Below are 72089 nucleotides of genomic sequence, written 5' to 3' on the forward strand. Positions count from 1 at the left end.
TTCCTTGGGGTGCAGATCTCGGACAATCTCACCTAGCCCAGGAACACCACTGGGATTGTGAAATGGGCCCAGCAGAGATTGCACTTTCTGAGGAAGCTTAAACAAGCATCACTCCCCACTAACATCTTAACTACATTCTACAGGTTGAGAGTGTGCTGACCTCTTGCATCACAACTTCGTGCTCCAGCTGCAGTGCTGCCGACAAAAAAGCCTTGCAGAGGGTGGTTAGGGGAGCAGAGAAGGTTATTGGGGTCTCCCTACCTTCTGTCCAAGACCTCTTTCAGAGTCGATGCCTCCAGAAGACACAGTACATCATTAAAGACCCCTCACACCCTCTCCATGAACTGTTTGTTCTTCTGCCATCAGGTAAACGTTACAGGAGCATCAAAACTAAAACCACAAGGCTACTAAACAGCTTCCTCCCACAGGCAGTCAGACTGCTAAATAGCTGCTCGACCTGACTCTGCATTGGACACTTTTAACTTGCACTGGACACTTATAACTTGTTTTTAACTGACATGTGGCTGTTGTGTTTTACTATTTATTGTTATGTTTATTATTTAGTGTTGCATTTGTTATGTTATGATTGCACTGCTCCTGGGAAACGCTGCCTCATTCTGCCCTGCAGAGCTGATGTTCGGTTAGAATGACAATAAAGTTTTTGAATCTTGAATCTTGAAGTGGAAGACAGTACTAAGAGGTAGTTCAGCTACAGACCTTGGAATCCTTGGTGTTTATCTGAATGTGTAGGAGCATTTCAGATTGTACATTGAAAGGATGGAAATATTTTCAGTTGAATCACACCATTAAAATAGAATATGAAGGCAAAGGTGCTTAGAATGAAACAATACACGACAGCTTGAAGGTGATCTTCCTAGTAGAAACAATGCCGGATATCTGTGTCTTGTTGGAAAACTTACCTACAATCAATATTCCATTTAGCAGAGTAGCTACAAAATAATTTCAACTCAGCACCAACTGAAGTTGTGAAAATTTACGAGTTTGGAATACATACTCAGAGATCAGGAGATACAATTAGCAAATGTATATAGTAGATGCTCTTAAAGATGTGATGTGATATATCACAAATGATACAATGAGTTGTGAGTGGACTAATGGATGAACTATTGTTAGTCCAAACTGTTTAACAATCAAGGTTTAACCTAAGATAGTTACATTTACGGAAATGTGGAAGTATTTTACCTTATGCTTAACATTAGGGCAGACTCTGAAAGAAAATCGTAAGTGATGCTGGAATGACTGAAATGAGTGCAGTTGCTTCTGGTCAAGTAACGCCGAGCTGCAGTTTCCATTGAGGCTCTGGCTCAAATTTAGCTGTTTTTCAATTTTGTACAGTTGGTTTTGGCATCAGAAAGGAGGGGTTAGGGGTCAGGTTGGGGTTTAGGGACAGGGATATGGGGAGTTAGGGGTCAGGCTGGTGTCTAGGCCTCTGGTCCACAATCAAAGGCCAGCAACATGGATGTGGGATGAAGGACCTCCAGGATCAAGGCCTCCCGCTCCATGCTCAAAGGCCAACTACATGGATGAGAATGAAAGGCATCCAGATTCTAGGCCTCTGCTTCGTACTCGAAGTCTAGCAATGTGGGCATGTGACAAAGGACAGTCACGGACATCGGGCTTTTCCATGTTGGTGGGTCCATGGATCGGATGTCCATGCGAGCAGGAAGCATGAAAGCAGTGAATCGTTGTGCCCGGTGTTCGACCTAGGAGTTCGGGGCCCCATTATCAGCTAGTCTGGGGGTCAATATCACAGATGGAAGCCTGAAAGTTGATCTGAAGTCCGGATGTCGAAGTCCAATGGCCGAAGTCTGGAGACTGGGGTCCGGAGGCTTGTCCCGTGTTTACAGGACTTTCTACGCAAGCGGTTAGGTGCAAAGGAGGAAAGGGACTGGTTTTGATTTTCTGTGTTGCTTTTTGTATTCTATGTTGTTCTGCCAAGCTTTGTGGACATGCTATTATAGTGCTGGAAGGTGTGGCAACATCATTAAGGTGTGCTGGCTGTTAACACAAACCACGCATATCAGTGGATGTTTTGATCTACATGTGATAAATGAATGAATGTGAATCTGAATCCACCAGGAGAGCATATCTGATGAGAGGTTCTGATTTTATTGCCTTGACAACGATTTGGCACAAGTATATTAGTTCAGAATACAAATAATTCCTTGCCCAGAGCCCCTGTTTTCTAAGTCAGTGGAACAATCTTAACCAGTGATGGTCAAGCAGTATATCAATGGCAGAAAACACTTACAGCAGACCTTCACAGAAAGGGTTTTTACAAAGCATTGAGGTGAATGAAAAAAAGGAAGGAGCACATTTTACACAGCAGATATGCCTCTGGTGGCAATAAGAAAATCAACTTTTCTAAAACTCAAGATTGTTTAATGTCATTTCCAGTACACGTGTAAAGAAAGATGAAATAATTGGAAGAAAAAATTAATAATCAAGGAAAAAGGATCTAGTGCTAACTACGTACGGTTCTTTGTGGGAATGGGACCTGCTCTCGGGGTTTCACAAACGGCCGTTATTCAGCACGCCAAGGGCTCGGCCTAAAAGCTGCGCTCGCATTCAGAGGACCAATTGGCTCTGGAGACGGAGGGATGGGAGGTCGGTGTCTGGGCAGAAGACCGGTGTGTCGTGAGAGATGGAAGATCTAGGCTGTGTGCCCACAGACCTGAGATTTTTGGGCACAGAGCTCAGAATAAGCGACGCAACAGACTTTTTAACATCGTAAACCAACAAGTTGTTTGTTATGTCTCCCCTTTCGCTGTGAAACGGTGACTTCTCTTTCTCTCTTATCAAGGAGAGAGAGAGAGCCTGTGGTATGTCATATACCAGGTGAACGAGCAGTCTTTGAGTTACTGCAAGTCTGTGTCTTTGCTGTTGCCTTGCTCACGCTTGAATGCTCAGTGGCGGGTGCTGATGCATCTTTTTGCCAGTGGGGGGAGGGGGGATTGTTGTTTGCTGCCGCTTACACGTAGGAGGGAGGGAGAACTGTGGGGGGGTCTTTGGGGTTCAAACATTTAACCGTTATTCATTCTTTGGGTCACTCCTCTGTTTTTCGTGGATAGTTGCGAAGAAAAAGCATTTCAGGATGTATATTGTATACATTTCTCTGACATTAAATTGTACCTTTGAAACCTTTGATATATGATGAATATACTCTTCTCGGGCTTCCAGCCAAGTTTATTCGTAACAATCAAGGCATTAACATGAATATTGACACTTGCAGACTGTTCTGTCATGGAATGAGATGCATATAAACAAAGATTTAATGAGGTGTCATTGGCTAGAAGCACATTAAAATTGGAAGCATCTTCTAGTGACACCCTGAGAATATTAGGATAAATGAAATGTGTCATTGTCAATAATGAACAGAAGGCAAGCTATGGATTACAATGGCTGATTATGTTAATAGACTAACTCTCTGGAAAGTGAGTGGTTGAAAGTGTCGTGAATGGATTGGATGTATGACATCTCAATTGCAGGAAGCTTCAGGGACAAAATGAAGAAATATTTTAAGGATTTGTATGCGTGAATCAAGGGGTACAAAGTGCTAAGCTTATCTACTGCAAACTGAAGCCAATAACAGTAGAATTTAACAGGCTTGAACAACCTGGAGCATGGATGAAAATGGCGCAGAATTATTGGAGAGCACTCTGAGGTAATACTGTGTTGCCTTTATGGCATTTGTTTAGTTTATAATATTTTCGCTTTAGTAATTCGTTTGTTAGCATTTTTTAGTTAAAGTTAGGATTGTTTAAAGTAAATTCGTTGTCTGTGATATATCGCGGCACGCGATGACGTCACATCCGGTTTCGCCGCGTCTTGTGGGGAAATACCGGTTTGGAGAAATGGGAAGGAGGGGGCTCACATGTGCGAGATCAGCACAAGAAAAGTTGTCTTTCTACGCATTAGAAACATAGTGAAGCAACGCCGTAAGTTCATGAGATAATCGATGTGTTGAATTAAAATGTTAACGCTGATTCTGTTAAAAGTAAGGACGGTTGATAAGGTTTATGTTTTCGTTAGTTAAAGAGTTGCGGATAGTTTGTGTTGAAGTGTATTTAAAGCAGTCAATGGCGTAGGTAAATTCTGACTGTATGCTGCATTTTAATGTAATGTAGTTGTTGTAGTTTACTTTTGCAAGTATTTACGATGTAAATGTGGTATCAAGAAGGAAACAAATACTGTACAAATTTTGTATTATTTTATCAACAGTTTTCACCATACGTTAATGTGGAAGAGTGAACAGTAAACAGTTAATCTTACTGCGATCCTGTTTTCATTGACTACGGTTTATCTCGGTGTTTAGTTCAGCGTTCTCTTACACCTGAGCGAGAACACTACAAATACTAAGGCCAATAATACCATCTATCTCTGTTAAAGTCATAGTGACTTCTGAGCTTAGTCAGAGTAGTAGATGCCTCTGCTCACATCTCAAGACAGAAGTGCTAGTTAATGGGAACAAAAGCTTTCATTAACCCTGTTTGTTTTACACTCAATATCAACAAAGAAGTCATTGCTATTTGAAAATTAGCTTCCACTAAATGATGTGATTATATACTCACTGTCACAGTGTGTGCTAGCAATGATGGAACCCAAATGTGGAGGAAAGACAGACTCCCATGTAGAGGTGGCAAAGAGAGTTTATACATTGGATTTCCAACAGATCATTGGAGACTCGACCGTGAGATGAAATATTCTCCAAAACAAGGATAAAACTCTCTTTAATAGTACAGGTGACCCAGAAAGCTGAAGTGTACCAAAATAAACTTAACACGGTTAAACCTGAAGTTAAACTACAATTAACCAGTTAAATACTCTTAGAAATGTAGAAACAAGACACTCTCTGGTTCCCCGCACAGGCACAGAGAGGTCATTACACTTACATTGAAGAAAATTATTACCAAAAGTATTCCAACCAAGAATGGAAACAAAGCCATACCAGATCCAGCACTGTGTGTACAATTAATATGACATTATAATTGTATCGAAAGAAGAAGGAAGACTTTAGAAGGCTATATCAATATAACAAGAAGCTTAAGAAAAACACATATGATTTCTGTAAAAGAAAATAAGTTATTTAGATCTGAGGGTTGATGAAAACAGACCACAAACAATTAAAGATAAACTGAGGTCACCATCTATTTCACCATCTATTGATGAAAAGGTTGCAGATTAAAGATTCTGATTCTCATTCTGATCCAAATGATAATGTTCTGTGGAAGAAAAGCCTCAGCAGTGACTCATACATCATAAAACCAATGCGAAAATCTGTTTCCTTCCAACTGTGGAGTCAAGGCTGTGATTGGACATGTCTTATACAATGGTAATTGCAAGTCTATTGCTTCAAATCTGATCGATAGTGAAAAAAAGTACTCTCTTCAGGTACAGGAGAAAATACAGGTGATTTTATTTGGAGTTCCAAAATATGAAAATGCTGTCCTGATACGGGATCTCAACCAGACAGACAGATGTTGCTTGATCCAAAGATTATTTTTGCTAGCCGTTTGTTTTATATCCCTCATTCCAACATCTGCACTCTCTTGTGTTTCCATTTGCAATAATGGTTGTGAATAATGATTGCAAATTTATGGCTGTCATCCAAATAAGGACTGCAGAGATTGCAGAGTGATGAACTGCTCTCTGCAACCAGGTAGAAGATTCCAGAGATGCAATGAGAAGAGCCCTTGATTAAATTCCGCTTGGACTCCTCATGCCTTTTTGTAAGAGTTTACATTCTACAATGGGATTTAAGAGGTTAAGAATCAACTGAGCTCGCACACTTTACAGAAATCATTACAACATGGTTTGTGGATAGAGAGAGGGGGCTTCGGATTGGTTTACTCAATCGTCCTGAGAATGATTTGCCAACCATCAGCTTGCTGATAAGATTATTGAAAATACTATTAGGATAAATCACTGGGGGAATCATTTCTTATAAAAGATTGATTGATCATCCAGATAGTAAGACAGCTTCTCCTTCCAACTAATACCATTTGGAAGAAGCCAAGGGATAATTGAAGGTATAATTTCAAACTTCATCTCCTCTTCTTAACTTACAACTGCAGATGTCAATCATAGTTGTGTATGCAAGCATAAGACTTTGGACATAACCTGCAGTAATATGATTTTGTGTATATGACAGAAAAAAAAAGAGATCCTAAAGAGCATTATTTAATTACATTATAAGAGTAAAATTTGAATGGATTATTAATATAATCTTCTTTAATGCAAATAAAAAGTTAGCTTTTATTTTGAGAGAACTAGAATATAAAAGGAAAGATGTACTGCCAAGGCTTTATAAGGCATTGATTAGACTGCATTTGGAATATTGCGATCAATTTTGGACCCTATATCTAATGAAAGATGTGCTGGCCCGAAGAGGATCCAGAAGAGGTCCAACAAGGATGATCCTGGGAATGAAAAGGGTTAATATATGAAGAGTGTTTGATAATTCTGGGCATATACTCAATGGAATTCAGAAGGATGAGGAGAGATCTCATTAAAACCTACCAAATACTGAAAGGCCTGCATAGAGTGGACCTAGGGAGGATGTTTCCATTGGTCGAAGATTCTAGGATCTGAGAGCACAGCCTCCGAATAAAAGGATGGCCCTTTAGAACTGAGGAGGAGGAACTTCTTCAGTCAGAGGGTGGTGAATCTGTTGCCACAAATGACTGTGGACAGATTAGGTGCATTTAAGACAGAGATTGAAAACTTCTTGATTTGTAAGGGGGTTAAAGATGATTATGGGTAGAAAGTGGGAGAATGGGTTTGAATGAAGATAACCATCAGACATGATTGAATGGCAGAACAGACTCAATAGACTGGAGGGCCTAATTTGATCCTATATCATATGGTGTCAGTAACTCCAGTTGAACTCTGTCTTTTTGTGTGTGTTCCCCCAGCTGTATTACCATGTGCTCCTGTCCCCGCTCCTGCTTTATTCCGGCCCCTGTATTACTGAGTAGATAGATAGATAGATAGATAGATAGATAGATACTTTATTCATCTCCATGGGGAAATTCAACTTTTTTCCAATGTCCCATACACTTGTTGTAGCAAAACTAATTACATACAATACTTAACTCAGTAAAAAAAATATGATATGCATCTAAATCACCATCTCAAAAAGCATTAATAATAGCTTTAAAAAGTTCTTAAGTCCTGGCGGTAGAATTGTAAAGCCTAATGGCATTGGGGAGTATTGACCTCTTCATCCTGTCTGAGGAGCATTGCATCGATAGTAACCTGTCGCTGAAACTGTTTCTCTGTCTCTGGATGGTGCTATGTAGAGGATGTTCAGAGTTATCCATAATTGACCGTAGCCTACTCAGCGCCCTTCGCTCAGCTACCGATGTTAAACTCTCCAGTACTTTGCCCACGACAGAGCCCACCTTCCTTACCAGCTTATTAAGACGTGAGGCGTCCCTCTTCTTAATGCTTCCTCCCCAACACGCCACCACAAAGAAGAGGGCGCTCTCCACAACTGACCTATAGAACATCTTCAGCATCTCACTACAGACATTGAATGACGCCAACCTTCTTAGGAAGTACATTCGACTCTGTGCCTTCCTGCACAAGGCATCTGTGTTGGCAGTCCAGTCTAGCTTCTCGTCTCTCATCTCCATCTCTCATCTGTTTCTCAATATTACCTGTAATGCTGCCACCTGTGTCTCATTGTGCTCCACCTATCATCTGCCTCTTTGTTTATTGCTCTGTGTATTTCAGTCCTGTGTTTTCATCTGTTTGTTGCTAGATTGTGCCAGTGAATTTTCTTGAGCTGTTCCAGCATTTGTATCTGTACTATGTATGCCTGAATATTGACTCTGCCTGTTTCTGGTTTTTGGATTTCTCTGGATGTTTTGATCTCCGCCTGAACTTTGACGCTGACTTTGTTTGCACCTTGGGATTTGTTACCCAATTAATATCACTCTGTGCACAGTACTGGGTCTGCGATTAGATCCCTGCTCCAGTGTCCTGACATATGATCATAATACTTCCATGGTTTAAAAGATGTTCTATTATTCAGTTTGAATTAAATATTTAATTTGAAAACAGAAATCTGGATGTTGCTGTGTTGTTGTTGCAAGAAAAATGATAAAACAGAGCAGTGATTCTGAAATGTCGTAAACCACAGACAATTCCTATCCCTATGAATAAAGAATGCTTTCTTTACATATTTTCATTTTCTAGGATCATGGCATTGCTTGCATAGCCAGCATCTATCGCCCATCTATAACTGCTCTTGAGAAAGTGGCAGTGTGTTGCCTTCTTGCCCTGTTGCAATTTTTCTGGAGAACATACTTTCATCCTAGTGATGGAGATGGAATTCAAGGATTTAGCTTCTGTAACAATGAAGGTTTTGCAATATAGAGTGGATTCCGGATAATAGGGACACATCAGGATGAGAATATCTGGACCAATTAAGTGGCAGTCCAATTAACTGAAGTTTCATGGAAATAGTTAAAAAGGGTATAAAAAACACAAACTACCATTTAAGTGAGAAATAAATTAAGTGTTTAAATAATATACAAAATAAATTGGAATACTAACAATACTACCATTATTAGTAGTGTATCAGTTCCTAATAGTTACCAACAGAGGATCTCATCCAGTGTACGCAATGAAAAAAACAGTGTAATACCTAGTACAGATAATGGACTTCCTGCATGCAATGCCATCAATGATTACATCCTCCAAATATTCATTTTTATTGTAACATTCATGATGATTGTCAATATCTTCAAATTCTTCATAGTTGCTAATTTGCTGAAGTAATGAAATTGTTTCACTTTCACTCCCATCCACTTCTGGCATCTCCAAGCCTGAATGCTTGAAATTGCCGTGAGCAAAACAGTTCTGAATCGTCTTACTGCTTATTTCTCACCAAATATCACAGAGAAATCGTTGCTTTCTGAACACAAGCACATGCAAATAATGCCATTTTAAAACTGTTCACTCTAAGCATGGTGTAGTGTCTATCAGCTGTACAAATGTGAATGACTGAAGCTAGTTAGAAATAGTTTGGCAACAGTGTCCTCTTCAATTAAGTGTCATAGTGTCCCAAATAAACAAAGGGAATCCCAAAAATTTTCTTGATTAGTTTTTGTTCTTTAAGAGTTGACCAAAGGAGCAGCTGTCCCAATTAACCGATGGCCCAATTAACTAGAATCCATTACATTTCCAGTCTGGATGATATGAGTTTTGGAGAGAAACCTACAGGTTGAAATCTTTACCCCTCTTAGCAACTGAAGTTGTGGTTTGAGAGAAGCTGTCAGCGTAGCCTAGGTAAGTAACAGCTGTGTATTTTATAGATATTAAACACTGCAACCAGCAGAGTTTCTGGTCAATGTTGCAAGACCTGGAAAAACTTCTTCACACAGAGAGTGGTGAATCTGTGGAATTCTCTGCCACAGGAAACAGTTGAGGCCGGTTCATTGGCTATATTTAAGAGGAAGTTAGATATGGCCCTTGTGGCTAAAGGAATGAGGGGGTATGGAGAGAAAGCAGGTACAGGGATCTGAGTTGGATGATCAGCCATGATCATACTGAATGGGGGTGCAGGCTCGAAGGGCCGAATGGCCTACACCTGCACCTATTTTCTATGTTTCTATGTTTTAATGTTGAACCCAGCATATTCCGTATATGTACTTTGATAGTAAATTTACCTTTGAATTTTGAACTTTGACAGGAGAGACCATTTTGTGACTTGCACTCTTCAAGTAGTACTTAGCAATGGCAAGGTTGCGGTAATCTTCCTTCAGAAAAGGTCTTCGGCCTTCTTGTGCTTTTGTATTTTCATAATAATAACAGTGATCTTGTTCACTATCTCCAGTGATAGTTAGTCAGTGCAGTGGCTACTTTTGTAGAAGGAACCGTTCAGTGTCAAAGTGCACAATCATTCTTCTCCTCACTTTCTATAGCAGTGGTTCCAGTACCATTTAGTTAAACCAACAGAAGGCCATGGTGTGCGGTGTATATTTCTAGGATCCCCACTTTAGAAAAGATATCCTGGGAGAATATCATTGTTTTACTGGAATAATACTTCAGCTCCAAGGATTAAAATGAAAGAAGAGATCACATAGACAAAGAATGCATTTCATGAATCTTGTATGCCCATGGATTAATTTGATTGAAAGTTTCAAGATACTGTGGGAATTGAGAAGGTAGATGGATGGAAACTACTTTTATTGATTTGGGAGTTTGTGACTGGAGGGCAGGGGGTGCATGGAATATAAATCAAAAACTAATCCTTTCAGAAGCGAAGCAACACTACATGCAGAAGGTGATAAAGATTTGGAACTTCTACAAATGGCAGTTAATGCTCAATCAATTGCTGTTTTAAAATATTGATTATTGCTACCAAAGGCTTTAGGGGATATAGCATCACTGCAGTAAATGCAATAAAATATGACCATTCAGTGATTTATCTGAAGGAGACAGAATAAATGGTTAAACTTTCCTAGTATGAATAATGGCATGGATCCTCACCTGAACCAAGATGAGATTAGTGTCCTTTGTGTGGTGTTACAAAGACTTGTTTCTATGTAGCACTTATCACAACCTCAACATGTCCCAAATTGCCTTATAGGCATTGAAATACTTCTGAATTGCACTCCCTGTTGTAATGTAGGAAATACATATGTCAGCTAACTCCTGCATAAGGTCCCACAAGTAACAATTCATAAACACGAGATTCTGCAGATGGTGGAAATACAGAGCTGTGCACATGACATGCTGAAGCAGCTCAGCAGATCAGGTAGCATCAATAGAGGGGAATAAACAGTCGATGTTTCCGGCTGTGACCCTTCATCAGGACTTTCTCAGACCTGATGAAGGGTCTTGGCCTGAAACATCACTGTTTATTTCCCCTGCATTGATAATAGCTGACCTCTGAGTTCCTCCAGCATTTTTAGTGTGTTACAAGTAGCAGTTTGACACTCTGAATGGTGACAGGACATGGATTTGCTCAGTGACTTTCTCTCTTTCATGACTTTACATCATGAAAGCAGAATAGTTCAAAATGAGTTTGCTTGATGGTAAGACTCACTGAAAACCGCAATTGGTATTTTAATTTGCCAATTGGTTTCGAACCTTTTTTTCCCCAGTGATTTTGATTTGGGACAGTGGATTATACATAAGGCCAGTCAGTGCATGGTAACAAAAACACAATCATATTCTTCCAGAAGCTTCTTCACCAAACTTTTCTTTTTCTCATTAGACTTCAGAATCCTTAAATAATTTATGGTTTTCTGAGAATTTGTCCAGTATGCAATTGTCTGTGCAGAATACTGCCTAGATTAATCAATTCTCACAACAGTTACTACTTCAAACATATGAGAACTAAAATAATTTTAGTCCAAATATTTTGTGCTGCCAGTTATGGAAAACAAAATGATAGATACTTCTCTCTGGTGTGTTTGGTTACCAAACACTAATCCTCAGACCATGCAAAATATTGAATCTCTATAAAAGTCAGATCCTCTCCGCAATTTATTAGATGCACGTTTGACAATGCCTGAAACATTTAAGAGAAGCTGTTGGCTATTCATTGAATTGCTCTTCCCTTGTATGATACTGTGTGTGTGTGCTGAATGGATGAAGGAAATTATAGAACAAGCTCTAAATGAGCAGTTTCCTCCATTTCAAATGTCTATTTACCAGCTGCTTGTCCTACAGATGTAAGCATCTTACAAAAAAATTCCTTTCCTGCAGTTCCATAAATGAGTGAATTATACCAAACTACTGACAGAGATCTGTACTCAAGTGTTTTGCTCAATGATGCCTATAACAGGGGTCTGCTAGTCATTTGCATCATTTCATGCTGGCACCTAACATACTTAATATCACTACTCAGTAATATTCTTCAGAGCAGATGGACCCTTTAGACCATTAGATTTGTAGCCATCTCACACTGAGCATTTGCTGAAGATAATTCTCCACTTCTCTATAACTGTAGTAACTCCAGATTTTGCACTCCCTTTATCTGGCTGTTCTTTTTGGACCCCTATCTGTCAGACCAGCTGCAGAAGTTTTTGATCCCAATTAAGTCCTGGTAGGTGTACCAGCTTACTGCATACAATGTGCATGTCTCATGCCAGTTACCAAAGCTCTGGTTTTACAAGCTCTCAAAGTTCAAAATTCAAAGTAAATTCATTATCAAAGTATATATCTGTCACTATAAACTACCCGGAGATACATTTTCTTGTGGGTATTCAGAGTAAATACAACAAAACACAATAGAGACAATGAAAACTGTACACAACAAAGACAGACAAACTACCAATGTGCAAAAGACAACAAACTGCAAACTCAAAAAAGATTTAAAAAATAAAATGATAATAATAAGTAAATAAGCAATAAATATTGAGATCATGAATTGTGCAGTCCTTGAAAGTGGAATCAGTTCAGCGTTGGTGTGAGTGAAGTTCAGTGAGGTAATCCTCTCTGGTTCAAAAGCCGATACAAATTTGTGTAATGTTGCAGCTAATGTAACAGCATATTCTCATAGAATTATGCTGAGGCCATTTTGCCCAAGGTGCCAGTGACAGCTCTTTGAAAAGCATGTCCAATTTGAATCCCACAGCTCAATTTTTGTACCCTTAAAGTTCTGCAAATCAGTTCTCATCAAGAGCCTTGTTGCTATTGCTCATGCAGCATTTAATTGCCATTGCCATTGAAAGCACGGTTTAGAATCTGAATATGTGGAACACAAAACCACCAGAAATAATAGCAACACACACAAAATGCTGGAGGAACTTAGCAGGCCAGGCAGCGTCTATGGACAAGAGTCAACATTTCAAGCTGAGACCCTTCAATAATAGACTCATTGGCATAATCTTCAGGACCAATTTGTTTATTTATTGCCTTACTTTGAGCAACTCATCTAATATTCCTTGGAGGAAAAATTCATCCTAAGACAATAACACTAAACTCCATTATAACAATGGAGTCGTAATTCACATTCAATATTTAATCCTATGGAAATCAGCAGGTACCACAATATTTAATGATTATTGCTACTATCCATGGTTACGTTCCTAGACAAATACCTTTTACATTTAATAATTATAATTGCAAGTCCTATGAATTGGAAATAATTGCTTCCTGCAGCCTCTCTCGTGCATTCAAAGTTATCCTAAAGATGAAGCGTAGCTTTCAGTAGACATGGAGCTTGAGGTAACAAAGTTTCATGTTGCATCCTGGAAAAGACTGACTATGCAACCCGTTGAGCTAATGTGCTGAGATACGCACTGACACAGTTGCAGCCACCACAAGGGCTCAGTAGGAGAGTATGTGGCTCTTCCTGCTACTGGACAGTGAGGAGCCGGGCTGGGTCAGGAAGCACCTCAGTTATTGTAGTATCATCGCAGGGGAGCCACACGAGTGACACTGGTTTCAAGGAATGCAATAAAACATTGCATAATGCATTGACAATGAAAGTAAGAGTGAAAAGCATTACATGGTTTTAATAACACTTTTATTATGAATAAACATTATCCATTGGGCTAACTGCCCTAATGAAATGATATTTTGCCATTGCTTGAATTATGCAGACATTAATAAAATAAGCAGTCCTCCTGCCCTGAAGAAAGCAATGCATGAACGTTGCCCAGAATCCAGTTGAATGAACCCAAAGGTGATATGAAGGAGGAATAACTTCATCCCAAGCTACCCCAATGTGGAATTAGTTTTAGATTCACAAATGTTTTTCATGATAGGGGAACCTGTTTCCAGGTGATGGAAAATGACCCAGAAATGGTCATTATTATCTTTCGCTCAGAAAAAAAATAATGTTCAAATGTCAGGTGAGGTGAGAGCCCCTGTTGATCAGAGTTGACCATGGATATTGCGTCCTTGCTGTCTAGATATGCAATCCTGGGCAGTATGATATGGAGAGCAAGCTGCTGCTGTGTAGCAAGCTCTCCCTTTCCAAGAATCTGATGAACCCAAAAGGACGACAGAGATCGATACAGTTTGGTACCAGCAGTAATGCAGGTGTTGCCAGTCAGCGTTGAACTCAATGTAGGACCGCCTTGGGGAATCCAGCTCCATATTTTTCCCTTGGGGTTTACTCCCAAAGCCTTCCCCGTGAGTGGGTATAGCTGTAAGGCAGCAGAAGTTTGAGATCAGAGTCTTCCTTCTCCTAGATGAGCTGCCAACCACGGCTGACAAGCCCCATCTGCCCAAAGTGAATGGTTTTAAGCCACCAGTAACCCACCTTTGCCCTTTCTTCTTTCAGTAGAAATGATTCCACCAGACTTAGTAGCTAAGCCACACCTGAAGGCCAGGAGCTGGACTTGGTTGTCAAAGACTATTTGAGGCACACGCCATTGCGAGCATTTAATAGGTAGAGGAAGCTTGTTCCCATTACCACTCTTGGCTATAACAACCTTAAGGAATCAGTATGTATCATGCAGAAAAAAACAACAACATGCCAGTGAATTCCTAAGCACTTCTCTCTTACGCTGCTTTTAATCTAACATCTACAGTCTTTCCACCAACTCATGTTGAAAAAATGATTTGGATATAGAGCTGGAGGCAATGGTATCAGAATTGACAAGAAAAATATAAAAGAGGAGGCATAATCTTGAGGACCAAGCAGTGCTGGAAGAAGATAATTGATAAGATAATGGGACAAACACTGCAGTAGGGCAGAAGCAGTGCATTTTGCTAAAAGAAAGGGTAATATTTATTATTTGTGTGGGTGTAGTTACTACAAACACAATCGCCAATATCTAACACTGTGCATTTCCTCTGCAAAAAGACACGACAGCAATCATTTACTGGGGCAGGAGCCACGCTTCCATTGCACAGATCATACCTTTAACCTCTAACCAGATCAGTACAATAAATCTCACTTAATGTAGAAAAAAACGGCTGTTCACCTTGATGGCAGTTATTACCATTTTCAGCAGCACAGCAATAGAGCTGAACAAAAGAAAACATTTTTAATGTTTGAACATTCAATTATGGTGTGACCTTTAGCGTTAGAAGAACACAAACAAAACAAAGGGATGTATTTCAGCTTGGGCACAATCAGTGATCTGGATGCAAATTGCATTAGATTTACAAGGTGAACATTTTTCTCAGGTTGCTTTCCATTATGTAAAAATACTCCAGAAACAAGCTCAATTGATCGACATTTTAGTGAGTAATATTCAAAACCAATTTAAATATTGAAATACACATTCAGATGCATTCTGTGGCCCCTTTATTAAGTGCCTCCTGTATCTAATAAAGTGGCCAGTGAGTGTATTCTGCTCCTGAAGTCCATCCACTTCAAGGTTTGACGTGTTGTGCTTTCAGGGATACCCTTCTGCAGACCATTGCTGTAAGGCATGGCTATTTGAGTTTCTGTCACTTTCCTGTCAGTTTGAACCATTCTCCTCTGACCTCTCTCATTAACAAGGCATTATTGCCCACAGAACTGCCATGTTTTGTTTTGATTTTCGCACCATTCTCAAAGCCACTTAGATCATATTTCTTCCCCATTCTGATGGCTGGTGAACCTTTGGACCACGTCTGCATGGTTTTATGCATTGAGCTGTTCCCATATGGATAGCAGATCAGATATTTCTGTTAACGCACATGTGTACAGGTGTACCTAATAAAGTGGCCACTGAGTGTATATTTAAGAGTGCTAGCCCAGATGAATTTCTGCATCAACCCACAAATTTCCTGTTGCATGGCCAAGATGGACCTCCATGGAGCAATTCTGCTGTACTTGTGCTGACCAATTTCCCATATATATGAAGGGCAATTCCCCACTACAAGAGCTGGGCACTTCCCTAATATGTGTAACAATAAACAAGATGCTGGGAGAACACCTGTCACATGGTATCTGTGCATCAAGATGTCCGTAGGGAAATGCCACTGACTGGCGCATTCCAGGCTGCAGGACGCACTGAAGTTTGGTACAGCCATCACAAGGGCTTGGTGGGAAAGAACCAGAGTATAGGGTTTTTCCACTACTGGAGAGGGTGTTGAGTGAGGAAGCCCCTCAATTATTGTATACACAAGAAATTCTGCAGATGGTAGAAATTCAGAGCAACAAAATACTGGAAGAACTCAGCACGTCAGAGAGCATCTATAGAAAGGAATAAAGAGTCAAGATTTCAAGCTGAGACCCTTCAGCAAGCCCTCAATTATTGTAGTAGTCTATCACCCCAGTGGTCACCTGAGTGGCAACAGTGCTATTGGTTTTAAGGACTATAATAGAACACTACTTAAAGCATTGACAATGAACATAAGATTGCAAAGGGATTGCACAGTTTATTATTGTAAATATTTCTTTTTATGAATAAACCTTACTTTAATGTAAAATTTCTGAGCAGGGAAATGGACAGACAATGGTTTCACATAGACTAATCTAGATGAAGGACTCAACCCAAAATGTTGACTGTCCATTTTCCTCCACGGATGCTGAGTTCCTCCAGTTTTCTCTTGCGTTGCTATAGGTTCCAGTCTCTCGTGCCTCCCCATTATATGTAAAGGACACCTCCCCAGTACATGTGAAGGGCAATTCACTGGTACTTATGGTGGGTAAATTCCCAGAGCATGTGCTGGGCAATTGATAAGGTGTTTGATAATGTCCCTCGTTATTCAGAAAATGAAGATGAATGGAATCCAGGTGAATCTGGAAGTTTGGATTTGGAATCGGCTTATCTACAAAAGACAGAGGATAGGTGTGGAAGAATATTATTCTGGCTGGAGGTCCATGACCAAAGGGGTTCCGCAAGGATCGGTGCTGGGACCTCTGATGTTTGTGATATGCTGTATATGGGTGATATGGATGAAAAGCGGGTTTGTGTATGACACTAAAACTGATGGACTGTAAAGGACTATCAAAGAATATAGCGGGACATAGATCAATTACAGTACATATATAGGGAGAGAAGTGATAGATGGAGATTAAACCAGTGAAGTGTGTGGTGTTGCATTTCGGGAGATCAAATGAAAGAAGAAAGTACACAATCAATAGTCGACCAACTAAAAGCAGAGGACATCCTGGAGTCCCCCTCCATAGCTCACTGAAAATGACCTCGCAAGTGGATAAGGTGTATGTCATGCTTATCCTCACTGGTTGTGTTGCTGAGTATAACAGTAGTGAAGTTAAACTTGGGATATTCTCCCAGACTTAGAGGATTAAGCGGAGACCTGATAGATGTTTTTAAAATCATGAGAGCTATAGATGGGGTAGACAGTTGAAATTTTTTCTACAGGGTAGAAATGTCAAACACCAAAGGATATGTTTTTAAGCTTAGAGGAGGAAAACTTAAAGGGAATAGCAGATGCCAAGAATGGGTTACCAAGTGTAGCAGTGGAAACAGGCAGTTTGGTGGAGTTTAAGAGACAGACACATGAATATGAAATGAATGGAGGAATATGGAAGATGCACAGTCTGTTGTAATTGTGTAATTCATCGCAACATTTTACAGCCAATGACTTTTCTCAAGCATGACTCTGCTATCAAAAAAGAACTAAAGATCATCCATTAAATGGCAGAATATTTCTCCAGTTATGAAGAGTTTTCTTGGTTCTTCACACCGAAGTTTGCTGGCTGTCAAAAGAATGCTGCTTAAAAAGTTTCTTTGATCCTTTTGACACTGTGGCGTAATTTTTGCTCAAGAGCTTGGGAAACAAGTTTGAATTTCTATGTGGAGATGTGGCATGCCTAGTCAATCTGTATGACTAAATGACCATTCTAAATATGAAACTGCCGGGTCATAATTTCAATTTAATTCGGGCAAAAAGTCCAGTTTTTTTAAAGCAGAAAATTGGAAATATATAAGCAGAACGTTGGAAGAATGTTCTCACAATATCCCTGCATGGAAAGTATGACACGCTCTTTCACAGATGGTGATTTGCAAGAGTACTGCTTACACCTGCAGTCACTGAAGAAGAATTTTCAGAATTGATTCAAGGATTTAAATGATCTGGAAGTTCTGGACGAGGTAGCTAACCAACTTCTTTGTAAGGTGGAAGAACAGGAAGAGAGCTTGCAAGAAGAAGTTATCAAAATTTAGAACGATGAAGAAGCAAAAACGCTTTTCAAAAATGGCGGTTTTTGTGGAATGTGGCTATATTGTCATATGAAGTTTTCTGGTCTTTGGAGAAGAGCCAAACTAGTCATCATTGCATTTCCATACTCCTACCTTGTTGAAAGAGGCTTCAGTGCAGTGAACCACATACTCACAAAAAACAGAAACCACTTAGTCACTGTTACGCATGGTGACTTAAGGCTGTCACAATTTGAACCAGATATTTCAAATCTTGCTAAAAGCCATCGAACTAAAGGATCACAGTGATATCAAAGCTGCTGTACAGTGCACAGGTACTGTGTAAGCTAGGTTTCAAGAAAAATAAAAATTTATAGCACTATCATTTTTCTCATGTTAGTAGTATCTGGTAGAAATGCTTTTACATGATGGGGGTGCCGGAAAGTGTATTGTTCCTAAGAAGTGCATTGGCAAGTATGAAGATGCTTTAATGAGGCGTTGGGTCAGAAAAAGGTTGGGACACACTGTTCTAGACCTTTTATCAGAGGCAGTTGGATAAATGACACAGGATATGTGTCATGGCTGTTTTTAATATTTTGTTAGTTTTGTGGGTTCTGGACCCTCATGACTATATTTATGTTCATGGAAAACATACCTACTGAGTTTGATGGATAAAACACCCACACAAGAGCTTGCAAACTACGTATAACTAGGATCTTCATGCTGTACATAATGCCATACAACAGGTGATTGATATTAACAATTACAATGTTTGTACCAATCTAGAACAGCCCTGAAAAATCAGTAGTAAAGCATGTCTAGATGTAGGGTGGTTGGCAAACACTCAACAGAATGCAGGGAGACCATGTGTACAGCAAAGAGCTAAGGATTAGAAGAAAGAACAGGAAGGAGAGGTAGGAGTCAGCTTGGGTGAATAAATGATGATGCCCCTTCATGCACAGGAAAGCACAACAGTTCAGACACTAGCAGTGCAATGGCCAATGACAGAGGAAAGGATAGGACTTGGAAATCTGGTTGCAAGTCCTTGTATCAAAATGGAACTAGTTACTTCAGGATAGTTTGTGCACTGACAGTGTCTGAACTGTTGTGTGTTAAGCTGCATGATGGTGCATCTTCATTCTTACTGTACCTTGTTTCTCCCTTAATGCTAGATTAGATCTCAGTTCTTGGGTTATCTAAAGAGGGAATGAATGTTGTTGTGGCAGGGTGAAGGATTTCTGCACACTAACTAGTAGGGAGCATTATATAGGGTAAATGAGGGTGCTAAGGGTCTACCAAAGGTATATCAGCTGCTGTTTTAATTATTGGATGGATGAAAATGGCCCGAATGCAGATTTACTTTGGTTTTATATTGAAGAAGATACTGAGAAGCAAAAACTGAAGGCTATGACAGAAACTTTTATGCAATAGGTTTTTTTTTACTCTATTTATATTCATTTATAGTATACGGGCAAATTTGCATTTAAGGCTTATCCCTAATTGCCAGGCCCTGCTCTCTACCATCAGGTAGAAGGCCTAAAGTTCAAAGTCAATTTATTGGCAAATTACTTATATGTCAGCATTTATAATTCTGAGATTCATCTCCTTGTGGCGATCGTAGTAAATACAAAAACCACAATAGAATCAATGAAAGACCACACACAACAGGGTGGACAACAACCAATGTCCAAAAAAAAACAACAAACTGTGCAAATGCAAAAAAAAGAGAAAATAACAATAATAATCATAATAATCAAACAAATAAATACATGAATATTGAGAACATGAGATGAAGAGTCTTTGAGGATGAAGCCATAGGTTGTGGGGACAGCTTAGTGATGGGCAAGTGATGTTGAAAGAAGTTTTTCCCTCTGGTTCAAGAGCCTGATGGTTCAGAGGTAGTAACTTTTCTGTAACCTGGTGGTATGGGTCCTGAGGTTCTTGTACCTTCTTCCTGATGGCAGCAGCAAGAAGAGAGCACAACCTAAATGATGGTAGTCCTTGATGATGGGTGCTGCTTTCATGCACTACGTTTTGTAAGCTTTTCAGTACAAGGGCATTGGTGTTTCCCCCTGACCTGTTGAATATTTCCAGCTGTTTCTGTTTTTTATTTCTGTTAGACATTATGGACTGTTTGAAATGCAGTCTTGTTATGGGGTATTACAATGCAAGTCATGTATGTTTACAACATACTGCTTTAGCGGTATCGTTCTATAGCATTATATAGTTTATTTACAATGGTGTATTGGATTATTTCCCAAGATGCAATGAAAATGTGTGTAATTTGCATATTCGAAGAATTCCTATTAACCACACAGAAATGTGCTGCTTAGAACCAATTAACATTAAAACTGCAAAGTAAATCGGATGCTTTGATAATCATCTGCATATTGTATAAACCAAAATGGACTTGAGCTTTTATTACCTTAGAGTCAATCATGTTCAGTGCTGGCATGATCCTTCATTCTCATGCACGGTGATGGGTCTCTGGCTCAATGAATTTTATTGTTCCTTTGAGTGATAAGACAGACTAAACCGCTTCCTATAAAATGTTGCACCTCATGCAGAAAACACATTGAATCTCATCTCACAATAAAATTTATCTAAATCAGTGAATAAAGGAAAATTTGTCAACTGCAGGTGTTATAAAGAAAATATATTGGAAGCAATTTTCTTCCAATATAACTGAACAAAACAAGCTTGTGGGAAGGGATGTATAGTCACTAGAGAATTTTAAGGAAAGGAAAGAGAATATGGGTTTGATAAGAACTCATTCTGTGATAATGCATGGCCAATAATTCAAAAGCGGTCTCATCAGAACGACATGGTCACATTATTTCAAATGTCCCTGCTTTCATTCATGCTATTAAAATTCCATTGTGAGTGATCATTTTGATCAGAATTGTAAAGAAGTGAGATTTCTATACTACAATTTTCATCTCATTTAATTTCAATTACACAATTTTAGAAGAGATTGAAATGTATGTGGTGGCATTAATTCACTTTTCACCCACCATTTACCGGCAACAATTCATCGTCACTTATGGCGGGCTCTTCATTCACAGCTGTGAGCCAAATGCAGGCAGGGCCCAGATTCAGCAATACGAGGAAGAATGCCTGGAATTCCAGTGCACCCAGTATAAACCTGCTATGCAGTTTTTTGATAGCATTTCCCATCCCCTCCCTCTTCAAATGAGCAGGATTTGCACAAACTGGAGACTGAATAATCACAACACACACAAAATGCTGGTGGAATGCAGCAGGCCAGGCAGCATCTATAGGGAGAAGTGCTGTCGACGTTTCCGGCCGAGACCCTTCATCAGGACTAACCGAAAGGAAAGATAGTAAGAGATTTGAAAGTAGTGGGGGGAGGGGGAAATGCGAAATGATAGGAGAAGACCGGAGGGGGTGGGATGAAGCTAAGAGCTGGAAAGCTGATTGGTGAAAGTGATACAGAGCTGGAGAAGGGAAAAGATCATGGGACGGGAGGCCTTGGGAGAAAGAAAGGGGGAGGGGAACACCAGAGGGAGATGGAGAACTGGCAGGGTGATGGGCAGAGAGAGAGAAAAAAAAACAAACAACTAAATATGTCAGGGATGGGGTAAGAAGGGGAGGAGGGGCATTAACGGAAGTTAGAGAAGTCAATGTTCATGCCATCAGGTTGGAGGTTACCCAGCCGGTATATAAGGTGTTGTTCCTCCAACCTGAGTTTGGATTCATTTTGACAATAGAGGAGGCCACGGATAGACATATCAGAATGGGAATGGGACGTGGAATTAAAATGTGTGGCCACTGGGAGATCCTGCTTTTTCTGGCGGACCGAGTGTAGGTGTTCAGCGAAACGGTCTCCCAGTCTGCGTCGGGTCTCACCAATATATAAAAGGCCACACCGGGAGCAGCTGACGGAGTATACCACACCAGCCGACTCACAGGTGAAGTGTCGCCTCACCTGGAAGGACTGTCTGGGGCCCTGAATGGTGGTGAGGGAGGAAGTGTAAGGGCAGGTGTAGCACTTGTTCCGTCTACAAGGATAAGTGCCAGGAGGGAGATCGGTGGGAAGGGATTGGGGGGGGGGGGGGGGAACGAGTGGACAAGGGAGTCGCGTAGGGAGCAATCCCTGCGAAAAGCAGAAGGGGGGGGAGGGAAAAATGTGTTTGGTAGTGGGATCCCGTTGGAGGTGGCGGAAGTTACGGAGAATTATATGTTGGACCTGGAGGCTGGTGGGGTGGTAGGTAAGGACAAGGGGAACCCTATCCTGAGAGATGCATCTCTCCCATTTCCCGCACATCTGCCCTCACCCCATCCACCCGCCACCCCACTCAGGATAGGGCTCCCCTTGTTTGTATTTTCCAATATTGTTTCCAGGTGCTCTTTCTGATGCCCCAAGCTATCTTTTACTCCAGTCTATTGTCTTCCACGCTGGCCCAAACTTTCACAGTTCTGTCCCCATTTGTGGTCCAAGTGCCATATACATCACTTCCGTTGTCCTGGCAAGTGCGCCGCTCATCTCCAAAGTAACACAGAGCAGTTACCATCCTGCTTCATACACTGGGCTTCTGAAAAGCAAGTTGGGGAATGTGAAATACACTACATTGCCAAATAAAGAAACTCTAAATCAGTGAAGACAGATCATGAAACTCAGAGAGAAGGGATGGAAGGGAAACGTTTGCACAAAAGATTTAGGAATATAGATGGACACAGAGATCTCACAGTAATAAAATGCATGACAGCCAAAGAGGCATTGATTCTACTAAAATAGCTAAGGCTCCTGAGTCTCTTTTGCTTCATCCCTAGCTATTTCAGCCCTATTTTTGGCATTTGTGTGTGTTGCTCTATAACTTTTCTTATGTGCAATACTTTACAATTGTTCACATAAAATTTGGTCTGCTGTTGTTCTTGCAATGTTGCTTGCCAAAATATGTAGCTACTGTAATAGTTCTACTTTAACACAAATAAATTGTGGATCCCTCTTGCAATGCAGTTTATGAAAGCCACGGAAACTGTACCAACACATTGTTGTCCAGTCTTTGCTGAAGACTGCAGCTCCAAACCTTAGACTCTAATCTATAATTAAGTTAAAATAAAGCTGTTCTACAACTATTCCTTTAAGTCAATCTTGTCTATTCCTACATGAGATTATAGTACCTGGAAGAAGATGTGCTTTTGCTAACAAGTCATCCAATTAAACCTTTTCTCAATTCCTAAATGAATAATTGGATCCTTTTCAGCTGTTAGGTCATTATAGGAATGTTGAAAGGATTTCTCATCTAAAGCACACTAGTTAGTGACTATCTCAAGCCAAAGATAATAGCACTTGTTGGTTTTACTAATTGCCTGCTCCAAGGTCTAATATTTTTCTTTCTTTGTATTCCCATTCTCTGCTAATTGGCTGATTATATCCACTAATATATTTTGAAGCGTATTACTTGCTTTTTCCAGAGATAAATTTATCAGCTTTGAGATTATTCCTTCTAAATTCACAACATTCCTCAGGCCATAATGATCACATCTACCACGAAGAAATAATATTGAGGTACAGAAAGAAAATGGCGAGTATCACAAGCCTCACATTACTAGCATGCGAGAAAAGTCATTCTGCATGGATTCCACAATTAACACAGCTCCAAATGTGCAGTAAGCTCTTCAGGCCATTGTTACCATTTTCTTTATATGCCATCCTCAGCAGTATGAATCAGATCATTCAAGACTATTCATAGTTATTATTAAACATCAGGATAGCAGATTGCAAATTTTGACAGATGCACACTGTCTATTAACACAAAAGATTACTGTAAACAAATCTATTTTATGATGTATTAATAATGACTACTGGAAATAAAGGAGAAGTAAGCATGATCTTTCACTGAAAGCAAGAATTCCATCATTTGTTCAGCTACAAAGCAGCTTATTAGAAAACCTACAGCACAATACAGGCCTTTTGGCCCACAAAGCTGTGCCAAACATGTCCTTACCTTAGAACATGCGTCGGTGCGGGCAGCGGAGCGGGAGTAAGGAGTGCTTGTGATCGACATACGACTGGAGATCGGAGGATCAGCCGTTGTAGGTAGGCCGAGATCCTCGGACCTACCTGGAGAGTACCTGAGGAGGAAGGTAAAGCTGTGCAAGTGCGGGTGACGTCAGCGATGAGCGCGGGATTTAAAAAGCGACCCACTTTCAGGAGCGGGCAGCGTCGGTGCGGGGCAGCGGAGTGCGCAGGAGCAGAGTGCTGGTCTTTGACTCAGCGGGCTTCGGCGCAAGAGGACTTCGGCAAGAAGCCTGCTTTTCATTTATTCTGACTAATCTGGGATCAGGTAATGGGGGAGACAGTTAGAGCAGTGGTGTGCTCTGTATGCAGTATGTGGGAGGTCAGGGTCAACACAGTTGTCCCTGATGACCACACCTGCAATAGGTGCATCCAGCTGCAGCTCCTATCAGACCGAGTTAGGGAATTGGAGCAGGAGCTGGATGAACTACGGATCATTCGGGAGGCAGAGATAGATAAGAGTTATCGGGAGGCAGTCACACCGAAAAGACAGGAGGTAGGCAAATGGGTGACAGTCAAGAGAGGCAGGGGGAGCAGACAGAGAGAGAAGAGCACCCCTGTGGCCGTTCCCATCAAAAATAAGTATACCGTTTTGGATACTGTTGGTGGGGATGACCTACCAGGAACAAACTGCAGTGGTCCTGTCTCTGGCACTGAGGTTGGACCCGCGACTAGGAAGGGGAGGAGGGAAGAGAAGAGAGCGGTATTGATAGGGGATTCTATAGTCAGGGGGGCGGATAGGAGATTTTGTGGGGAAGATCGGGAGTCTTGGATGGTATGTTGCTTCCCTGGTGCCGGGGTCTGAGACATCTCAGATCGGGTGCAGGTTATTCTTGAGAGGGAGGGCAAGAATCCAGATGTTGTGGTCCATGTAGGGACCAATGACGTGGGTAGGATGAGTGAGGGGGTCCTGCGTAGGGAGTTCAGGGAGTTAGGTGCGAAGCTGAAGAGCAGGACCTCCAGGGTAACAATCTCAGGATTGCTACCTGTGCCACGTGCGAGTGAGGCAAGGAACAGGAGGATTATTAAGATTAATACGTGGCTGAGAGGATGGTGCAGGAGGGAGGGCTTCAGGTTTGTAGATAATTGGGCCTTGTTCCAGGGAAGGTGGGATCTGTACCGAAGGGACGGTTTACACCTGAACTGGAGCGGTACTAACATTCTTGCAGGGAAGTTTGCTAGAGCTTCTTGGGGGGGGTTTAAACTAAATTTGCATGGGGCAGGGATCCAGAATGTGAGAGAGGATAGCGAGAGGAAGAATAAAGGACAGGTGGGGACTACACGGTTCCAGAATATTAAATGTGTAGTAGAGGAAGGTGGGGCGGAACAAGTGATAAGGAGGACTCGTGTACAGAGGGATGGTCTGACGGAACATGGAGTTAAATGTGTTGAAAGAATAAGTAAATGTAGGAAGGACAACAAAATTCTAGGGGTGTATAGCCCGATGGGAGTTCGGGGAGCTGGGTTAAGCACAATAGGCAGCGATTCAAACAGAGAGAGGAGAAATGGGTTAAAAATTCTATATCTGAATGCACGAAGTGTCAGGAATAAGGCGGATGAGCTTGAAGCCCAGGTGCAAATGGGTAACTATGATGTTGTTGGGATAACGGAGACATGGCTGCAGGGAGATCAGACCTGGGAAATGAATGTACAAGGGTATACGTGCTATTGCAGGGACAGAAATGTGGGCAGAGGGGGTGGGGTGGCCCTGTTGGTGAGGAATGAGATTCAGTCCTTTGCAAGGGGGGACATAGGGTCAGGAGAAGTAGAGTCTGTGTGGATAGAACTGAGAACAGTAAGGGAACAGTAAGGACCCAAATGGGTGTTGTCTACAGGCCACCAAACAGTAGCATGGATATTGGGTGCAAGTTGAATAGGGAGTTAACATTGGCATGCGGTAAAGGTAATGTCACAGTAGTTATGGGGGATTTCAACATGCAGGTGAACTGGGAGAATCAGGTTGGTGCTGGACCACAGGATAGGGAGTTTGTAGAGTGCCTACAGGATGCATTCTTGGAACAGCTTGTACGAGAGCCGACCAGGGACAAGACTATTCTGGATTTAGTGTTATGTAATGAACAGGATTTGATAAGCGATCTCGCAGTAAAGGAGCCATTGGGAGGTAGTGATCACAATATGATAAGCTTTTATCTGCAATTTGAGAAGGATAAGGGCAGCTCAGAGGTGTCAGTGTTGCAGATGAACAGGGGAAACTATGGAGCCATGAGTGAGGAGCTGGCCAAAGTTGACTGGACGGATAGCCTAGCAGAGAAGACAGTGGAACAGCAATGGCAGGTATTCTTGGGAATAATGCACAAGGTGCAAAATCAGTTCATCCCCCAGAGAAGGAAGGATTCAAAGGGGGGAAAGGGGCCTCAGTGGTTGACAAAGGAAGTCAGAGACTGCATAGCATTAAATAAAAGGAAATATGACAGAGCTAAAGAGAGTGGGAGGACAGATGATTGGGAAGTTTTTAAGGAACAACAGAACTTAACTAAAAAGACAATACGGGGAGAAAAAATGAGGTACGAACGCAAGCTAGCCAGGAATATAAAGGAAGATAGCAAAAGCTTTTTTAGGTATGTGAAGAGAAAGAAGATAGTTAAGAACAATGTTGGGCCCTTGAAGAATGAATTGGGTGAAATTGTTATGGGAAACAGAGAAATGGCAGAAGAATTTAATGAGTACTTTAGATCTGTTTTCACTAAGGAAGACACAAGCAATCTCCCAGATGTATGGATGGGCCAAGGACATAGGGTAACAGAGGAAATGAAACAGATTGACATTCGGAAGGAAACGGTGTTGAGAAGACTGATGGGACTGAAGGCTGACAAATCCCCAGGTCCAGATGGTCTGCACCCTAGGGTACTAAAGGAGATGGCCCTGGAAATTGCGGATGCATTGGTAATCATTTTCCAATGTTCCTTAGATTCAGGATCAGTTCCTGAGGATTGGAGAATGGCTAATGTTATCCCACTTTTTAAGAAAGGAGGGAGGGAGAAAACAGAGAACTATCGACCTGTCAGCTAGACATCGGTGGTGGGAAAGATGCTAGAGTCCATTATTAAGGATGAAATAGTGGCATATCTAGATAGCAGTGATAGGATTGGGCCGAGCCAGCATGGATTTACCAAGGGTAACCAAGGGTAAGTCAAGGGTGCTTGACTAATCTGTTGGAGTTTTTCGAGGATGTAACCAGGAAGTTAGACGGGGGAGATCCAGTGGATGTAGTGTACCTCGATTTTCAGAAGGCATTTGATAAGGTCCCACATAGAAGATTGGTGGGTAAAATCAAAGCTCAGGGCATCGGGGGGAAGGCATTGACATGGATAGAAAACTGGTTGGCAGATAGAAAGCAAAGGGTAGCGGTGAATGGGTGTTTCTCGGAATGGCAGGTGGTGACTAGTGGGGTGCCACAGGGCTCGGTATTGGGACCACAGCTGTTTACCATTTACGTTAACAATTTGGATGAAGGCATAGAAAATAACATCAGCAAATTTGCTGATGATACTAAGCTGTGTGGCAGTGTGACATGTGATGAGGATGTTAGGAGAATTCAGGGTGACTTGGATAGGCTGGGTGAGTGGGCGGATACTTGGCAGATGGCGTTTAATGTGAATAAGTGTGAGGTTATCCACTTTGGGAGTAAGAACAGGAAGGCAGATTATTATCTGAACGGTATAGAGTCGGGTAAGGGAGTAATACAAAGAGATCTCGGAGTCCTTGTTCATCAATCACTGAAGGTGAATGAGCAAGTGCAGCAGGCAGTGAAGAAGGCAGGAACCGGGAATTGATCAGCCATGATCTCAAAATGGCGGTGCAGGCTCGAGGGGCCGAATGGTCTACTTCTGCACCTATTGTCTATTGTCTATTGTCTATTGTAACTACCTAGGCTTACCCATAGCCCTCTATTTTTCTAAGCTCTACGTATCCATCCAAGAGTCTCTTAAAAGACCCGATCGTTTCCCCCTCCACGGTAGCTGCCGGCAGCCCATTCCACACACTCGCCACTCTCTGCGTAAAAAAAACTTACCCCTGACATCTCCTCTCTACCTGCTTCCAAGTACCATAAAATTATGCCCTGTCAGGCTAGCCATTTCAGACCTGGAAAAAGCCTCTGACTATCTACATGATCAATGCCTCTCATTATCTTGTACACCTCTATCAGGTCACCTCTCATCCTCTGTCACACCAAGGAGAAAAGGCTGAATTCACTCAACCTATTCCAATAAGACATGCTCCTCAATCCAGGCAACATCCTTGTAAATCTCCTCTGCACCCTTTCTATGGTTTCCACGTCCTTCCTGTAGTGAGGCGACCAGAATTGAGCACAGTACTCCAAGTGGGGTCTGAGCAGGGTCCTATATAGCTGCAACATTACCTCTCAGCTCTTAAACTCAATCCCATGATTGATGAAGGCCAATACACCGTATGCCTTCTTAACCACCAAGTCAACCTGCGTAGCAGCTTTGAGTGTCCTATGGACTCGGACCCCAAAATCCCTTTGATCCTCCGCACTGCCAAGAGCCTTTCACAAAGCCATGCTGAATATTCCTATTCATCTTATGCCTCTCCAACTGTTCATAAATCCTGCCTCTCAGGATCTTCTCCATCAACTTACCAACCACTGAAGTAAGACTCACTGGTCTATAATTTCCTGGGCTATCCCATCTCCCTTTCTTGAATAAGGGAATAACATCCGCAACCCTCCAATCCTCCAGAACCTCTCCCGTCCTCATTATTAATGCAAAGATCATTGCCAGAGTCTCAGCAATCTCCTCCCTTGCTTCCCATAGTAACCTGGGGTACATCCTGTCCAGTCCCGGTGACTCATCCAACTTGATGCTTATTGTTTTTGTAACATAAATATCTGGGACCAATTATCAATGTCAGCAAGACCAAGGAGTTTATTATTGAAACCAGAGGTCCATGAGTTAGCCCTCATCTGAGGATCTGAGGTGCAGAGGGTCAGAAACTTCAAACTCTGCAGTATTATTATTTCAGAGGATCTGCCCTGGGCCCAGCATGTAAGTGCAATTACGAAGACTATCTTTCTTTTTCCTTAAAATTTTGCAAAGATTCGGCATGACATCTAAAACTTTGACAAACTTCCATAAATGTGTGTTGGAGAGTATATTGAATATGTGCATCACAGCCTGGTATGGAAACACCAGTTCCCTTGAACAGAAAGTCCTTCATAAAATAATGGAGATGGCCCATCATGGGTAAAGCACTTCCTGCCATCGAGCACATGTCTCAGGGAAACAGCATCCATCATCAGGGATCCCCACCACCCAGGTCATGCTCTCTTCTCGCTTCTGCCATCAGGAAGAAGGAGTGAGGGCCTCAGGACACACGCCATCAGGTTCAGGAACGGTTATTACCTTTCAACATCAGGCTCTTGAACCAAAGGCAATAACTTCACTTGCCCCATTATTGAAATGTTCCCAAAACCTCACATTCAAGGACTCTTCATCTCATGCTCTCAATATTTATTGCTTGCTTGCTTGCTTATTTATTTATTTGTTTGTCTATTTATTTATTTATAATTTATTTCCTATTGTACTTGTAAGGTTTGTTTCCTTTGCAGACTAGTTGAACTCCCATTGATGGAGTCTTTTATTGATTCTATTATGGTTATTATTCCATTATTGGTTTATTGAGTATGCCTGCAAGAAAATGAATCTCAGGGTGGTATATGGTGACATGTATATATAATTTGATAGTAAATTTACTTTGAACTTTAATGGCTTAGCATTGCCAGTCTGCTACATGACAACTACTTCTGCCATAGTAGCATGTTTTCTTATTGATTTTTTATGCATTTCTACAACACTACAACAAAAAAAACACAAGACCAAAATAAGAGATTAATACAGTGCAAGATAACCACACAATGATAATATGGTTCAAAATAATGATAAAAAAGCACCCAAACTAAAGTCTGTAAAGTTAGTACCCACCCCCCCCGCAAGAAAAAAAATTCCAGACCAGCAACAGCAAAATGTAGGAAATATAAATCAGAACATTCAAACCCCCAAAACTGTACATGAAAATAAGAGCAAAAGAGAATGATGCCTACTACCAAGAAAAAAAGCTGAAAGTAAGGGACTGAAAAAAAAACTTAGTCTAAGGAAGAGTTATGAAAATATTCAAGAAAAGGTCCCCACACCTTATGAAACTTTATGTCCAAATTAAGAAGTGAGTAGTGAATTTTTTCAAGGTCTAAACAGGACATAAAATCATTAAGCCATTGAGCATGAGTGGCTGGGGCAACATCTCTCCACCTAAGAAGAATTAAACGTCTAGCCAGAAGAGAAGCAAAAGATAATGTTCGATGTTTAGTCGGACTCAAATGTATATCTGTCTCAGCCAAGGAACCAAAAAGAGCAATCAGAGGGCTAGGTTCTAAGTGGCAATTCAGAATATGGGATAGGGTTAGGAAAACATCTCTGCAAAATTTCTCTAGACTAGGGCAGGTCCAGTACATATGAATAAGAGAAGCCTCGCCACTTTTGCACTTGTCACAAACAGGACTAATGTTACAGTAAAATCAGGACAATTTAGATTTGGACATGTGAGCCCTATGTACAATCTTAAACTGTAAAAGACAGTGGCGAGCACAAAGAGAAGTTGAGTTATCTGACTTGAGAATTGAGTCCCAGACCACATCAGATAAGGAAATATTTAAGTCATGCTCCCAAGCCATTCTAATTTTATCAAAGGGGGCACGCCGTAAAGGCACTAATTTATCACAAATAAAATGTATTAAGCCCTTACCCAGTGGATTAATAGAAAGAAACAAGTCCACCATGTTTTTCTCAGGCATCTCAGGAAAGTTGGGTAATAAAGGATTAATGAAGTGTCTGATTTGGTGATACCTAAAGAAATGGGCATTAGGTAGATTAAACTTAGCAGAGAGTTGTTGAAAAGATGCAAAACGATTATCAATGAAAAGATCTTCGAAATGCCTAATGCCCTTTCTGTACCAATCATAAAATGTTGAATCGTGCATAGAAGGTAAAAAAAGATGATTATGTAAAGTAGGACTAGAAAGGGAAAAACCATGGAAACCATTAAATTTCCTAAACTGGACCCATATTCACAGAATATTTCTGACAAGAAGGGTAACAATTAGTCTAGGCAAACTACAAGGGAGTGCAGATCCAAGAAGTCCAGAAATAGAGAGATCTTTAGAAGAGTTCAGCTCCATTGCTACCCATTTAGGGCAGTCAGTCTGGCTATGAAAATAGGACCAGAAGATAAGACATCGAATATTATAGTATAGATGAAAATTAGGTAAAACCATGCCGCCTTCTTTGTAGCACATATTAATGGTTGGTCTTGGCTGTCAAATCTAGAGGCTTGACTTCCTGAACGTAGGTGACAATTCCTCCATCTCTGCCGCATCTGCTCTCAGGATGATGCTTTCAAAGAAAGAAACTTCCTTTCCTCCACAATCAATGCTGCCCTCAACTACATTTCCTCCATTTCGTGCACGTCTGCCGTCACCCCATCCTCCTGCCACCCCACCAGGGATAGGGTTCCTCTTGTCCTCACCTACCACCCCACCAGCCTCCACGCCCAGCACATAATTCTCCGTAGCTTCTGCCATCTCCAATGGGATCCGACCAGCAAGCACATCTTTCCCTTCTCTGCACTTTCTGCTTTCCACAGGGATTACTCCCTACATGACTCCCTTGTCCATTCATGTCTCTCCACTGATCTCCCTTCTGGCACTTAACCTTGCAAGCAGAACAAATTCCGCACCTGCTCCTACACCTCCTCCCTCACTACCTCTCAGGGCCGCAAACAGTCCTTCCAGGTGAGACGACACTGCACCTGTGAGTCTGTTAGGGTCATCTACCGTATCCAGGGCTCCCAGTGTGGCCTCCTGTATATTTGTGAGACCCGACATAGATTGGAAGTCAGCTTTGCTGAGCGCCTGCACTTTTTACTGCTAGAAAAAGGGGATGTCCCAGTGGCCACCCATTTCAATTCCTCTTCCCATTCCCATTCCGACATGTCAGTCCATGGCCTCCCCTACAGTCACAATGAGGCCACACTCAGGTTGGAGGAACAACACCTTATATACTGACTGAGTCGCCTCCAAACTTGAAGGTATGAACATCGATTTCTCAAACTTCCGATTATGTTGCCTCCCCCTTCACCATTCCCCATCCCCTTTTCCCCCTCTCACCTTATCTCCTTACATGCCCGTCACCTCCCTGTGGTGCCTTTTCCCCTTTTCTTTCTTCCATGGCCTTCTGTCCTCACGAGTCAGATTCCCCTTTCTCCAGCCCTGTATCTCTTTCATCAATTAACTTCCCAGCTCTTTACTTCACCCTCCCTCCTCCCAGTTTAACCATTCACCTTGTGTTTCTTCCTCCCCTGCTCCCAACTTCTTACTCTGACTCCTCATCTTTCTTTCTCTGGTCCTGATGAAGGATCTCGGTCCTAAGCATCGACTGTACTCTTTTTGCATAGCCGCTACCTGACCTGTTGAGGTCCTCCAGTGTGTAGTGTGTGTCGCTTGGATTTCGGGCATCTGCAGGTTTTCTCTTGTTTGTAGGTGAAGATGCTGAAATTTGATGTTTAAGGTTTAGATAACAACAGTTCATGCAATATTAGTTAAGCTGGATGTTGGTTATCTTGAAGCAAGCGTCACCCTCACAACATCTAAAAAACATTGATTGGCAGCTAAATCTGTTAAACAAGCTGTCAAACCTGTCAGAAACTATTAACATTTCTGACATTTTGAAGCATTCAAAAGCATTTATAAATACTTTAAAAGTCAATGAAAAATCAATTACTGTGAAATTTACTAAAAAATGAAAATCTAAGACACACCATTGCATGCGAAAACATAAAAAAGATGAGAAACATGCAGCTTTTTGAATTTAAAAAAAGGGATTAGTAATCTTCCTCTTGTACATATTCTTTCCCGGTGAAGTTAAAATTATTCCCGTGCTGGCTCTGAATTGGCATAGGTTTCTCTTGTGTAAATTAAGTTCTGGGGAATTTCTGCAACTTTTGTGCCTTGTTAACAAAATGAGACCAGAATGTTTGGGGCCTCTGCAATCACACATATATATGCAGGCATCCCAAATCTGTTAACACTTACTTGGAATTGCAAAGTTTACCCACAAGATCTAGGGACATATGTTTCGCCATCTTGCAGGTTGAAGTGAGGCCCTCCATTTGCAGTGCTGTATGCTCTCAAACCAATGTCAACATTTACCGAGCTCTCAATGAACAAACCTCGCCTGAGCTTATCCCTACATAATTACTTTGCTCTGTACTGATAGTGTTTAATCAACATTACCATTAGGTCATTTTAGAATGACAAAAATAATACACTTTATTCTTCCAGCTGACTCATAAGGCAGTGCTGCAGCATACAATACAATTTTATTACAGAGAACCTTTAATTGCATTTAAAAGATGATCACAGGATGCATGGCTTACACTTATTTTCATGAATGCCACCTTCAGTTTCAATCTGCTCTACATTCTAATCCAGTCCTTCCTGAACTATTCAATGGCAGAAGACTGTGAAGATAGTATCTAAATTTTGCCAATGAGGTGCTCTTGGTATTAAATTAATTCCTCAGTCTCTGTGAACAGGCAGGAACTTGTCATTTCAATATCCCTCTTATATCCAGTAACACCGAGAGTTGACAAGAGTGTCTGGATGAGGATTTAATCTATGAACGACATCTGCACCCAGTCCGTATCCTGATATGACATTGATCATTGTGACAGAAAACACTTACTTGAGGTCCTTGAGCCAGTTCCAGATAATATAGTTCGGATTTCAAGATGACCGCACAAAATGTCTTCACCAGAAATCAGCCACACACACTGGGATCCCGCAGTTGAGGTCTGAAGTGCTCCACGGTTGAAGGTCAGTAGTCCCGGAGATCAGGTCAGTAGGCTCCAAGGAGACCAGCAATCTTCAAGTTGTGAGTCCCAGGTTAGAGGTCTGTACAGATGGGAGTCACAAGGGTTAGTGACCCTCTTTCCCCCCACCCACCCCCAACCCTGGGGTCGAGACCTGAAGGTCAAAACTGTGGTTGGCAAGCCCGAAGGTTGATGTCCAGAGGTCAGCAAAGTCCAGAAGGGAAAGCTGAAGGTTGAAGTCCGGGGGTGGGGGGGGGGGGGGGGTGTGAGTGTGTGTGTGTGTAAAGGATTGTGCTATTGCTTTGTTTGGCTGCTGTTGTGTGTTGGTAATATATTTCATTTGTATGTTTCAAAGTACATATGATAAATAACTCTGAACCTCAACCTGAATCTGACCCTGACCTAGGAGGGCTAGAAAGGAACATGGGGTGGTGGTAGAAGCAGATAGATTAGGCACATTTAAAACACTCTTATATAAGCACATAGAGAATAAAAAAATGAGGGTTGTGTGGGAGGGAAGGGTTCGATGGATCTTGGAGTAGGTTAAAAGGGTCAGCATAACGACATGTGCCGAAGGGCCTGTAGTGTGATGTACAGTTCTATGTCTTATGTTCTAACCGTGATTATGTAATATGATGCATTTGTTCGATCTTTTAAATGATTTCCAGGTATAGCTACATGGTTAAAAGGCTGTGTGAACCAAAGGGGGTTGGCTTTGTAAGTGGCTCATGTTAATCAAAACATCTCCTGAAAGAACGTAAGAATATAAAAAGTAGGAGCAGGAGTAGGCTGTCTGGCTCATCAAACAGTCTCCACCATTCAATATGGCTGATCTGCCTGTGGTGAACTACATATACCTGTCTGGACACGCCCCCTGCTGACTGCTCCTGTGGCTCCTCCCACGGACCCCTGTATAAAGGCGATTGAGGTCTGAGCCTGGCCTCTCAGTCTCCAGGATGTAGTATGGTGGTCAATCACTGCTTGTTCCTTCTTCCAGTCAATAAAAGCCGATAACTCGCCTTTACGTCTCAGAGAGAGTTATTGATGGTGCATCACTGCCTATGGATTAAATTCTACCTATCTGCCTTTTTCCCAAAACCCTTAATTCTCCGACAATGCAAAAGTCGATCTACCCGTGTCTTAAATATATTTAATGAGGTAGCCTCTACTGCTTCCCGGGGCAAAGAACGACACAGATTCCCTCCTCTCTGGGGAAAGCATCTCCATTTAAAATCTACTCTTGATGCTATTCCTTTAGTTCTATTCTCACCTACCAGTGAAAGCATCTTTACTTCCTCTATCTTATCTATCCATTTAATAATTGTATGTGCTTCTATAAGATCTCCTCTCATTCTTCTGAATTCCACTAAGTATAGCCCCAGGCGAATCAATCTCTTCTCTTAGGATAACCGCTTCATCTTCTGAATCAACCAGGTGAACCTCCTCTGCACCACCTCTAAAGCAAGTTTATCCTTTCCTCCAGTAAGGAGACCAGAAATGTACACAGTACTGCAAGTGTGGTCTCACCTGTGTCCTGTGAAACCGCAGCATAACCTTCTGTCACAATCGGGTGTCATCTTTGAAAAAAAGTTTTTTTTGTCATTTAGTATGTGTACTGTGTTTTCTCAGTGTCACCTCACTGGTCTGCATTATCCTTGGATTGTTTACCTTTTATGTCTAATTGTTTGACTGCACGAGCTCTAGTTTTTCACTTGGTTTTGCAAGTGACTCATTTGGGATCATGGGGGTTGTTAAACTCTTCTTGTATTTATCACTTTTATTCAATTTGGGATAATTTAATTAGCACAGTATTTTCAACATATGGAATCCCTACATGCACCAGGGTGTATTTCAGGGGGCGTGCCTACGCCTCTTTGTTGGGCCATTGTGGTTCCTTGTCGGGTGAAACTCAAACCGAGTTCTTTTATGTATCATCAGTGATATTTGTCTGTCAGGTTTCTGTATAGTTTGACTGAGCTCTTGTTAGTTTTCCTAGTTAATTCCTGTAAGAAATCTTTTGTTTTGTTTGAATTGTCCAACTCTCTGTGATTCCTGCATTTGAGTCTGCTAGTGACCCTTACACCTTCCTGTTCTGAAATTCAATCCCTCTAGCATTCCATTTGCCTTCTTGATAATCTTTTGCTGCTGCAAACCAACCTCTTGTAATCTATGCACAAGCACTCCCAATTCCCTCAGTACAACAGCTTACTGTAAACTTTCACCACTTAAATAATAATCTTTGATTTTCCCCTCCAAAATGGATGACCACACATTTACCAATATTGTATCCCATCATTGTAGCCAGACCTTTTCTTACTCACTTAGATTCTTTGCAGAGTCACCATCAAACTAAGATATGCTATACTTGGTCCGCTCTTCCAAATCCTTAATGTATATTGTGAACAGTTGCAGGCTGAGCATTGATCCCTCTGGCATTCCACTTACCGTTGATTGCTAACCAGAAAAACATCAATTTACCCCAACTCTCTGCTGTTTATTAGTTAATCAGTCCTCTATCCATGCAAATACGTTACAAAGAACAAAGAACAATACAGCACAGTGCAGGCCATTCAGCCCAAAATGTTGTGCCGACCCTTAAACCCTGCCTCCCATATAACCCTCCACCTTAAATTCCTCCACACACCTGTCTAGTAGTCTCTTAAATTTCACTAGTGTATCCGCCTTCACCACTGACTCAGGCAGTGCATTCCACGCACCAACCACTCTCTGAGTGAAAAACCTTCCTCTAATATCCTCCTTGAACTTTCCTCCCCTTACCTTAAAGCCATGTCTTCTTGTACTGAGCAGTGGTGCCCTGGGGAAGAGGCACTGGCTGTCCACTCTATCTATTCCTCTTATTATCTTGTACACCTCTATCATGTCTCCTCTCATCCTCCTCCTCTCCAAAGAGTAAAGCCCTACCTCCCTTAATCTCTGATCATAATCCATACTCTCTAAACCAGGTAGCATCCTGGTAAATCTCCTCTGTACCCTTTCCAATGCTTCCACATCCTTCCTATTCTGAGGCGATCAGAACTGGACACAGTACTCCAAGTGTGGCCTAACTAGAGTTTTATACAGCTGCATCATTACATTGTGTCTCTTAAACTCTATCCCTCGACTTATGAAAGCTAACACCCCATAAGCTTTCTTAACTACCCTATCTACCTGTGAGGCAACTTTCAGGGATCTGTGGACATGTACCCCCAGATCCCTCTGCTCCTCCACACTCCCAAGTATTCTACCATTTACTGTGTACTCTGTGATGGAGTTTGTCCTTCCAAAGTGTACCACCTCACACTTCTCCGGGTTGAACTCCATCTGCCACTTCTCAGTCCACTTCTGCATCCTGTCAATGTCTCCCTGCAATTCCTATTACCCCTTATTACCTAAATAAGCATCCTTATTTTATGGATAAGTCTTTTATGCAGCACCTTATCAAACACCTTCCAGAAATCCAAATATATGACGAACACAGTCCGAGTATGTGCTGGGGGCAGACTGCAGGTGTTGCCACGCTTCCAGCTTCGATGTTGCATGTTCACAACTCACTACTCCTAACCTGGGAAATGTGAGATGAAACCGGAGCACCCAGAGAAACATCAAGTCGGCATGGGGAGAATGTACCAACTCTTTACAGACAGCAGCAGGAATGGAACACTGTTTTTCTGATTGTTGGCATTAAAAAGTGATGGGTTAACCACTATGCTACTCTGCTGCCCGCTGTACTCCACTGACTTTTCTAACACTTGCGTTGCTTCCCTCTGAATTTCTGCCTGGATTCACATTGTTACGTACCCCGTAACTGGGTCACTTACCAACAAAGATAGAGAGGTCCGTTGAAGTCAGATGGTACCATTTTTAACAGTATTTATTGATAAAAATACACAAAATTAATATCAATGCAAACATACATATAATATACGTCGTCAATACTAAATCTAAAAGGGTATAATAATAATCAATAAGAAATAGCTCTATCGTTGTCTAGGGGATAACGTATTGTCCGATGGAAATATAAAAGTCACTTTAGTTCATTCAAGCTGCAGCTTTTGGTTGGAGAGCGAGACGGAGGTTTAACTTGCCCATTCCTTTTATGATGTCAATCCTTCGAGAGTCATTGGGGGCTGATTTCCCCTTTGTGGTTAGCTAAAGCCGTGCTTCTGTGGTAAAGGCCCACCAATTCCGAGGCAAATGGAAAAGGACGCACGTGGGCTTTTCCACCGGCTTTCGCTATTACGCTGTTACAGGAGTTCTAGCATTTCTTCTGGTGTGTCTGAGGGGCTGTTCCCCAGACCCTCTTTTATCCTGACTCACAGGGTCTCAGATGTCAATCAGGTTGGGATGATGCAATCCCTCCACCAACCCCCTCTGTTCATTGCCTGGGGGCTTCAATGAATCGTACAGTACTCAATACACAATTCCGTCTCCGAAAGACAATGACCTGTTTCGTGGCTTTGTATCGCTGGGGCCAGGACATTTTAAACGTCTCTCTCTCTCATTTCCTGGGTCTCCTGACCTGACTTAATAACGATCTTGCAATTCTCAAAAAGGAGGTGGGGGAGCACAGACGTAACACCCCCTTTCTTCAACGCGTTTTTTACCATCGGAAAAAAACGAAGTAATACAGAGTCTTACAGGATTTTAGAATCTAACACCATACAAAAGTTTTTTTTTACAGGGTAATACAGTTATACATTCAATTCAGTATCTAGATGGTTACCGATTACATTGTCACTTCCTTTAATATCTTAACATTTTGTACCTTACTAAAGTCTTGTAGCATCAGACTCCAATTTAATAACCACCTATTTGTAGGTCTTATTTTTCTTTAGCAAACAAAAACTAAAGAGTTGTGATCTTAGCTTATGGGTATACTACAAAAGTTCATGCAAATACTAATCTTTATGTTGCTTTCAAATTTAACAGGCAGGCTTCCATGGGGTTGTCTTTATTATTCACATGCTTTGTCGAAATCCCGTAAAACCGGCTTTTGCTATTTAAAAATGGCGTCCCCATTAACCCTCGCCTCTTTTCCGGTTAATTTCCACGTGGGGAGCTTGTGCACCCTGGCGAAATAGGCTTTCGTCTGCTCCTTCCATAGGAGTTATTTTATCAACAATGTGTCCCAAACTTAGACCATCTTCTGAATTTCCACCCAATTCTTTAATTTTACGCAAGTTCCTAGTTTCCTCTTCAGGACCCTTCAGGCTATTAGTTTTCAGTTCAAACTCTTTGTTCAAACAGCATTTCAAATTCTGCCTTTTCACACCACGCTCTGGAATAACAATAGCGTGTGGGGCCCCGTTACCTTCCAACTCAATCTGTAATTGATTCACAGGCTTTGTGGTATCACGCCATTTTCTCTGTAGCCTGATTGCTGCTTTTGATATCAGTCCAGCCTTTAAATTTTCTTCATTCAGTTTGGGAACTACATATTTCCCTTCTCCTTCAATAATAATATTCATCTCCCACGATTGATCTCCGCATTAACTTTTAACACACCTTCGAGCACAAACACCTGGGAACTCTCACTTTCCACTATTACCAAGGTTAACCCTTTTTCCACTGAACCAATTCTATCTGACCCACAAGGACTGCATTCCTTTTCAACTGAATCAAATACCTCAGACTTTTTCTGAGCTCCATTACTAGGTTCAGTACCACGTGCATCCACATCTTGGACACACTCAAACGGGACATTTGCCTCTTCCAGGCTTTCAATACCCATACCCGGTCCAAGTTCTAAATTCCCCTGATTTTCCCAGCTACTCTCTGGGCAACTCCCTTCCGGAGTAAACTCAACCCTGCGGGCTGAAACAACCTCATCTGCCAACCCAGCAGACTTCTTCAAGGTAAGGGCACCCTTTTCATCTAGGACTGCCCTCATTTCATTATCTGGAACACCTTTAGAATTTTCAACTTCTTCAAACAGTTCTGCCAAACCAGACAGATCATCCATGTCCAACTCCGGACCTTTTAACAGCTCTATCTGTTTCTCATCTTTATTTCCTGCCTCTAGAACTTTTCTCCTCACTAAGGGAAGATCTACCCCCTCTCCCTTACTCTCTTTCACTTTCCTATTCTCCGTTTTCCCACCCTCCTGGTACAGGGTCGGTAAAAACGTCTAGGCCAAATCGATACTGGCCAGATTTAAACTGCTGTCTGTCTCAGCTGCCTTTCTCAACATGCTGCGAGTGACCGCGCATGCGGGATAGATCTTGGAATCTAGGGGCGGAGCTTCAACACTCATAGGCTGTCTTGTCAGCGTCATTGCTGCCCAAACCTTACCACCGGCTAAATCATTACCCAGAAGGACGTCCGCGTCAGTTCTCGGGAATTCTGATCGCACCCCCATTTCAACTGGTCCAGAGACTAGCTCACAATTCATAATGAACCTATGCAAGGGCACCATTTCCGTCCCTTTTCCTATTCCTTTCACAGCTACCATTCCCGTCTTGCGACCAAAATCTAGTACCTTACTGCTGATCAATGATAGTTCAGCCCCCGTGTCTCTCCAGGTCCGTACTGGAACTGGGGTGTCTCCCTCCCTTACAGACACGGTTCCGTTTGACATACAAGTCTCAGACTCTTCTCGTACTCTGTCTACCCGGGGCTCTCTTGTTGATTTACTGATTACCACAGCACATCCGATAGGGACTGCTGCTTTCCCTTTTCCTGTCTCCTTCCTCAGAGCAAAGCACCTAGATGCAATATGTCCCCCCTTTCCACAATTAAAACAGGTCAAGCCTGGAAATCTCTGGCCATCTTGCCTTTCCCCCTCAATCTTACCACTAGCTCCCGGTGGGACCTCTGCCTCAGCCGGCGGGCTTTCTCTATCGTTCCCACTGTCTCTCTGGTAACTTTCATTCGAGGGAAACTTTGTCTTGTGGGTGAGGGCATATTCATCTGCGAACCTAGCAAATTCTGAGATGGACTTATTCGGCTTCTCATTCAAATACATCCGGATATCCTCCGAAACACAACTTTTAAATTCCTCAATCAGAATTAACTCCCTGAGACGCCAAAAATCCTCTTCCACTATCTCTGCTGTGCACCAATGGTCCAAGAGCACACCCTTCTCATAGGCAAACTCGGTATACGTCTGATTCCACCCTTTTTTAAAATTTCTGAACTTTTGTCTATACGCTTCAGGTACTAATTCATATCTCCGGAGAATGGCCGCTTTCACTTTGTCATAACTCTCCGCCTCTTCCTCCTCCATGGACAATGCCGTATATGCTCGATGTGCCTTCCCTTTTAACACACTTTGTAACAGCGCCACCCACTGATCTCTGGGCCACTTCTGATTCACTGCCACCTTCTCAAAAAGCAAGAAATAACTATCAACATCCGTCTCCTCAAACGGAGGTACTAACCTCAACTCCCGACTAACATTAAACCACTCCTCTCGGTCTGACCCTGGATCTCTTCGCTCTTGCCTTAACTTCTCCATCTCCAAGGCATGTTTCCTCTGTTTCTCTGCCTCCTCATACTCTCTCTCCTTCTCAGCTCTTTCCTTTTCTTTCTCAGCTCTCTCTCTCTCCTTCTCGGCTGCTTCTAGCTGTTTTAACTGAATTTCATGCTCCCTTTGTTTCTCAGCCCTGTCCTGCTCCCTTTTCACCTCTAACGCCTTTAGCTGGAGCTCATGCTCCTGTTTCATCTCTAACTCCTTTAGCTGGAGCACATGCTCCCTTTGTTTGTCGGCCCTTTCTTTCTTTCTCTCGGCTCTTTCTTTCTCTTTCTCGGCTCTTTCTTTCTCCTTCTCAGCTGCTTCCAGCTGCTTTAACTTAATTGCATGTTCCAACCTTAATTTCTCCAACTCTAACTGAGCCGTCCCACTAGCTGGTACCTTTTCAGGGATATTTTCCAATACCTCCGCTGCAAACACATTCTTCTCAATATAATACTGAGTTATGGCCCTTCGCACCTCCCGCTTTTTCATTGACAACCTCACCTCTGCGAGGTTTAACCCCTTCGCCAAATTTATCAAGTCTGATTTGGTGACCGCCTCTAGCGCCTCCAGAGTCGGGTTTTCTATAAATTCACCCACGTCCATCTTTGCTGGTTTCCTGTCTGGCTACCCGCGTAACCAGATCCAAGTTTGGACTTACAAGCCCGATTCACTGGCCTCCCAATTTGGTGTCAAATCCTGAGACGAGAACCCCAATTGTTATGTACTCCGTAACTGGCTCACTTACCAGCAAAGATAGAGAGGTCCGTTGAAGTCAGATGGTACTATTTTTAATGGTATTTATTGATAAAAATACACAAAAATAATATCAATGCAAACATACATATAATATACGTCGTCAATACTAAATCTAAAAGCGCGGGTATAATAATAATCAATAAGAAATAGCTCTATCGTTGTCTAGGGGATAATGTATTGTCCGATGGAAATATAAAAGTCACTTTAGTTCATTCAAGCTGCAGCTTTTGGTTGGAGAGAGAGACAAGGTTTAACTTGCCCATTCCTTTTATGATGTCAATCCTTCGAGAGTCGTTGGGGGCTGATTTCCCCTTTGTGGTTAGCTAAAGCCGTGCTTCTGTGGTAAAGGCCCCACCAATTCCGAGGCAAATGGAAAAGGACGCACGTGGGCTTTTCCACTGGCTTTCGCTATTACGCTGTTACAGGAGTTCTAGCATTTCTTCTGGTGCGTCTGAAGGGGCTATTCCCCAGACCCTCTTTTATCCTGACTCACAGGGTCTCAGATGTCAATCAGGTTGGGATGATGCAATCCCTCAACCAGCCCCCCTCGGTTCATTGCCTGGGGGCTTCGATGAATCGTACAGTACTCAATACACAATTCCGTCTCCAAAAGACAATGACCTGTTTCGTGGCTTTGTATCGCTGGGGCCAGGACATTTTAAACGTCTCTCTCTCATTTCCTGGGTCTCCTGACCTGACTTAATAACGATCTTGCGATTCTCAAAAAGGAGGGGGGGGAGCACAGATGTAACAACATCCCCTTGCCATATTAGTTTGAGCCATTCCCAAAAGCATTAGCAAACAATTCCCCCCTAGGACAATAATCCCAGTCCTGCCCAGGTCTGGTTTGACCTGGTGCCATCTCCTCCAGAACCAGTTCCAATGCCCCAGTGTCTGCCTGTTTGTATGTCAAGTCAAGTCACTTTTTATTGTCATCTTGACCATAACTGCTGGTACAGTACACAGTAAAAATGAGACAACATTTTTCAGGCCCATGGTGCTACATGAAACAATACAAAAACTACACTAGCTACAGACCTACACAGGACTGCATAAAGTGCACAAAACAGTGCAGGCATTACAATAAATAATAGGCAGTACAATAAAGACAATATCACAGTAGAGGGCAGTAGGTTGGTGTCAGTCTAGATTCTGGGTATTGAGGAGTCTGATGGCTTGGTGGAAGAAACTGTTACACAGTCTGTCAAACCACATATTCATCCTAACTGTTCTACTATTCATTTGCTGACTAGCACTTGGTACAGATAATAATCCTGAGTTAATTACATTTTTAATTTATCTCCCACCTCCTTAAATTTGGCTTATAGGATCTCATTCCACTTTTTTTTCCTGTTATTGCTATCTCTATGTGCAAGAAAAAATGGCTGTTCACCCTTCTTTATCAGAATGCCCTGACATCTCTGACACGTCAGCAACCCAGCATGATAAGAGACGTTCCCTTTGTTCTATTTATCCATCTCCTACTCTCGGTGTCAGAACAACAACCTCTTACTGAATGTTAGCAAGATCACGGGGCTGACTGTTCACTTCAGTGGGAGGAAAGTGGAAGTCCATGAGCCAGTGCTCATCAGGGCTTCAGAGGTGCAGAGGGCCAGCAATTTTTAATTCCTTAATGTTATTTTATGGCTATCACAAGAGGGCACAGTTTTAAGGCGCTTGGAAGCAGGTAGAGAGGAGATGTCAGGGGTAAGTTTTTACACAGAGAGTGGTGAGTGCGTGGAATGGGCTGCTGGTGGTGGTGGTGGAGGCAGAAATGATAGGGTCTTTTAAGAGACTCCTGGATAGGTACATGGAGCTTAAAAATTAGAGGGCAATGGGTAACCCTAGGTAATTTCTAAAGTAAGTACATATTCAGCACAGCATTGTGGGCCGAAGGGCCTGTATTGTGCTGTAGTTTTTCTATGTTTCTATTCTATGTTTATTATTTCAGGGGACCTGTCCTGGACCCAGCACATAAGTGCAATCATAAAGAAAGCACAGTAGTATCTCTACTTCCTTAGGAGTTTGCAAAGATTTGGCATAATATCTGAAACTTCGACAAAAGTCTGTAGATGTGTATTGACGGGCTGCATCACAACCTGGTATGGAATCGCCAACACCTTGAATGGAAAATCCTACAAAAAGTAGTGGATATAGCCCAGTCCATCACAGGTAAACCCTCCCCACCATTGAGCACATCAACACAGATTACTGTCACAGGAAAGCAGCATCCATCATCAGGAACCCCCATCACTCAGCATTCATCTATCTGCCGTTTTCAAGAAGGAGGTACAGGAGCCTCAGGACTCACAACACCAGGTTCAGGAAGAGTTATTACCCTTCAACCACCAGGCTCTTGAACCAGAAGGGACAACTTCACTCAACTTCACTTCATCATTGAAATGTTCCTACAACTTATGGGGTCACTTTCAAGGACTCTTCATCTCATGTTCTCGATAATTATTGCTTATTTATTTATTATAATTATTTCTTTCTTTTTGTATTTGCACAGTTTGTTGCCTTCTAGCACACTGATTGTACGCAGAGTCAGTGTGGTCTTTCATTGATTCTATTATGGTTATTATCCTGTTATAGATTTATTGAGTATGCAACCAAGAAAATGAATCTCACTGTTGTATATGGTGACATATATGTACTTTGATAATAAATTTACTTTGAACTTTGAACTTAAAAGGCTCAAAGGTTCAAAAGTGTCATTTATTTTCAACGTATACGACTTCTCCGTGGATTGTCACCTTGTCGTGGTGGAGAAGCTTGTGTGGTCCTGAGATCCCGAGAGCAATGCCGTCTGGAGCTATGCTCCTGGTAGGGTCACCCATGGCGGTAAGGTCGAGGGTGAGGTCCCTGACAAAGAACAATCCAACCAAGACCTCAACGGTGGAACAGGTAGACGAAGTTACTTTGAACTCAATGGCTGTGAAGGTGGATGAAGGCTGCAACAAATCCATCAGCTCCAATCGTTGTGGTTTCTATGCCATTGGAATCAGTTGGTTGATTTGTGAAGTATCGTGTGCTTCTTGGAGTGCAACATCAAGTACACGTTAAACAAATACACGCACAGGCGTCTTCGCTCTGTGGGCCATATCTTCAAGTGATCAACAGAACGAAGACCAGCATTCTTGACCTCGAGGGATAGCCACGATATAACTCTCAAATCTTTCTTCTCTGTGTACCCATGATACCAAGAAAGAAAACGTCAGCACGATCTTCAACCCTCAAAACCCCCCTCCCCACAAAAAAATGAACAAAAACGGAACAGGCACATCGACCCCCAAACACACAAAAAAACGAGAATGATCAGGTGAAAAACACAAAATAAAAGTCAAGTCAAGTCAAGTCACTTTTATTGTGGTATAGTACATAGTAAAAATGAGACAACGTTTTTCAGGACCATGGTGTTACATGACACAGTACAAAAACTAGACTGAACTACGTAAAAAACAACACAGAGAAAAAAAACACACAACAGCTACACTAGACTGCAGACCTACCCAGGACTGCATAAAGTGCACAAAACAGTGCAGGCATTACAATAAATAATAAACAGGACAATAGGGCAGTAAGGTGTCAGTCCAGGCTTTGGGTATTGAGGAGTCTGATAGCTTGGGGGAAGAAACTGTTACATAGTCTGGTCTTGAGAACCCAAATGCTTTGGTGTCTTTTCCCAAATGACAGGAGGGAGAAGAGTTTGTATGAGGGGTGCATGGGGTCCTTCATAATGCTGTTTGCTTTGCGGATTCAGCGTGTAGTGTAAATGTCCGTAACGGCGGGAAGAGAGACCCCGATGATCTTCTCAGCTGACCTCACTATCCGCTGCAGGGTCTTGCGATCCGAGATGGTACAATTTCCGAACCAGGCAGTGATGCAGCTGCTCAGGATGCTCTCAATACAACCCCTGTAGAATGTGATGAGGATGGGGGGTGGGAGATGGACTTTCCTCAGCCTTCACAGAAAGTAGAGACACTGCTGGGCTTTCTTTGCTATGGAGCTGGTGTTGAGGGACCAGGTGAGATTCTCCACCAGGTGAACACCAAGAAATTTGGTGCTCTTAACGATCTCTACCGATGATCATTACCGATGTCATTGTTCAGCGGGGAGTGGTCGCTCTGTGCCCTCCTGAAGTCAACAGTCATCTCTTTTGTTTTGTTCACATTCAGAGACAGATTGCTGGCTCTGCACCAGTCCGTTAGCCGCTGCACCTCCTCTCTGTAAGCTGACTCGTCGTTCTTGCTGATGAGACCCACCACGGTTGTGTCATCGGCGAACTTGATGATGTGGTTCGAGCTGTGTGTTGCAGCACAGTCGTGGGTCAGCAGAGTGAACAGCAGTGGACTGAGCATGCAACCCTGGGGAGCCCCCGTGCTCAGTGTGATGGTGTTGGAGATGCTGCTCCCGATCCGGACTGACTGAGGTCTCCCAGTCAGGAAGTCTAGGATCCAGTTGCAGAGGGAGGTGTTCAGGCCCATTAGGCTCAGCTTTCCAATCAGTTTCTGAGGGATGATTGTGTTGAATGCTGAACTGAAGTCTATGAACAGCATCTGAACGTATGTGTCTTTTTTGTCCAGGTGGGTTAGGGCCAGGTGGAGGGTAATGGCAATGGCATCATCTGTTGAGTGGTTGGGACGGTACGCAAACTGCAGGGGGTCCAGTGAGGGGCACAGCAGGGACTTGATATGCCTCAGATGAGCCTCTCGAAACACTTCATGATGACGGATGTGAGTGCAACAGGACGGTAGTCATTTAGGCAGGACACTGAAGACTTCTTCGGCACCGGGACGATGGTGGCGGCCTTGAAGCACGTTGAAACGGTGGCGCTACTCAGGGAGATGTTGAAGATGTCAGTGAGAACATCTGCTAGCTGGTCTGCACATCCTCTGAGCACTCTACCAGGAATGTTGTTTGGTTCAGCAGTCTTCTGTGGGTTGACCCTGCACAGGGTTCTTCTCACATCGGCCACGGTGAGACACAGCACCTGGTCATTTGTAGGAGGGGTGGACTTCCTCGCTGCCACATCCTTTTCCGCCTCAAAACTGGCGTAGAAGTTATTCAGCGGATTTGGGAGGAAGGCATCACCTGCACAGTCAGGTGATGTTGTCTTGTAATTGGTGATGTCCTGGATGCCCTTCCACATGCACCACGTGTCACTGCTGTCGTGAAAATAACTGTGGATTAGCTGGGCATGTGCACGCTTTGCCCCTCTGATGGCTCGGGACAGTTTGGCCTGCGCTGTTGTTAGAGCTGCCTTGTCGCCTTCTCTGAAGGCGGAGTCGCGGGACCTCAGCAGCGCACGCACCTCTGCAGTCATCCAAGGCTTCTGGTTGGCTCGTATAGTGATGGTCTTGGACAGAGTAACATCATCAATGCACTTGCTGATGTAGCTGGTCACTGATGCTGTGTACTCCTCTAAATTGGTAGAGTCATCATCGGTTGCAGCCTCCCTGAACATGTGCCAGTCAGTGTGCTCAAAGCAGTCTTGAAGAGCAGAGATGGCTCCTGCTGGCCAGGTTTGCACCTGCTTCTGAACTGGTCTGGAGCGCCTGACGAGCGGTCTGTATGCTGGGATTAGCATAACAGAGATGTGGTCTGAGTAACCGAGGTGGGGGCGGGGCTCTGCTCAGTATGCATCGGGGATGTTTGTATAAGCAAGGTCCAACGCGTTCTCCCCCCACGTTGCAAAGTCCACATACTGATGGAATTTGGGGAGCACTGACTTAAGGTTCGCGTGGTTAAAATCACCGGTGACAATAAACAGTCCATTAGGGTGTAAGATCGATAAAAGTCTATAGTCCAAGTCCAAATCGAAAATGCAAAAACCTGGGCAACATACTCCCAGCACAGCGGCAGGCTCTCCTCTCTCCAGTAGCATAGCAGAGTGATCCTGTGCCATCAAAAGGCAGGCACCGTCAGAGTTCACCTCAATCATTGCTTTAATTGGCACATAATTGCCAAAATGAAGTCATGCTATCCCACAGCCTGCCCTCTATGAGGTTTGCACATGCTGCCTCTGTCTCCCAGAATGCTCTCGGAGACTGTAGAGCGCTGGAACACCCAAACAAACTCCAAATAGCAAATTACAGCTCCAAAAGTTCCAGAATCACATCCAGGATGAAAAACAAACACAAAAGACATAAAAAGGATTGAAATGCATGGTTTATTGATCTATCCAGAATATGTCAACCGAAGGAGCATTATAGGCCCGATGTCTACCCTTTTAAACTAACGTGTTTTCCCACTTACGCTTCTTGATCTTGGACCTGAAACATTTTGTTTCTCTTACGTCAGGTGCTGCCTCACTTGTTGAACGTCTCCATCATATTTTTTAACTTCAGCTTTCCAGCATCTGTAATTTTTTCTCCTTTGATTTTATACCAAGGTTTCTGCTGTGACGAGAGGTTTCCATTTTCCGTGGCACCTGCCTAGCGCTGGAGAATTCTGCTGACAGGTCTGGAGATTGAATTGATCAGCTGTTGAGCTGTTTACACACAGTGGCAGCTCTCACTTTGCAGCAGCACTAAAGGTGTGTGAACGCATCCAAAATGCCCTCAACAAATCTCTCTGCTGTCATTTGACTTATTCTATGAATCATGCAGCTTCCCACCTGCCTTTGGCAATGTTTAATCCCATCGTTAACAAATCAAAAACAGCATACATCCAAGGCAGATAATTAGTTAGTCTAAAGCCGGTCAAGAAATTAAAATTCAGCTTGTGACAGAACTTTTCAGAGCAACTTTGCCCAAACAATTCTGCAGATTTATATTAATAAAGAATAAAATCACATAGACTTCATCTCATTGATTTATTTCTGCCATCCTTCAATAGAATAGCTTCATCACACAAGAATCCTGAAAGTTCTGACTAATTTTGGGCTGAAGATGTGACAGGGTGGAAACAATCAATGCAGTTAGTAACCACCCAGAGTGACAGGAGGAACGGAGAGGAATAACTTATGCAAATCTTCTAAATTCCTGGCTCCTTAGTTGAGTAAGAGATTTAACATAAGCCTGTCACAGGTCTTTCTGGTCCCGTAGTTTGCTTAGAAAGTGGGACAAGATTAATGTGCTTGCAGTAGATTGGTCTCTGGAGCGAAACCACTTCCAGCCTAGACTTGTTAGGTTTGCTATGCAGGCAAACAGGAGCCGGCAACAGCCATCCTTTAACCGTGAACGTGCGTTCACCTTCCCTTTGTTTGTATAGTGCACAGATGGATTGTGTTACTTGCGTACAAGTCCTTCCTCTGCACCTAGATCTTTGAAAAACGCTTCTACTTAATCTTTTCATGGTTCTGTGAATATAATCAATGATCTCATGTCTGCAAGATTTTGTGAGAAAAATTACATATTTATACATGTTGAGAGAATCATTAACAAAGCTGCAAGCAGTCGAGATCAGAGAAATAGTGTAACTTGTTAATTCATAGTTTAACAGTGACTTCACATTTTTAAGATTATATTTTTTGTATTTTTTAATTGGAGATTAAAATATTATCCTTAGATATTAGGCTCATATGCAATAGTCATAACGAAAACCAGATTATTCCTACTGATGATGAAGAATGAATGGTTTTCGAGGGAAATAGACACTCAAGGTTTTGGGTTGAGACCCTTGATCAGGACCCGATGAAGGGTCTTGACACGTTGACTGTTTACAGACGCTGCTTGTCCTGCTGAGCTCCCCTGACTTTTTGTGCATTGCTTTAAATTCTAGCATCTGCAGTCTCAAACCTCTCCATGTAGTTTTGGGTGCATTTCAGGTCATTTCAGCAAGAGATGGCTTTGTATACCTTAAGACATTTAATGTGAATATTTGGATTTTACTCGCAGTAGACATTATGCCGTGGTACTAGACTAGCTTGGTATTGTGAAGTCATAATGTTAGAAGGTTATACAATGGACAGCCATGATTATACCAACTTCACTATTTCACTGATAATTCAGAAAAATTCTTCAAGGTAATATTTTATGTAAAGGTTGTTGGAATGTAAAGCTCTGATTTATTCTGCCAGTGGGTAAATCAGTAACGGATTAATTCGCGCGCAAGAATGAGCTTTAGCCGTTGCTGTATCAAAGTGACAGTTGCAAGTTCTCAACAGTGCCTTTAGCCATGTCCCTTTGGGGATGCTGCTCTCCAATGAACAATATTTTGAACTATGGGACATCGAAGGGGCTTTCCCACCCCAATCTGCTGAAGAAATTTATAATCTTACCGTAAGAAAAGAACATTCAGTGATATAACCTCTGTCAAATATTAACCATTTCCCCAGTCAATGCATACATAAAATTGGTCATCAGCACTCAGTACAGTGATTAATTCTCTACTATGGGAACCATATTAGAAACCAATATGAGCAAAATAGACTTGTGGATAAAAGAGCTTTCGTTTCTTTAAGACAATGGAAGTTAGTTAAAAGTGAGCTCAAGTCTCAGCTGTGGTGAGCTTTCCACCAAGGCGATCCATATTTCCCTAATACTCCATGTCCAGACAAAAATGTGAAATCATAAAACCAATATACACAGGAGTCATTTGGCCCATTAGATCTGATCTGCCATACTATCAGATGATTTATTAATTCTTCTGAACTCCATTCTCCTACCTTTTCCACATAATCTTTGACAATCTTACTAATCAAGAACCTATCAACCTCTGCTTTAAACATACCCAATGACTTGTAATCCACAGCTATATATGAAAATGAATTCCACAGAGTCACCACCCTCTGGCTAATGAAATTCCTCCTCATCTCTGTTTAAAAGGGAGAGTCTAAGGCTGGAGGGGCTGTTCTCTCTGATCCTAGACTCTCCTACTACTGGAAAAATCCTTTCCACATCCACTCTATCCAGTCTTTTCAATATCCAGAGCAAACATGAGGAAATCTGCAGACGCTGGAAATTCAAACAACAACACACACAAAATGCTGGTAGAACACAGCAGGCCAGGCAGCATCTATAAGGAGAAGCGCTGTCGACGTTTCGGGCCGAGACCCTTCGTCAGGACTAACCGAAAGGAAAGATAGTAAGAGATTTGAAAGTAGTGGGGGGAGGGGGAAATGCGAAATTATAGGAGAAGACCGGAGGGGGTGGGTCAACGTTCATGCCATCAGGTTGGAGGAACAACACCTTATATACCGGTTGGGTAGCCTCCAACCTGATGGCATGAACGTTGACTGCTCTAACTTCTGTTAATGCCCCTCCTCCCCTTCTTACCCCATCCCTGACATATTTAGTTGTCTACCTGTTCTCCATCTCCCTCTGGTGCTCCCCCCACCTCCTTTCTTTCTCCTAAGGCCTCCCGTCCCATGATCCTTTCCCTTCTCCAGCTCTGTATCACTTTCGCCAATCACCTTTCCAGCTCTTAGCTTCATCCCACCCCCTCCGGTCTTCTCCTATAATTTCGCATTTCCCCCTCCCCCCACTACTTTCAAATCTCTTACTATCTTTCCTTTCGGTTAGTCCTGACGAAGGGTCTCGGCCCGAAACGGCGACAGCGCTTCTCCCTATAGATGCTGCCTGGCCTGCTGTGTTCCACCAGCATTTTGTGTGTGTTTTCAATATCCAGTAGGTTTCAGTGAGTACAGGCCTAAAGCTTTCAAACACTCCTCATATGTTAACCCTTTCATCCCCAGGATTATTCTCATAAACCTTTGGACCCTCTCCAACATCAGCACATCATTTCTCAGATATAGGTCCTCCAAATGTGGTCTGAACAATGCCTTATAAAGTGTCAGCATTACATCTTTGCTTTTATATTCTAGTCCTCTTGAAATGAATCCTAACCTTTCTTAGAAGCCTGTATACCTTCTATCAAAGTGTATAACCTTGCACTTCCCTACATTGTATTCCATCTGCCATTTACTTGTTCATTCTCCAACCTGTCTAAGTCCCAATGCAGTATCCCTGTTACAAGATATATCCTTCACCTATCATTGTGTTATCCATAAACTTGGGTGCGAAGCCACAAAGTCCGTCAAACAGGGTATGAACATATAACATGAAAAGCAGCAGGCCGAACACCAACACCTGGGAAACACCACTACTCACCATCAGCTAACCAGAAACGGCCCCCTTTATTCCCACTCTTTGCCTTCTGTCAGTCAGCCAATCTTCTAACCTTGCTGGCATCTTTCCTGTAAAAACACGGGCTCTTAACTTGTTTACATAGAACATAGAACAGTACAGCACATTACAGGCCCTTCGGCCCACAATGTTGTGCCGACCCTCAACCCCTGCCTCCCATATAACCCCCCACATTAAATTCCTCCATATACCTGTCTAGTAGTCTCTTAAACTTCACTAACGTATCTGCCTCCACCACTGACTCAGGCAGTGCATTCCACGCACTGACCACTCTCTGAGTGAAAAACCTTCCTCTAATATCCCCCTTGAACTTCCTTCCCCTTACCTTAAAGCTATGTCCTCTTGTACTGAGCAGTGGTGCCCTGGGGAAGAGGCACTGGCTGTCCACTCTGTCTATTCCTCTTAATATCTTGTACACCTCTATCATGTCTCCTCTCATCCTCCTTCTCTCCAAAGAGTAAAGCCCTAGCTCCCTTAATCTCTGATCATAATCCATACTCTCTAAACCAGGCAGCATCCTGGTAAATCTCCTCTGTCCCCTTTCCAATGCTTCCACATTCTTCCTATACTGAGGCGACCAGAACTGGACACAGTACTCCAAGTGTGGCCTAACTAGAGTTTTATGGAGCTGCATCATTACATCGCGTCTCTTAAAATCTATCCCTCGACTTAGGAAAACTAACACCCCCTAAGCTTTCTTAACTACCCTATCTACCTATGAGGCAACTTTCAGGGATCTGTGGACATGTACCCTCAATCCCTCTGCTCCTCCACACTACCAAGTATCCTGCCATTTACTTTGTACTCTGCCTTGGAGTTTGTCCTTCCAAAGTGTACCACTTCACACTTCTCCGGGTTGAACTCCAACTGCCACTTCTCAGCCCACTTCTGCATCCTATCAATGTCTCTCTGCAATCTTCGACAATCCTCTACACTATCTACAACACCACCAACCTTTGTGTCGTCTGCAAACTTGCCAACCCACCCTTCTACCCCCACATCCAGGTCGTTAATAAAAATCAGAAAAAGTAGAGGTCCCAGAACAGATCCTTGTGGGATACCACTAGTCACAACCCTCCAATTTGAATGTACTCCCTCCACCAAGACCCTCTGCCTTCTGCAGGCAAGCCAATTCTGAATCCACCTTGTCAAACTTCCCTGGATCCCATGCCCTCTGACTTTCTGAATAAACCTACCATGTGGAACCTTGTCAAATGCCTTACTAAAATCCATGTAGATCACATCCACTGCACTACCCTCATCTATATGCCTGGTCACCTCCTCAAAGAACTCTATCAGTCTTGTTAGGCATGATCTGCCCTTCACAAAGCCATGCTGACTGTCCCTGATCAGACCATGATTCTCTAAATGTCCATAGATACTATCTCTAAGAATCTTTTCTAACAGCTTTCCCACCACAGATGTAAGGCTCACTGGTCTATAATTACCTGGACTATCCCTACTACCTTTTTTGAACAAGGGGACAACATTTGCCTCCCTCCAATCCTCTGGTACCATTCCCGTGGACAACGAGGACATAAAGATCCTAGCCAGAGGCTCAGCAATCTCTTCTCTTGCCTCGTGGAGCAGCCTGGGGAATATTCCGGCAGGCCCTGGGGACTTGTCCGTCCTAATGTATTTTAACAACTCCAACACCTCCTCTCCCTTAATATCAACATGCTCCAGAACATCAACCTCATTCATATTGCCCTCACCGTCATCAAGTTCCCTCTCAGTGGTGAAGACCGAAGAGAAGTATTCATTGAGGACCTCGCTCAATTCCACAGCCTCCAGGCACATCTTCCCACTTTCATCTCTAATCGGTCCTACCTTCACTCCTGTCATTCTTTTGTTCTTCATATTATTGAAGAATGCCTTGGGGTTTTCCTTTACCCTACTCGCCAAGGCCTTCTCATGCCCCCTTCTTGCTCTTCTCAGCCCCTTTTTAAGCTCCTTTCTTGCTACCTTATATTCCTCAATAAACCCATCTGATCCTTGCTTCCTAAACCTCATGTATGCTGCCTTCTTCCACCTGACTAGATTTTCTACTTCACTTGTCACCCATGGTTCCTTCACCCTACCATTCCTTATCTTCCTCACTGGGACAAATTTATCCCTACCATCCTGCAAGATATCCCTAAACATCGACCACATGTCCATAGTACATTTCCCTGCAAATACATCATCCTAATTCACACCTGCAAGTTCTAGCCTTATAGCCTCATAATTTGCCCTTCCCCAATTAAAAATTTTCTTGTCCTCTCTGATTCTATCCTTTTCCATGATAATGCTAAAGGTCAGGGAGTGGTGATCACTGTCCCCCAGATGCTCACCCACTGACAGATCTGTGACCTGACCCAGTTCGTTACCTAATACTAGATCTAGTATGGCATTCCCCCTAGTCGGCCTGTCAACATACTGTGACAGGAATCCGTCCTGGACACACTTAACAAATTCTGCCCCATCTAAACCCTTGGAACTAATCAAGTGCCAATCAATATTAGGGAAGTTAAAGTCACCCATGATAACAACCCTGTTATTTTTGCACCTTTCCAAAATCTGCCTCCCCATCTGTTCCTCGGTATCTCTGCTGCTACCAGGGGGCCTATAGAATACCCCTAGTAGAGTAACTGCTCCCTTCCTGTTCCTGACTTACACCCATACTGACTCAAAAGAGGATGCTGCTACATTACCCACATTACCCACCCTTTCTGCAATAGTATCCGTGATCAGTAATGCCAACCCTCCTCTCCTTCCCCCCCCCCCCCCTATCCCTTTTAAAGCACTGAAATCCAGGAATATTGAGAATCCATTCCTGCCCTGGTGCCAGCCAAGTCTCCATAATGGCCAATACATCATAATTCCATGTATGTATCCAAGCTCTCAGTTCATCACCTTTGTTCCTGATGCTTCTTGCATTGAAGTACACACACTTTAGCCCTTCTACCTTACTACCTTTATACCCTTTATTCTGCTGCTCTTTCCTCAAAGCCTCTCTATATGTTAGATCTGGCTTTACTCCATGCACTTCTTTCACTGCTCTATCGCTCCGGGTCCCATCCCCCTCGCAAATTAGTTTAAACCCTCCCGAACCATGCTAGCAAACCTACCAGCAAGGATATTGCTCCCCCTCGAGTTCAGGTGCAACCCATCCAATCTGTACAGGTCCCACCTTCCCCAGAAGAGATCCCAATGGTCCAAAAATCTAAAACCCTGCCCCCTGCACCAACTCCTCAGCCACACATTTAACTGCCATCTCCTCCAATTCTTACCATCACTATCACGTAGCACTGGCAGCAATCCTGAGAACGCCACCCTTGAGGTCCTGTTCTTCAGCCTTCTGCCTAGTTCCCGAAACTCACACTTCAGGACCTCATTCCTCTTCCTGCCTATGCCGTTGGTCCCAACATGTATCACGACTTCTGGTTGCTTTCCCTCTCGTACCAGGATGTCATGTACCCGGTCAGAGACATCCCGGACCCTGGCACCTGGGAGGCAACAAACCACGCGGGTTTCCTTCTCACGTCCACGAAATCTCCTGTCTGCTCCCCTGACTACAGAGTCTCCAATGATGACAGCTCTCCTCTTCTCCGTCCCATCCTTCTGCACCACAGGGTCAGGCTCTGCCACCGTGGCTCACACCTGGTTGGTCGTACTCACCAACAGCATCCAGGACGGTAAACTTATTATTCAGGGGAATGGCTACAGGGGTGCTCTGCACTACCTGTCTACTCTCCTTCGCTTTCCGCCCTCGGACTGTCACCCAACGACCTGCTTCCGGCAGCCTAGGTGTGACTACCTCCCTGTAGCTCTCATCTGTGACCACCTCATTCTCCCTTATGAGTCGAAGGTCATCCAGCTGCTGCTCCAGATTCCTCACACGGTCTTCCAGATTGCCCAGCCGCAAGCACTTCTGGCAGATGTGACTCTGCGGGAGAGGGGAGTTCCCCCAAGACTGCCACATCTCACAGGAGAGGCACATCATTGGCTCAGGAGGCATTGTAAAGTCTAACTTTAGTAGCCTCATGTCCAGTACCTTGTCGAAGGCCTTCTGAAAACCTAGATAAGTAACATTGACTGACTCACATTTGTCTATCCTGCCTGTTAATTCCTCAAAGAATCCCAACAGATTTGTCAGGCAAGGTCTCCCCTTAAAGAAACCATGCTGATTTCAGCCTATTTTATCATGTACTTCAAAGTACCCCAAAACCTTACCCTTAACAGTGGACTCTAAAATTTTACCAACCACTGTAGTCAGGCTAACTGGACTATAATTTCTTTGTCTTATGCCTCCCCACATTTTTAAAGAGTGAAGTGATGTTAGTGATTTTCCAGTCCTCTTGAACTGTAGTGATCCATAGTAGATCACTATTAATGCCTGTGTAATTTTTTCAACTACTGTTTTCAGAAACCTGGGGTGTAGTCCACCCGGACAGGCGACATATTCACCTTGAGATCTTTCATCTTCCCAAGCACATTTCCTGTAGTTGTAGCAAATATACTCACTTCTGACTCCTAACTCACATTTAGAAATTTCTGGCATATTGCTGGTGTCTTCCGCAATGAAGACTGGCCCAAAGTACCTATTCAGTTCATTATTCTGGAGAAGTAGCAATGGGAAGCCATTTCTTTGTTCTTATTACTATCTCTGCAGCAATGTTTTCCACAGATCCAATGTCCATTCTTGCTTTTCCTTTATTCTTTATAGATTTGAAAAAAAAAACCTTTGGTGTCTTCTTTTATCTGACTAGCTAGCTTACTTTCATATTTCATATTTTCTCCCCTTATTGCTTGTTTTTACTTCCCTTCTGCTGTTTTTTTTAAAGCTTCCCAATCCTATAGCTTCCTGCTAGTTTTTGCAATGTTTTATGCCCTTTTGTTTGCTTTTATGCTATCTTTGACTCCCCTTGTTGGTCACGGTTGCCACATCCTCCCTTTAGAATTCTTTGTTTTCTTTGGGTTGAAATGATCCCATGTCTTCTGAATTATTCCCAGAAACTCCGGCCATTGCTGTTCTGCTGTCATGCCTGCTAGGGTACTCTTTCCAATCAACTTTGGCCGTCTCCCCTCTCATCCCTCTGTAGTTACTTATACACAACTGTAATACCGATGCATCCGATTTTAGCTTCTCCCTCTCAAACTGAATGTTATCATATTGCAATCGCTGCCTCCTTTGGGTTCTTTTATCTGAAGCTCCTTAATCATATATTGTTCATTACACAAAACCCAAGAATTGCTTCTTCCCTAATGGGCTTGACTACAAGCTGCTCTAAAATGACATCTCATAGATGTTCTACAAGTTCCTTTTCTTAGGATTGAGTGCCAACCTGATTTTCCCAGTCTACTTACATATGGAACGTTCCCATAGCCATTTTAACATTACCTGTTTCTATCTCCAGTTGTAGTTAGTACCCTGTATATCTTGGCTACTATTTGAAGTCCAGTGTCTAACTCTCATTGGGATCTTTTTACCCTTGCTGTTCCTTATCTCTATCCACAAGGATCCTCCATTGTTCTGATCCCAAGTAACTTCTTGCTAAAGATTGAATTTATTTTATTTTTGTTTTTGCAAACAGGTTCACCCCAACCCCTCAGCCCAGCAACCTGTCTTTTCAATAGGATCTGTATCCTTGGATGATTAGGTCCCACTTGTGATCATCTTTCAGCCACAACTCCATAATGCCAACCAGATCATACCTGCCTATCTTTAACCGCTGTATAAGCTCATCAAATTTGTTTCATATACTCTGTGTTTTTAGATATAGCAGCCACAGTCCTGTATTCAAGCCATTCTTGACATAGGATTAGTCTCATACAATAAGCACCCAGACAGATGTACCATCATACAATATCTGAATTTATGCATTCAGATGTAAATCAAAGTTACGACAGCGAACCATGAATTTCAACCAAGCAGTTTGTCATGCACACAGTTCTTGTGCCAGATATATTCCCCTGTGCTTTTCTACTCTTTTAACCATCTATCTAACTTATTCACAAAGAGTAACAAAACTACAGCTTTGGATTATTACCAATTGCCTTGCATTTCACGATGATATATCTACCTGCATATTACTTTTCTAGATTTTTTTATATGTGCTTGAGATCCCTCAGTGGAATGCATCTATTCAGGATAAACTCTCAACCTAGGAAGTACGGACAACAGCAGCATTAAACAGGCACAACGATCAGATGTGTTCAGATTCACAGGAATAAAATGCATAAATGTACATAATCATGTGGGCACAAATACAGTCATAATTAAATCCAGATACCTACAAACACAAAAGCACTTGATTCTAATATTACATGCAGACATGTAATAGACAGAGACAAGTGTGTGCACATACACACATGAATGATTAAAGAATCTTCAAAGTTATAAGTTGTTTATTTGGTTGCCTGGGTGAATGCCTCCCATCACACTCCCAGGGCTCCTCATTTTATTGCTTAATTACGTTTTTTCCCATTCCTATTCAGTACTTGGCATCTGGACCACTCACAGCACTGGCTCCAGTGGCAGTCACCAGCGACTAGCTATCTTCAGCAGGCTGCTGTGATTTCTGATCTTCATAAACATTTCCCATCCCAGTCTAGTCACCCCGGAGGCACTTCACCATCAAGTCAACTAAAATGTGACCTGCAATGTTCATGCTTCACTGACTGAGCGAGACAGAGACAGGGAGAACTGGAGGCAGGAATTTAACTATTTTTAATTTCCTCTGCCCGGATTTTCAGCTTTGTTAGCCTGCAGGCAGTACTGTACTCTCTTTAGTTGGGATTATGTTATAAGGGTGATGGGACAGAGAAAAGGAAGACTGATGTGTAGTTTCACTCTTAGTTTCCTAATTTAAGCTTGATGTGATTTTAAATATGGGATGGTAGTGTGAATGCAGCCCTCAACGTAGTGAATGTCATGATATCATGTGATGATATTCCTACCTTCTGAAGCTGCTTCTATCTGACATTGGCAACAATAGTCCCTGAATGTGCGAAGACAAGAATGGTGCAAACATTTTATTTAACTTGCTGTTGGACTGGATGTGTCGCTTGTCTGGTTGCAAACAGAAACCAATTCAAGTAATCTTGTAGAGTGTGAGATACTTATTTAGAGATTTTGTGAGTTATTTTGCCTTGGGTTTATTCCAGTGTACAGAATGTGACATTGACGACCCTTTCGTCTATGCCAGTAAAATGCAATTCACAAATTCCTCTCATACCAGGACCATTACTTGGATACAACCCACAAAGACACTCACCATGTGTGGAAAATCGAGGAGCCTTTGTGCTTCAGTTTATTTTCCCACATGTAGACTCTCAGTGATGGCACAAATGTAATGACAGCCCCTCCCAATCATCTGCCAGCCCATATAATAAACCAAGGATTATATTATATCAATTAGATTGAGCTGGTGAAGTGGTATTGTAACAACAGAATTCCAATAACATCAGCAAAACCAAAGAGCTGATTGTGGACTTTAGGAGGGAGCAGATAGACAAACTAGAACCATCCTCATTGAAGGGTTTGTGCTGGAAAGGGTCCGCAACCACAAGTTTCTGGGTGTCAAAATTTTGGAGGATCTACATGGGCCCAGCACATAGATGCAACCATGAAGACATAGAGAATCGATAGCTGCTTAGCTGCTTAAAGATACTCAGCATGTTATCTGACAAACTTCTAAAGGTGTACAGTGGAGAACTTCCTCTGGAGGTCTGAAGGCTCTCTTCTCTGGTCATCAAGCTTCTATCTTCTGTATATTGTGAATCACTGCGTGAATGACAATTCTGTATATTGTGAATTCTATAGAATGTTGCCAACATACACATGGACCAAGCATGCCATGAAGAATCTCTCTCCTGGTTTGGAAGAATTTGGAACTGGTAGGGAGGTCAGGCTGGAGCCATAGCTTAAAGTGAGCAACTGATTGTTCAGTGAGTTCATCTATTGATACTTTACTGTTGATTCTTTATCAGTTCCTCATTTCAATAGCTATGCTCCACTCATTTCTGATCAACTTACAGAAATGCTTGGTGCCTTCTATGAAATAAGACTGCAGGTAAAGCTACAATGACAAATACTTTTTCCTTAATGGCTAACATCAGCTATTCACCTACTGTACACTTCAACCTGTTAATGCATTTGCTAAGAGCCTACCCTTCCATTCGCTCAGGCCCAAGCTCTCTGAGGTCTCCACATAGAATCTAGGCATCAGCACTCCCTCACCAAATCTAAACTAAATCCTTCAGCAAAGGCTGGTGGAGTTTTGTTGCTGCCCATGTGCCACTGTGAAACATGGTGAGAAGCTTTGGTCTAAACCATAGAACTGAGGGATGGTTATAATCGTGGGAAGGAAGCTATTCAGTCCAGTAAGTTTTTTTTTACTGGCTCTATGTAAGAGAAATCCAGCTCATCCCTCTTCCTATAGAGTCATGGAGTCACTTCAGTCCGAGTTGTTCATCCCAACCATGGTCCCACCAAACTAATCTCTTTTGCCCACATTTAGTCCATATACCTCCAAGCCCCATCTATCTATGACCTTAAACAAATGTACTTCAAATGTTGTTTCCATCTTCAATCACTTTCTTTAGCAGCTCATTCCATCTATGCACCATCCTCTATGAAGAAATTGCTCCTCAGGTCTTTTTTAAATGTTTCTTCATTCACCTCAAACCTATGTCCTCTAGTTTTTCATTCCCCTTCCTCAGTAAAAAGACTATGTGCATCTGCTTATGATTTCATACACCTCTTTCTGGTCACGCCTCGATCTCCTATATTCCCTAAATTAATCTTCCCATAACTCAGGCCTTTGAGATCTGGCAGCAGTCTCTGTACTCTTCCCAGTTTAATAATGCCTTTCCTATAACATGGCAAACTGTGCATGGAAGTTCCATAGTCCTGCAAATTCTTCTCCTTCTGGGAACTATTGGGCTTTTCTGTGAGCACTACAATTGAAAAAAAGACACGTATGTTCAAATGCTGTTCATAGACTTCAGTTCAGCATTCAACAGAACCATTCCTCAGAAACTGATTGGAAAGCTGAGCCTACTGGGCCTGAACATCTCCCTCTGCAACTGGATCCTAGACTTCCTGACTGGAAGACCTCAGTCAGTCCGGATCGGAAGCAGCATCTCCAACATCATCACACTGAGCACGGGGGTCCCCCAGGGCTGTGTGCTCAGTCCACTGCTGTTCACTCTGCTGACCCATAACTGTGCTGCACCACACAGCTCGAACCACATCATAAAGTTCGCCGTTGACACGACTGTGGTGGATCTCATCTGCAAGAACAACGAGTCAGCTTACAGAGAAGAGGTGCAGCAGACAGGCCAACAGCCTGTCTCTGAATGTGAACAAAACAAAAGAGAAGGTTGTTAACTTCAGGAGGGCATGGAGCAACCACTCTCCACTGAACGTCGACAGCTCCTCAGTAGAGATCGTTAAGAGCACCAAATTTCTTGATGTTCACCTGGCGGAGAATCTCACTTGGTCCCTCAACACCAGCTGATGCACCATCAATAACTCACGCTGAGACTTAGGAAGCGAGATATCGGCTTTTATTGACTGGAAGAATAAACAACACTACATCCTGGGGAAAATGAGGGAGAGCAGCAGCCCACAGTCGCCTTTATACAGGGGTCTGTGGGAGGAGCCACAGGAGCAGTCAGCAGGGTCTGTGGGAGGAGCCACAGGAGCAGTCAGACAGGTATATCTAGTTCACCACACCAGCTCCATAACAAAGAAAGCCCAGCAGCATCTCTACTTTCTGCAAAGGCTGAGGCAAGTCCATCTCCCACTACCCTCCATCCTCGTCACATTCTACAGGGGTTGTATTGAGAGCATCCTGAGCAGCTGCATCACTGCCTGGTTCAGAAATTGCACTATCTCGGATCGCAAGACCCTGCAGCAGATAGTAAGGTCAGCTGAGAAGATCATTGGGTTCTCTCTGGCCGCCATTACAGATATTTACACTACACGCTGCATCCACAAAGCAAACAGCTTTATGAAGGACCCCACGCACCCCTCACACAAACTCTTCTCTCTCTTGCCATCTGGGAAAAGACTCCAAAGCATTCAGGCTCTTATGACCAGACTATGTAATAGTTTCTTCCCCCAGACTATCAGACTCCTCAATACCCAGAGCCTAGTCTGACACCAACCTACTGCTCTCTACTGTGCCTATTGTCTTGCTTGTTATTTATTGTAATGCCTGCACTGTTTTGTACACTTTATGCGGTCCTGGGTAGGTCTGTAGTCTAGTGTAGTTTTTTTTTTGTCTGTGTTGTTTTTATGTAGTTCGGTGTAGTTTTCGTACTGTTTCATGTAGCACCATGGTCCTGAAAAAAGTTGTCTATTTTTTGTTGTGTACTGTACCAACAGTTATGGTTGAAATGACAATAAAAAGTGACTTGACTTGACTTTACTTGAATCTGCCTCCACCACTACACCTAGCTGTTAATTCAAAAAATTACCTGCTGTGTAAAAGATTTCCTTTCATCTCTTTAAGTTTTTTGTCAATCATCTTCTTTCCACGTTGCCTAGTTTGTATCCCTTCTGCATATGGGGACACTTCAGATTTGGATTTACTTATCATGTGTACATTGAAATACGTCATTTGTGTTCGCAATCAGCACACTCGATGATGTGCTGGGGGTAGCCTGCAAGGCCCCAGCTTCTCAGATATCAGGCCTCTAACCATGGTCCTGAAAAACGTTGTCTCATTTTTACTATGCACTGTACCAGCAGTTATGGTCGAAGTGACAATAAAAGTTGACTTGACTTGACTAGCCTTTGGCCTGGACTCACAGTCTCGACCTTCAGGCCTCCACCTCTGGACTCGCTGACTTCAGTCTTTGACCTTTCAGTCTTTCTACCTTCCTGCTTGCTGAGCTTTGAACTTCAATCTTCGGCTTGCCCTCCAGACTTCACTGACCTCTCGGTACCGATCCCGGGACTCACACATCATGTGTTTGAGTTTTGGGCCTTAACCCTGGGACCTGCCAATCATTGGTTTGACCTTTGGGCCTCTATTTATCCCAACAATTCCCTTCTGTTTTTAAATATAAGATACCTTTTTAACCTTTCTTGTCGCAGGGAGAATGCATCCAGACTAACTGCTGATGTGGTTCATTCATCCCCAGTACCATTTCTAGTGAAATCTTGTTTGATAGTTCCATTTAATTATACAATATATGGAGCCTGGAACTCTTACTGTTTGTAGACATCCTCAAAACAGAAGAAAAAAAGAACCCAAAGAATAATTGACAGAGAAAAGATGTGAGAACCCCAAAGCCCTCTGCCCCCTCGAATACCCAAGCAGCAGAAAGTAACCAGCCTCCTCACACTCATTCTAGCATAAAGCATCAGCAATCCCACCACTCACCATACAAGTAACAGCAAAGCTGCCGAAGAGAAACCATCGTCTACCGTCCATCAAAAACTAACTGTTCCCTCCAGCATTTTGACATCCCGCAGTTTCTCTCTCTCTCATTAACAAGGGAAAGACAGATATCATTCCTTCCACAGTGACAGGGGAGACACCATTCGCTCTTTCAATGTTACAGTCCGTCTGAAGCGTGGCTTTTTATTTTGAGTTCTCCAACTTGAGGAGAATCGGCAGATCAATTGCTGAGTACAGAACCCTCCGACTGCCACTCTCGCTGTCTTCGATGTTCCAGCTCCCGCTATGCTTCAGTACCTGACATGATTTCCTGCCACTGAGAACTGCTTCATGAGAGGAAGCTTAAGAAAAGGCAGTCAAATCTCGACACATATTTGAAGAAGAAGCCAAAGTTAGAGGAGGATCCACAGTCCGGTCCCTCCTCTAAGATGTAACCAAGACACGTTTCCCTCCACTGCTGCGATGTGTTGCTGCTCCTCTGATGTACAGGTTAGGCCTATTTGCATGTTTGTTACTCCATGAATTAGTGTATACATAAAATAATATATCATATATCTCAGATTTGATTTTTTTTTATCAGGCACACATGTCCATTTACGTCATGTTATAATGACCTCGCCAAGTGCTGATTTGCACAGTGCCCCACTTCTGAGGAATGCATCGTCAGCGTGAAGCAAGGTCTGAGTCTATTACACATGCATACTTCAACAATAAAATGAACCCTTGAACCTTTGAAACCATTTTTGAACCTTTGAACCTGGACATACCAAAACAGGAACACGCCATTGTGGAGAACTGCAGTTTCTGAGAGTCACAGTCTATCAAAGATCCTGATAGGAACCTGACCTCCGTGAAAAAGAAAATAGAGACATTAAAACAGGAAGAATTTAAATGTTTCACTGATGAGCTGAGAGCTATCTTTAGCTCCACCCACATGTCAACACCACGTCAGAAGTTTTTACTTCTTTCTTAAGTATGGTGGCCACTTATGACTGAACCTGTGTTTTAATAACTTACATTATTGCTATTCTGTTTTGTGCTTCTACTTATAAAGCACGGGATCCTAATGATTAGATTTATTTAGCACATGGATATTGAAACATATAGTGAAATGCCATCATCAAGGACCTCCACCATCCAGGCCATGCTCTCTTCCTGCTGCTACCATCAGGAAGAATGTACAGGAGCATCAGGACCCTCACCACTAGGTTCAGGGACAGTTATTACTGCTCAACCATCAGGCTCTTAAACCAAATGGGATAACTTCACTCAACTTCATTCATCCCTTCACTGAACTACTCTCACAACCATTGGACGCACTTTCAAGGACTCTTCATCTCATGTTCTCCATATTTATTGCATATTTGTTTTCTTTCTGCATTTGCACAGCTTGTCTTTTGCACTTTGGTTACTTGGCCATCTTAATGGGTGTGGTCTTTCATTGATTCTATTGTATTTCTTGAATTTGCTGCATATGCCTGCAAGAAAATGAATCTCAGTTTTGTATATGGTGGCATATATGTACTTTGATAATAAATTAATTTTGAACCTTGAGCTTTGAATTGCACCATTTTGTGTCAAATCAAATCAGCGAGGATTGTGCTGGGCAGCCACATGCGTTGCCTTGCTTCTAGCACGAACATCGATGCCCACAACTTACTATCCTAAGCTGCGTATGTTTGGAATGAGCAAGGAAACTGGGGCACGCAGAGGAAACCGAAGAATATCCTAACTCCTTAGAGCCAACAATGGGAATTCAACCCAGATCGGTGATCGATGATGCCTTAAAGCAATGTGTTAACTGCTACATTACCATGCTGATTTATTACCACTGTCTCCTCCTTTCATGACAGTCTCAAAAAACCTATCCACCAAATTCCTCTGTTCTTATACCCTTCTCAGAAATATGCAGTGAATAATAAACACGAGGATCAGCAGATGCTGGAAATCCAGAGTAACACATACAAAATGCTGGAGGTAATCAGCAGGTCAGGCAGCATCTATAGAGATGAATAAACCGTTGACATTTTGGGCTTAGACCCTTCATTGGGCCTCATGAATTATGGAGGGTCTTGGCTCAAAACATGAACTATTTTATTCCTCTCCATAAATGCTGCCTGACTTGCTGAGTTTTTCCAGCATTTTGTGTGGTACTCAGAAATGTGCAGTCTAGTTTGTACTGCCTTTGTGAAGGAATCATTTACAGGTGATAGCATCTTGACTGCTGCTGGGAGAACTTGGCACAAACTGTCATCCTGAAGTACTGAGTATGTATCATCTTCGACATTCTCTCTTATTTTACAGCTTCATGGACCAACCATTGCTCTGAGCATGACATTTTTACATGCTTTGAAAACTCTGCAGCACTTTAAATGTGTTTTTGATAATATGCAGACTACGAATATTTAGACTGAAATTGGAAAAAAATCGTATACTTTTGGTTTTATTTATTAATCTTTCATGTTTTGCAAATGTTTCAAGTTAGATGGTATTGGCATTATTGGGCCGATGGGTTATTAACAAAGAGCAATCAATGTCCATTCTGCGCTTATTGTCACAATTTGTAACAGTGTTGTAACTTGAAATATTGACAATGTAAATATGTTGAAGTTCTAAAATGTTTCAAAGTAAAGGCTGTGGTACATTTATTATTAAAAATATATGGATTATATTCATTAACACAGAATTAATTACAGGGTATTTCACAATTACAGTAACAGGTTTTTAAACTATATTAATATAATTTCAAAATTATATTAACATTATATAACATAAAATTCAGCTGCACAGCAACAACGTCTATGCGTACGGGAGAATTTCAGTATTACACAACCGCATACCCACACAGCTTAGTGATCATCTTGCAATATGCTCTTCCCATGAGCAGCAAGGAAGAAAGCTGTAGGAGATCAGGGACATAATTAAAGCCCTGTGATCCTTCATCTTTTCAAAAATGATAAATGATGGAGCCTGGAGGCTGAGTGCCTCTAATCAGTACTTGTAGAGCAGATCACAGAGCCCGAGCCATTTCAATGCTGCAAAACCCGTTGAAGTAGTGGCAAATCTACGGGTATATGGTGGGATTCTGAAGTCCTGCTCTAGATTGCCTCAGAAGGTAACACAAGCTGTCTCATATCGTCAGGCATGGTGTGAAAGAATACTGGAAGAGTTTCAAACACCTCTGGAAATATTACACATCTGGAAAACAAACTTTCAACTGGAAACTGAACCCTTGAAGTCAGCATCTCTGATCTCCCCGGCACCATTAGGAATTGGGTTTGCCTCTATTCCTGGCAATTATACTATCCTCCTCTAAGCCAGTCCTTGGAGACCAAGGATAGCCTTCTTCTCCAGTTCCAAAAGCAGAAGATGATAATGTACAGATTCTCCTAACATGGGGTGGCCAATACAATTAAGCTACCACACAGACTTGACAGAGTGAGGTCATGATTTCATCATCTGGTCTCTGAATATCATGGAGCAAGTATCATAATTAGTCCTTGATATTTGGAGACCAGTCTCACCAATTACTCTATCAAAGGTGTTGGCTTCTGAATTGGCACTTCTCAGAAGACATCACCACAAAACTGAAGCAGGACCTTCAGCTCATCTAGTTCATGCCAAACTATTATTCTGCCCAGTCCCATTGACTGGCACCTGCACCATAGCCCTACATACCCCTCCCCATCCATATACTTGTTCTAATTTCCTTTAAAGATTGAAATCAAACCCGCATCCACAACTTCCACTGTCAGCTCATTCCATATTCTCACAACCCTTTGAGTGAAGAAGTTACCCATCATGTTCCCCTTAAATATTTCAGTTTTCACTCTTAATCCATGACTTCTAGTTCTAATCTCATCCAACCCCAGTGGAAAAAAAACCTTCTTACATTTTCCCTATCTAAACGCCTCATATTTTTGTGAGTTCTATAAGGGCGGATGTTTGTTATCCATATAGCAGCCTGTTGGTTGGTGTGGCAGTATGCCAATAGCTATACCCAGTAAAATGGAGGAAGGAGAAGATAGAGATTGGTTATACAAAGCCAGACAGGGCAAAATGTCCTTCAGCAAACTTGCAGCTTCAACTGTTAATTTCTGTTGTCAGAAGAAACAGCAGTTAAGGTAGAATGTACAACCAGAAGGAAATTTGTTGCATTCCATTATAATTGATGGAGGATCCACTCACAGTAACATGGGTTGTGGAAAGTCAAAATCAGGTTCAATGGCTTTGCACAACTGCATGCACACACAGGTGCAATGAAAAACTTCCTTGCAGCTACATCATTATATAAGCAGCATTCATTAAGGAAGACATAAACAAACATTATACACAATATTTTACAAGAAACACAATTAGAATAAAAATGAAACAGTCTATTTGAATGCAAAGTAGTCAAAATTGTCATAGTGTTGCTAAATTGTGGTGTGTATGGTTTTGCTTTCTGGTTCAATAACCTCTACCAAATCTCCCCTCATTCTCCTATGTGCCAGGCAATAAAGCCTTAACCTACTCAGCCTGTCCCTGTCACAAGAGACCTTGACGAGAATGGGTTGGACCCAGATGCTGGAGTATCTGTGGCAAGGATCGAGACATGGTTTCAGACTGGAATGAGAATCTGAGCACAAATCAATCACTAGATGAAATCACAAGTTGGCTTACGACTGAGCACCGAAAGTCAGTTCAGGTGAGTTCAAGTGCTCAATTTTTAGTGCCCAAAACTTGATTGCCAGTTAGTGGGACTGTCCTGAATCTTTCAAGGGGCCATGCCTGCTATCCATAGTCCTAGGAGTGAGGTGGAATGATTTTGACAGAAGACGAAGAGTGCAGACTAGACTAAGCTGGATAAATCCAAGTAACCACCAGAAGAGCTGGTACGTGGCCACACAACACAGACTTAACGTCTCGCTGCTCTTCCTCTTCACTTTACACTGGCTAGCTACCCTCTCCAATTTCAGTCCTGTTGCAGGATTTTAATCCAAAAGAGCGATGGTCCAGTTGATCAACCTGCTACAGGAAAGATACCTTTAAGCTGGAAAGGGTACAAAGGAAATTTACAAGGATATTATCCAGACCTGGGAGAGTAAGTTATAGAGAAAAATTGGGCAATTTTGGACTTTTTTCATCAGACCATAGGAGAATGAGGTGTGATCTTATAGTCATTTAGAATCGTGAGGGGCATAAATAGGGCCAATGCACATAGTATTTGCCCACAACTGTGAAATCAAAAACTAGAGAGCATAGGTGTGAGAAGTGAGAGACTTAGTAGGAACTCGTGGGCGGTCATTATAGGGATAGGGCTGAAGCAGGTACATTAACAGCTTTTCAAAATGCTCCAGAAGTACATGGATAGGGGCAATGGACTTAACTGAGACAAACAGGATTATCTTGGATGGGAATTTTGGCCGCATTAGACCTATTGGGCCAACTGACCATTTCAGGATCAGGATCGGGTTTAATATCACTGGCATATGTCATGAAATTTGTTGTTATGCGGCAGCAGTACAATGCAATACATAATAATAGAAACTAAATTACAGTAAGAAGTATGTATGTATAAATAATATAAAAATTAATTTAAATAAGTAGTGCAAAAAGAGAGGTATTATTCATGGATTCAATGTCCATTCAGAAATCTGATGGCAGAGGGGGAGAAGCTATTCCTGAATTGCTGTGTGTTTGCCTTTGAGCGTCTGTACCTCTTACCTGATGGTAGCAATGAGAAGAGGGCATGTGCTGGATGATGGGGAGCCTTAATGATGAATGCTGCTTTTCTGAGGTATCGCTCCTTGAAGATGTCCTGGATGCTGGGCAGGCTAGTACTCATGAGAGAGCTGACTGAGCTTGCAACTTTCTGCAGCTTATTTTGATCTTGTGCAGTGATCCGCACCCACACCAGATGGTGATGCAGCCAGTTAGAATTTTCTCCATGGTCCATCTACAGAAATTTGCGAGAAATTTGTCCATTTCCATTCTCTATGACTTTATGATTCTAATCCTTTCCCCCCATCCCCACCCCACAGATGCTGTTAAACCCATTGAGTTCCTCAGGCAGATTATTATTTACAGAGTTAAATCCTTAAGCATGCAATAATTTCAAGGCAAATTTGCAAGAGGTTCATATGTCAGCTCAGGTCATTATCAGAGTTCTTACACATTGGTAAGTCAAACCACCTTGAAAAGTGACTCATCCTCTCCTGCAGGTGTTTCTTGACCCTCAGATAAAAATGTAGTAATTGTTTGCTCTGTCAGGCAAAATGATGGGTGGAGGCGTGTATTAAACAATGGTTGGTCTTGCAGGTACCGTAGATTCCGGACTACAGAGCGCACCTGATTAAAAGCCGCTGGCTCTAATTTTAGAAATAAAATCAATTTTTTACTTGTAAAGGCCGCACCAGATTTTAGGCCGCACCGGATTTTCGGCCGCAGGTGTCCCACGTTGTAATATGAGATATTTACACAGAAAGATATTACACGTGAGGATTTTTTAACTTTTAATTAAATCCATATGGTAACATAAACAAATACATATTGCAAATGCTTTTTTTCGAACCGTGCCTGTAACGCGGCTACTTTTAAATACACGTTGCGTATACTTCTTTACTGAACAACATTCCAATATCTCCTAACGACTGGTAAAAAATATATATACTGCAGCCTACCAGGAAAAGTTATTGATCGCCTTTAACTTAAAAGCAGCGTTTTCGCTCTGCCGCTCGCCCCCCTCCTTCCCGTTTATCGCAAACTGGTATCCCACAAGACGCGGCGAAACCGGGTGTGACGTCATAGCATCCCGCGATGTAGTACAGAAAACAAATATAGTTAAAACACTTCTAACTTTAACTAACAAATGAATTACTAAGCGAAAATATTATAAACTAAATAACTGCCATAAAGGCAGCACAATGCTTTTCTTCGAGTGTTTTCCATGTTGATGAGGGTGAGTACAAATGACTGATTTACAATAATTTAATTGTGAAAGTGCGCTTGATTTATCGTACAATTTCATTGGACCTCTGTGAACTACTCATCAATTTTATTGGTCTACTGTTACGAGGCAAAATGTTTTCGGCGGCATGAAAAAAAATACATTAGCCGCACCGTATTAAAGGCCGCAAAGTTCAAAGCTGTTCAAAATGTGGGAAAAAAGTAGCGGCTTAAAATCCGGAATCTACGGTATATGCCCTTGAAATGTAAGAAATTTGAAAGCACTCATGACATTCACAGACCTTAAAAGTATGTGTTGGAAGGTGAGGATTGCACCATTTCACAGATATTTATACATTAACACAATTTAATATCCAGTCTATGGCATTTAATTTTGTTTGTACTTGTACATAGTCGTGTGCTGCCCACTCAAAGTTGTCAGTTCGAACCAGGGTAAAGGATTTTGAGATATTCCAGTCTGCAGCATTTTTAAGTGGGACAATGAGCAGCCAGAGGTTGTCGTCTATATACAGTTGGTACCAATGGCATAGATAAAAAGAGGGACAAGGTTCTGCAAAGTGAGTTTAGGCAGTTAAGTGCAAAGTTAAAGGACAGGATCTCCAGGGTTGTGATCTCAAGACTGCTGTACTGGTGAGGCTAGAAATAGGAACATCATACTGTTTAACTTAAGGCTAAGGAGTTAGTGTAGGAGCGAGGGCTTCATATTTTTGAATCACTGGGCTCTCTTCCAGGGAAGGTAGGACCTGTACAGAAGACTCAGCTTTCACCTCAACTGGAAGGAAATTAATTTCCTAGCAATGAAAAGCGTGAAAAGTGCCAGTCTTTGGCTTGAGAGTCTTCGGTGAGGAGACTGAGGGAGGAGGGAGGAGACTACGCCAGGCACAATTGGAGAGGGTGAAGACATGACCGCTAAGCTGATTCAGTGGGCTACGTGCATGATGTGGGAGGTCAGGGACACTGATGGTGCCCCCAGCTGCTACAGCTGTGGAAAGTGTGTCCAGATTCGGCTTCTGAAGGAGCATTTTGCAGCACTGAAGAAAGAACTGGATGACCTCAGGTTTATCCGCGAAAACGGTGCAGGAAGCAAGGATTTACATTCTTGGACCACTGGGATCTGTTTTGGGGTAGGGATGAATTGTACAAAAGGGACAGGTTGCACCTTAATAGGCGGAGGACCAGCGTTCTGGCAGACAGGTTTGCCACTGCAACACGGATGTGTTTAAATTAAGTAGTGGGGGGAGGGGATGAACTGGAAATATAAGGATGGAGTTAAAGGGAAAGTGAAAATAAGAAAAGTTAAAAAGGACAACAGAATCAATGGAGTAGAAAGCTCGAGAAGAGATCATACAGTATGGCCAAGTGAAATAGGAATTGATATGAAAGGAGAGGGGAGTAATGAATTAAAAGTATTATATATGAATGCACCAAGTATAAGGAATAGAGTAGATGAGCTTGAGGCTC

This window comes from Hemitrygon akajei, chromosome 12, assembly GCF_048418815.1.
Source record: "Hemitrygon akajei chromosome 12, sHemAka1.3, whole genome shotgun sequence".
In the NCBI taxonomy this organism is placed as follows: Eukaryota; Metazoa; Chordata; class Chondrichthyes; order Myliobatiformes; family Dasyatidae; genus Hemitrygon; species Hemitrygon akajei.